Below are 72,089 nucleotides of genomic sequence, written 5' to 3'. Positions count from 1 at the left end.
GGGCAGTTCAATAAGTAATACAACACATTTTTTTTCTGAAACACGGGTTGTTTTATTCAGCATTGAAATACACCAGGTTATTCCCCAATCTTTTAGCTACACAACACTATTTTTCAACGTAATCTCCATTCAATGCTACGGCCTTACGCCACCTTGAAATCAGGGCCTGTATGCCTGCACGGTACCATTCCACTGGTCGATGTCGGAGCCAACGTCGTACTGCATCAATAACTTCTTCATCATCCGCGTAGTGCCTCCCACGGATTGCGTCCTTCATTGGGCCAAACATATGGAAATCCGACGGTGCGAGATCGGGGCTGTAGGGTGCATGAGGAAGAACAGTCCACTGAAGTTTTGTGAGCTCCTCTCGGATGCGAAGACTTGTGTGAGGTCTTGCGTTGTCATGAAGAAGGAGAAGTTCGTTCAGATTTTTGTGCCTACGAACACGCTGAAGTCGTTTCTTCAATTTCTGAAGAGTAGCACAATACACTTCAGATTTGATCGTTTGACCATGGGGAAGGACATCGAACAAAATAACCCCTTCAACGTCCCAGAAGACTGTAATCATGACTTTACCAGCTGAGGGTATGGCTTTAAACTTTTTCTTGGTAGGGGAGTGGGTGTGGCGCCACTCCATTGATTGCCGTTTTGTTTCAGGTTCGAAGTGATGAACCCATGTTTCATCGCCTGTAACAATCTTTGACAAGAAATTGTCACCCTCAGCCACATGACAAGCAAGCAATTCCGCACAGATGGTTCTCCTTTGCTCTTTATGGTGTTCGGTTAGACAACGAGGGACCCAGCGGGAACAAACCTTTGAATATCCCAACTGGTGAACAATTGTGACAGCACTACCAACAGAGATGTCAAGTTGAGCACTGAGTTGTTTGATGGTGATCCGTCGATCATCTCGAACGAGTGTGTTCGCACACTCCGCCATTGCAGGAGTCACAGCTGTGCACCGCCGGCCCGCACGCGGGAGATCAGTCAGTCTTGCTTGACCTTGCGGCGATGATGACACACGCTTTTCCCAACGACTCACCGTGCTTTTGTCCACTGCCAGATCACCGTAGACATTCTGCAAGCGCCTATGAATATCTGAGATGCCCTGGTTTTCCGCCAAAAGAAACTCGATCACTGCCCGTTGTTTGCAACGCACATCCGTTACAGACGCCATTTTAACAGCTCCGTACAGCGCTGCCACCTGTCGGAAGTCAATGAAACTATACGAGACGAAGCGGGAATGTTTGAAAATATTCCACAAGAAATTTCCGGTTTTTTCAGCCAAAATTGGCCGAAAAAAAAAATGTTTTGCATTACTTATTGAACTGCCCTCGTACATCCATTATAACAAGCTGCTACATCGTCGCGAAAAAACACAGTGACCCGTTTATGTAATAAGTTTACTTTAATTTACGTCTATGGTCACAATCTTTTCTGTTTAACAGATTACCGGTTTCGGTCTTTAATGACCATCATCAGATCTGCAGCAAAATAGGGAAAAATATAAATACACTCGCAAACTCTATAGGTACAGCTTAAGAACAATACATAGAGCATATTGAAAAGTAGTACTGACAAAATTTACATTTGTGCCCTATAAATATGAAGAGGCATACCTGTTTCATAAAAACAAAATCCTAATGTACTGCAGCCATAGTGGCATCGTCAAATGTTAAATGCGGAATCAGCACCAGCGTCGTCGAATATATATAAATCACATCACATGCACGAGTCATGTTGTCAGTAAAACTAAACTGTCTAAATCAAGCTGTCGTACAGTAGCCACAAGATGTTTGTGTAGTAAGTTGACCAGATGTTGCTAATGTCGGCATAGACTAGTTTTCAATAATTAGCTGAAACAGCGAAAATAAAAGGGGGTTACAATAGTTAAAGTCTGCAATAAGTTTATAAAGTATAAAAGGTGCTACAGTAATAAGAAGCAACAAAACGAAGAACACGACAAAAGTAATATTGTTAAAAAGACGAAGAGTTAAAAAACAGTGGTTGACATATGCTCTAGTGCCAATATTCTAGACAATGACATAAATATTAAACACCGTTGATATTGTACCGGGTAATATTAAACAACATAAAACAAATCGCTAAAGGAGCCGAAAATAAAAGGAAATATAGTTGTGCACATAATCAGCACCCTCTGTTAGCGCTAACTCTAGAATTCCGCACAGGCGGGAAGTAGTTGGAGAAACGTGACCGGCAGAGGGCCCCTCGTACCCATCGGTGCTCCGTTGCAAGAAAAGAATGATAAAATCCGTGACAGTGGATGATCTACATTATCTGATTAATGCAGTCTGTGAAATGAATAAAGAAGGAACAAGAACCTACTAGAGTTATGCGTAAAACGAATGAAAACGAAGTAAATATGTGAAACACTCAATATTAGGTGAACTTGCGAACACACTATATATAAAAGAGGCATGCAGTGATTAGGGTATCCCTCCAAAACCCAGGTGATCATTATAGGCAAAGCCACCCCTTCCTTCCGCCTCCTTGATTTCTACATCACCATCTATGGCCGTCCTACCGCTCTCACTCCCACCCTTAAGTACCTTGGCGTCACCCTCGACCGTCGCCTCTCCTGGACTCCCCACCTCCGGACAATCCAAGCCAAGGTACGCTCCCGACTCAGTCTCCTCAGCTCCTCTCCGGCCATATGTGGGGTCCCGACCCCTCCACCATCCTCCACACCTATAAGTCCCTCATCCGCCCTATCCTTTGTTATGCCCACCCTGCCTGGATCTCCGCCCCCCCTACCTTTTATAAATCCCTCCAAATCCTTGAACCCCATGCTCTCCGCCTCGCCTATCGCATCCGTCTCCCCTCCCCCATGCGGATCCTGTATGATCTCATCCCCTTCCCCCACCTCCTCCTTTTCCTTGAAAGGATACGGATCCTGTACACCTCCCGTAAACTCGACCCTCCTCACCCGCTCCTCTCCCCGATCCTCACCCACCCCAGCCCGCTGCCGCGCCTGTATTCCCATGTCCCACCCGGTCTCCATCTCTCAACCCTCCTTACCCTCTCCCAAGGTGGCTTCCGCCAGCTCCCCCTCCCTGATGATGTCCTCCTCCCCTGCATCTACCCCTCCTATCAACTTTGATCCTCCCCCCCACCTCCTCTGTCCTTTCCTTTAGGCACCCTCCCTCCCCCCCTTTCCCTTCCCTTCTCTTTCCTTTCCCCCCTCCCTCCTACCCTCTCCCCCGGGCTTCCCCTCCCCCTTCCTCCCTCCCCCTCTCTCCTTTGCCCATGGCATCTCTGCTCTCCCCTCTCCCATTTCCCCTTCCTCCTCCTCCACCTCCTCTCTTGGCAGGTCCCCGGACTCGTACACGCTCAGTGAACATTCGCGCGCCGGAGATCATCGCCATCAGTGTTTAGTGTGTGTGCATCGTTTTGTGTTTCGTGCAGTTACAACTCAACTGTTCACATGTGCCGTCGCCGTTCTCCGTGTTTTGTGCGCCGTGTCTCCAAGTGTTAGTGTTTTTTTCGTCCAACGTGAACGGCTTCTTGTTTATTGTTTTTTTTGTATCTCCATTTTTTGCCCGCCGTTTTTTGTATTGTATATATCACCTCTCTGTCATGTTTATTGTTACACTTAAGGCTGAAGAGCAGCGTACTATGCTGCTGACAGCCCGCCTGTATAGGTGTTTAAAATTACAATAAAGGGAAAAAAAAAGTGATTAGGGTAGAACTTCGTCATATCAAGCAAAGTAGGCATTGGGCACAAAATCAGTTTGTCAGTTAAGCAGTTTATCTGGCTCTCCATTTTTGTATATATATAAATTTCAAGATTCTTCAACAAACTAAGAGCACGACCCTTTACCACCCTGTGAAGAAAGGAGCTTGAGATATTATTTATATGTATTTGACGATGTTGGTGCTGATTCCGCATTTAACATTTGACGATGCCACTATGGCTGCAGTACATTAGGACTTTGTTTTTATGAAACAGATATGCCTCTTCATATTTAAAGCGCACAAATGTAAATTTTGTCAGTGCTACTTTTCAATATGCTCTATGTATTGTTTATAAGCTGTACCTATGGAGTTTGCGAGTGTATTTATATTTTTTCCCATTTTTGCTGCAGATCTGATGATGGTCATTAAAGACCGAAACCGGTAATCTGTTAAACAGAAAAGATTGTGACCATAGACGTAAATTGCCGGCCGGTGTGGCCGAGCGGTTCTAGGCGCTTCAGTCTGGAACTGCGCGACCGCCACGGTCGCAGGTTCGAATCCTGCCTCGGGCATGGATGTGTGTAATGTGCTTAGTTAGTTAGGTTTAAGTAGTTCTAAGTTCTAGGGGACTGATGACCTCAGATGTTAAGTCCCATAGTGCTCAGAGCCATAGACGTAAATTAAAGGAAACTTATATACATCCGTGCCCGAGGGAGAACTCGAACCTCCGGCTGGAGGGTTGTAGAACCTTCGTTCTCCTATCCTGATACTGACCCTTGGGAATAGCTGTGTGGTAGTGGCAGGGAGAAATTGCCTTAGCGATGTACTGCACTAGAAGCCGTTTCACGAACTCACAAACTCGGCCTCCACAGGCAGTAGCGACGAGGCCTTTACAAAACTGGCGACGAGGGTTTTCAAAACTGGCAACGTGGTGTCAGCTTTCCAAGCGAGAAGCAGTGGAGACAACGACTGGCGTGACTTTTGCTTCGCACTAAAGTGTTCTTATTTGCCCTGTTTCCCCTAATCCAACACTGCACGTTTGTGACATTGTTCTATCTGTGGGAGCACGTCGTGTACGTCACGCCTTTTGCTCTTGTGTCATTGTTATTGTCTAACTCGTTACGATGTGAACCGACCCACTACCCAACCACCATTTTTAATTCATTATCTTGTGACGCAACCGTCACCTATGCCTGCACCGACTCCGGCTTGAAATCCGCAGAATCCGCCAATTGTATCTGTTCCTAACGAACCATTACCTAATGTGGATGTACAATCGCCGCTGTATCTTAATACATTCCTTCGATTTCAGTAGCAGTCGGTTCAGAAGCTGACCAAAATCATGACACAATTCGTCGCACATCAAGCGGCAGCTCAAACAATAAGCAGCGCGTCGTCAACCATGCCTGCAGCTTCCGTGCCACAGTTCCTGCCGTCGCATCGCACCTTCGACGAAAACGCAGAAGACTGAACGGAGTATATTGCACTCAACAAGCCCCATCTAGCAGCCCACCAAATATCAGGTAGGATGATGCAGGCTTACTTCCTTTCCGTCGTTGGTGTATCAGTGCACTGGACTCTTTCAGAACTCTTCCCTACGTCACGGCCTGAAGACGTCCCCTTTGAGACATTAGTCAGTGCATTAAACAAATACTATGAAGACTGTAGCAACATTGCCGCTGCCAGGTTGAAGTTCTTTCGTTTAAAGAAACAGCCAGGTCAAACATACTGGCTGACGGTGACTGAATTACGAGGGTCGTTCAATAATTAAAGAGACAAATTGGTCTGGAGAAAAAAGCGTTTATTTTTACAAAGCAATACTTTTTCTACTTTTGAACATAATGCCCTCGAACATTTATGCACTTGCTCCAACGGGCTACAAGCTTTTTTATTCTACATCTACGTGATTAGTCTGCTATTCACAATAAAGAACCTGGCAGAGGGTTCAATGAACCACCTTGCCGGCCGGAGTAGCCGAGTGGTTCTAGACGCTACAGTCTGGAACCGCGCGACCGCTACGGTCGCAAGTTCGAATTCTGCCTCGGGCATGGATGTGCGTGCTGTCCTTAGGTTAGTTAGGTTTAAGGAGTTCTAAGTTCTAGAGGACTTATGACCTCAGCAGTTAAGTCCCATAATGCTCAGAGCCATTTGAACCATTTTTTTGAACCACCTTCATGCGGTTTCTCTACCGTTCCACTTTCGAACGGCACGCGGGAAAAACGAGCAATTAAATTTTTCTGTGGGAGCCCTGATTTGTCTTATTTTATCGTGATGATCATTTCTCCCTATGTAGGTGGGTGCCAACAGAATGTTTCCGTAATCGGAGCAGAAAACTGGCGACTGAAATTTCGTGAGAAGATCCCGTCGCAACGAAAAACGCCTTTATTTTAATGATTGCCACTCCAATTCACGCATCATGTCTGTGACACTATCTCTCCTATTTCGCGATAATTCTGGTTGCAAAAAATTCTTTATCTTGATGTTTGAACCAATTTCCCACAAACTTTTTCACGTCCTCGTTGTCCTGAAACCTCTTCCCTCGTAATGCCTCCTTCAGTGCACTAAACAAATGGAAATTGTTGGGTGCTAAATCAGGACTGTAAGGGGGGTGAAGCAGTACTGCCCAGCTCATTCTATCGATAGTTTCAGGGGTCAGTTGAGCATTATGAGAACGTGCGTTGTCTTGCTGGAGAATCACACCTCTCCTCTGAGATCGACGACGTCTCTCTCATGTCTGGCTTCACCTTTTTTTTAAAGCAAATCCAAGTAGTATTGGCTGTTTATTGTACGCTGCTCTTCGAGATAATCACAAAAAACTGGACCTTCAGCATCTCAAAACACCGTCAGCATGACTTTTGCTGCTGATGTTTGGGTTTTGAGTTTTTTCTTGACGGGTGAGGTAGTGTGCTTCCCACTCCGTGCTTTGTCTTTTTGATTCTGGCTCATAATAGTGAATCCAAGTTTCATCACAAGTTACATCTACATCTACATCTACATTTATACTCCGCAAGCCACCCAACGGTGTGTGGCGGAGGGCACTTTACGTGCCACTGTCATTACCTCCCTTTGCTGTTCCACTCGCGTATGGTTCGCGGGAAGAACGACTGTCTGAAAGCCTCCGTGCGCGCTCTAATCTCTCTAATTTTACATTCGTGATCTCTTCGGGAGGTATAAGTAGGGGGAAGCAATATATTCGATACCTCATCCAGAAACGCACCCTCTCGAAACCTGGACAGCAAGCTACACCGCGATGCAGAGCGCCTCTCTTGCAGAGTCTGCCACTTGAGTTTGTTAAACATCTCCGTAACGCTATCACGGTTACCAAATAACCCTGTGACGAAACGCGCCGCTCTTCTTTGGATCTTTTCTATCTCCTCCGTCAACCCGATCTGGTACGGATCCCACACTGATGAGCAATACTCAAGTATAGGTCGAACGAGTGTTTTGTAAGCCACCTCCTTTGTTGATGGACTACATTTTCTAAGGACTCTCCCAATGAACCTCAACCTGGTACCCGCCTTACCAACAATTAATTTTATATGATCATTCCACTTCAAATCGTTCCGCATGCATACTCCCAGATATTTTACAGAAGTAACTGCTACCAGTGTTTGTTCCGCTAGCATATAATCATACAGTAAAGGATCCTTCTTTCTATGTATTCGCAATACATTACATTTGTCTATGGTAAGGGTCAGTTGCCACTCCCTGCACCAAGTGCCTATCCGCTGCAGATCTTTCTGCATTCCGCTACACAATTTTCTAATGCTGCAACTTCTCTGTATACTACAGCATCATCCGCGAAAAGTGGCATGGAACTTCCGACACTATCTACTAGGTCATTTATATATATTGTGAAAAGCAATGGTCCCATAACATTCCCCTGTGGCAGGCCAGAGGTTACTTTAACGTCTGTAGACGTCTCTCCATTGATAACAACATGCTGTGTTCTGTTTGGTAAAAACTCTTCAATCCAGCCACACAGCTGGTCTGATATTCCGTAGGCTCTTACTTTGTTTATCAGACGACAGTGCGGAACTGTATCGAACGCCTTCCGGATGTTGTTGAGGAAGTGCTCACCTTCTCTTTCATAGCGTTCCTTTAGCTCTGTGCACACTCTAACCTTGTTCCCTTGTGTAGCCGCGTCAGCTCCTTTGGGACCCATCTTGCACATGTTTTGCGGTACTTCAGATTGTTGCAGATAATGTTATGAACTGTGCCAGTACTAACTTCAACGTTATGAACTATCATTTCCACAGTCAAACGGCGGTCAGCACGAATAATGTCATCAGTTCGACTTTCAAGAGAGGGAGTTGAAACTGCAACTAGTCGGCCAGAACGGTGTTCGTCAGTCACTGAGTCACGACCACTTTTGAACTGCTCTACCCACTTGTTAACAATTTGCGCGATTCATACAACCTTCACCATAAACTTTAGACCTTCTACAGTAAATATTCACTGGTTTCTCGCCTTCAGCAAGCAAAAAACGAATAACAGAACGTTGTTCAATTAATGTGCACGTTTCGAGCGGACTCGCCATCTTGAAATGTATTTTTGAGGTTATAAACAAAACAATGTTGATACATCAGCTGATCAGGGCTCATCCCAGTGATGCCAACTTAAAGCGCCGCGCAGGATTAGCCGAGTGGTCCAAGGCGCTGCAGTCATGAACTGTGCGGCTGGTCCCGGCGGATGTTCGAGTCCCCCCTGGGGCATGGGTGTGTGTGTTCGTCCTTAGGATAATTTAGGTTAAGTAGTGAGTAAGCTCAGGGACTGATGACCTTAGCAGTTAAGTCCCATAAGATTTCACACAAAATGGCTCTGAGCACTACGGGACTTAACTTCTGAGGTCATCAATCCCCTAGAACTTAGAACTAATTAAACCTAACTAACCTAAGGACATCACACACATCCATACCCGAGGCAGGATTCGAACCTGCGACCGTAGCGGTCGCGCGGTTCCAGACTGTAGCGCCTAGAACCGCTCGGCCACGCCGGCCGGCAAGATTTCACACACATTTGAGCACAACTTAAAGCCATAAAAGTACCAAACTTGCCCTACTAACAGTTTTTCCCCAGACCAATTTGTCTCTTTAATTATTGAATGACCCTCGTACAAGGCTTAACGCGGAAATGCGAGATCCGTTGCGTCTGTGGACAATATTACAGTGACTCTATGATCAGGGACGCGATCGCACAGAATGTGTCGGACGATAGGATCAGAGAACAGATTGTGAAATATTCCGATCCTACTCTAGAGCAGGTATTGCAGATCATTGATTACCAAGACTTTTGTCATTTTGCTGTTGACAGTTTTCAGCATTCTGGTAACGTTTGTGCTGTAGAACGGAAAGGCGGAAATAGCTCTAGCGCTACGCGGTCCCGTAAACAGCTCCACTTAACGGCACCCAAACAGCCGTATCACGTCAACAGAACGCCGTATCCCGTCAACAACGTAAGCGCGAGGCGGGCTTCGCTCACCAACAACGTGGTACGAAATCTTGCCCCCGATGCTAGGGGAACTCGGTGCAGAGCGGCATAGCGGGGCACAGTGGGAAATTGCCCTTTTCTAGACTGGACAGTGTTGCAACCTGTTGTATGGGCATGTAACTATTTCTCTGAATGGAAGGGAAGTGAAGGCAGCCATTCTGATTTAGTTTGAAGAGCGAGATCTAAGTGAATTGTTGTCCGTCACGTTACCGCTTGCGTTGTTCTGACGTTTGGTGACTTTCAACGCCAGGTAAGCTGTTAATTGTTAATTGTATACCCTAAAATGACACATTCCCTTAAAGTGCGTGGCATTTGTTATACTTTAGTTATTTAATGCGTTTAAATACGTCAGTTGTTACACTCCATAAAAGTTGTTAACGTGAAAAGTGCTCTTGGGGCGGAACGGGACGGGGCAGAATGGGCTAGTGTCCCGTTCTGCCCCGTCATATTTTGATGCAAGTAGAAAGCAAACCCAGCCTGGATGTTCACCGATGCCAGACTCTCCCGACCAGCTATGTTCGCCGAACAACTCAGCTTTACAGCCCGAGGCTGTCACTCCAATCCCACTAATCTGTCTAAATACTCGGCGGCTTATAAGACTAAAAGAAAAAACCGTCGTATTAACAGATTCTCATTGTAAGAAGGAACTGCAGAATGCTGTCGCACGTAAAGTAGGCCTACAGAAAGGATGACGGTTCCCAAATATAAACAATGCCAGGACAGAGCAATGCAACTTAAGGCAAAAATATCAAACTGTACACCCCAAAAAAACCAAAACAGAGGACATCAAAGACCTTAAGAAAAATAAGAGGAAGAAGATGACGGAGAAAAGAGAATGAGAGAGAGAGGATGCTGAGTGTCTCAACTGTGGGGACTTCTACTCCGTATCTAATGAGGACTGGGTCGCATGCCAGAGTGGGCACTCAATTCATGTGCTGGCAGAGACGATGAAGATGAAGAGGAAATACTGATTTGTGACTATTATCGAAAGGGCTAGTAGTTAGTGGTTTGGTGGTTATTAAGCATTGTACATTTTTCAGAAAGACATTTAAATATTTTCTTATTTTGAAGAATGACTTTTTAATTGTTTAAATTACACATTCCTTAGTCTAAATTGCCTGTTATACAACATTTTGTCATAGTTTAATACGATATTCATAATTCAAATTCAACGTTTATGCAATAATTTAGCAAAAAATACCCTTATCCCATTCTGCCCCGTGGGTGGGGCGGAACGAGAAATATGCAAGACTTTCTTTGAAAAATTGTAAAAAATTCAAAATGTATTGTCTTAAGTCATTTTAAAATAGGATACATAGGTTACACTACAAGGTGTTTCTTTTATCACTTTAAGAAGTGTTTCCTTGTGTTCCCATATTTTATAGAAATTGTTAAACATTAAGTATCCCGTTCCGCCCCGAGTTCCCCTATACAGCACATAAACGTGAACATTGCGCGTCACGCCCAGCCACTTGCTATACCTACCACCGAACTGGACACGTACAAAGAGACTGCTTAAAAAGACAAAATTCCCCGGGTCACAATGTGAAACAATTGCGCACTGTTGCGCAAGTGCATGTTGTAAATTCAGAAGCGGTTGCTCCCTCAGAACAATAGTGTGTAGTTGGCTGGCTCTGAGCACTATGGGACTTAACATCTATGGTCATCAGTCCCCTAGAACTTAGAACTACTTAAACCTAACTAACCTAAGGACATCACACAACACCCAGCCATCACGAGGCAGAGAAAATCCCTGACCCCGACGGGAATCGAACCCGGGAACCCGGGCGTGGGAAGCGAGAACGCTACCGTACGACCACGAGCTGCGGGCAGTGTGCAGTTATTCAGAAACCTAGTTTCCCTGTGCAACGTCTCTCTAGTAAATTGTATGATTGCAGGCCATACAGTAAAACTTCAATTAGATACAGGTGTATCAGTGTTCTTGTTAAACTATGAAACTTATGAATTGTTAGGCAAACCAAAACTGTCAATCTACAAATACACTTACAGCGTACAATGGGTGGGACATTCCAATGACAGAACACTTAACACCGGGCCACGTATCAGAATCTGCAGAAGACAGTATCCTTTCAAGTGCTACGCAGTAGGCACTCCGTTAATATTTTTGGTCTTGACTTGTTCGACTTGTTTGGACTAAACATTGCGGCCAGTGTGCTAGCTGTATCACATTTCAATTCCAGTGACAGTGATGCCAAGCTCTGTGACGAATTTCAGGAATTGTTTGTTCCTGGCGTAGGTAAAGCCAATAACTTTGAAGCGCACGTTGTGCTTAAAGACAACGCGCAGCCTCGCTTTTTCAAAGCACGTGCAGTGTCTATTGCACTCCGTGAACAGGTTGCAAAAGAACTGGCTCACTGGCAAGAAAATAGCATAATTGCCCTAATCTCTGCAAGTCAGTGGTCTTCCCCAGTGGTTTATGTTCGCAAACCTCAGGAAAAATTAGGATTTTTGCTGATTTCAAAGCCATTGTCATTCCTCAGACGGTTGTGGATACTTATCCATTGCCTCGCCCTGACAATCTCATGGATCGCTTAGGCGCAGTGTGGTGATATATAAATACACACACACACACACACACACACATATATATATATATATATATATATATATATATATATACATGTGGTGGGTGATAATATTACGTAAAATTGTAATTCACTTTCTCTGTTGTGGTACTTGATTTAAAGAGAAATGGTTGTCATTAGCATATCCAGCGTACAACGGCGCCTATCATCCATACAAGTATCGAAGACAAGAGCCCGAGTAACATGATGCAATGTCTTTTGTCTACTTCATTGACCAACACATATAAAATAAAGAAGGTTCGATATCATTATCTTTAGTTCTCTAGAAATAATTTCTTTTTTTTTTTTCAAATGTTAATGTTCGTTGCACAAAACACATCGCACTTTAACACTTCTAGCGTCACAAACGAATTATTCATGAGAATACAAAAACTCCATTTGCTTCTTTTAATAAATACATGTGGCGTTCCGCCACAGCAGGTCGCTATTTTTCAAAAATTGACCTTTACGATGCCTACCTTGAGATTCATCTTAATGAATCTTCGCAAAATGTGTTTGTCATCAATACGCATTTAGGACATGCTCCTCATACCACGATTGTACTGTCCTGGCTGTGTGAATGGGTGCATTATCGTCCTGAAATATGGCATCATTTCAATCATGGGATGCACCTGATCACCTAAAATGTTCGCATCATCGTTGGCTGCAACAAGGCCTTTGAGAGTAATGATGGGACCAGCAGAATACCGTGATATGGCCGCCCACACCATCATACTCCCACCTCCATGCTTAACTGTTAAGCAGTCAGCATTGTAGGCTTCTTTTGGCGTTCTCGAGAAGTGAGCTAGGGCCAATGTTGGATATAACGAAAACATTGACTCGTCGGACCATATGACGTGTTTTCACTGATCAGCCGAACAGGATTTATGCTTCTGACACCATGTTTTACGCTTCTTTGCGATGGTTGTCACTAATAGTTTCGGTGTAGCAGCTCGTCCGTGAATATTCGCTTTATGGACTTCGCGGCGGACAGTGTCGATAGATATGGGGTCTCGAAGATGGCTATTGAGCTTTGCAGTCACTTTAGCCGCTTTAGTTTTGTGTTGTTTTGACACAATTCGTGTTAGCGTACGACTATGTCTGTCATTTAGTTTTTATTTGCGCCCGCTATTACGTTAACACGATGATGTCTTTCCATATTTTGTGTAGGCTGTCGTTATTTTTGAAACAGTTGCTCTTGAAACGTTCAATAGGTTGGTCGTCTTGGTTACTGATGCTCCAGCTAATCGAGCCCCCACAATCTGCCGTCTTTGGAACTCTGTTAGGCCTTTCACTGCACGTTGACCTCGGCCTCTGAATGCGAATACGAAGTGTGCACTACTCGTAAACAACCTGCACTGATGCCTAGTCCGTACTGAACACGCACAGTCCAGCGCGACACGTGCCTTACCTGCGTTGTTGACCGTCAAACACAACAATTCCATTACTTCCACTGTTCACATTATTTGGCCTATCGCCGGCCGGAGTGGCCGTGCGGTTCTAGGCTCTACAGTCTGGAGCCGAGCGACCGCTACGGTCGCAGGTTCGAATCCTGCCTCGGGCATGGATGTGTGTGATGTCCTTAGGTTAGTTAGGTTAAATTAGTTCTAAGTTCTAGGTGACTGATGACCTCAGAAGTTAAGTCGCATAGTGCTCAGAGCCATTTGAACCATTTTTTTTTTTGGCCTATCGCCTGTATGTTCACAGATTCCTAGCCTTCCCGGGCGACGCAACCAGAGAGCCGTGCATCAAGAGTGGGGTCAGGCGGCGCTGTTGCCGGACCTCGAGCCGATGGACATCGATGCGACGCCGCATCCGTCCACTAGCGGACCTCCGGCAGCGCCTGCCACGCCACCACCGCTGGGTCAATCCCGCGCCGGAGCCTGCCGGAGGGCCTCCAGTCAGGAAGATCCCGTTGCTGATTCCGGCCATCAAGAAGATCTACATCTACACACATACTCTGCAATTCACCATACGGTGCGTCGCGGAGGATACCTCGTACCACAACTAGCATCTTCTCTCCCTGTTCCACTGTCAAACAGAACGAGGGAAAAATGACTGCCTATATGCCTCTGTACGAGCCCTAATCTCTCTCATCTTATCTTTGTGGTCTTTCCGCGAAATGTAAGTTGGCGGCAGTAAAATTGTACTGCAGTCAGCCTCAAATGCTGGTTCTCTAAATTTCCTCAGTAGCGATTCACGAAAAGAATGCCTCCTTTCCTCTAGAGACTCCCACCCGAGTTCCTGAAGCATTTCCGTAACACTCGCGCGATGAGCAAACCTGCCAGTAACAAATCTAGCAGCCCGCCTCTGAATTGCTTCTATGTCCTCCCTCAATCCGATCTGATAGGGATCCCAAACGCTCGAGCAGTACTCAAGAATAGGTCGTATTATTGTTTTATAAGCGGTCTCCTTTACAGATGAACCACATCTTCCCGAAATTCTACCAATGAACTGAAGACGACTATCCGCCTTCCTCACAACTGCCATTACATGCTTGTCACACTTCATATCGCTCTGCAGTATTACGCCCAAATATTTAATCGATGTGACTGTGTCAAGCGCTACACTACTAACGGAGTATTCAAACATTATAGGATTTTTTTTCCTATTCATCTGCATTAATTTACTTTTATCTATATTTAGTTAGCTGCCATTCTTTACACCAATCACAAATCCTGTCCAAGTCATCTTGTATCCTCCTACAGTCACTCAACGGCGACACCTTCCCGTACACCACAGCATCATCAGCAAACAGCCGCACATTGCTATCCACCCTATCCAAAAGATCATTTATGTAGATAGAAAACAACAGCGGACCTACCACACTTCCCTGGGGCACTCCAGATGATACCCTCACCTCCGATGAACACTCACCATCGAGGACAACGTACTGGGTTCTATTACTTAAGAAGTCTTCGAGCCACTCACATACTTGGGAACCAATCCCATTTGCTTGTACTTTAGTTAGGAGTCTGCAGTGGGGCACCGAGTCAAACGCTTTCCGGAAGTCAAGGAATATGGCATCCGTCTGATACCCTTCATCCATGGTTCGCAAGATATCATGTGAAAAAAGGGCGAGCTGCGTTTCGCAGGAGCGATGCTTTCTAAAGCTGTGCTGATGCATGGACAGCAACTTCTCTGTCTCAAGGAAATTCATTATATTCGATCTGAGAATATGTTCAAGAATCCTGGAACAAACCGATGTTAAGGATATTGGTCTGTAATTTTGCGGATCCGTCCTTCTACCCTTCTTATATACAGGCGTCACCTGCGCTTTTTTCCAGTCGCTCGGGACTTTACGTTGGGAAAGAGATTCGCGATAAATGCAAGCTAAGTAAGGAGCCAATGCAGTAGAGTACTCTCTGTAAATCCGGATTGGGATCCCATCAGGACCTGGCGATTTATTTATTTATGGGTTCTGGGACACACCTTCGGCATCGTTTTGCGGCCGGTGTTTCCTCGCTGTCTCCTGACGGATGTCGGGGTGCGAGCGGCGACTCTGCATCGGCTACAACAACGGTCGCCTCTCCAACACTGATTCCAACACCCACGCTTCCCCCTCACCGACGGTATGCTGCTCGGCCGTACATGATGACGTTGCGGCGGTTTGGGGGAGGGGGGTGGGGGGTGGCGGGGGGACGCGAAGAGTGCTGTGTCATCCGAACAAGATACAGCCAGGGCTCATAGGCGCCGACGTTTTTCGATACTGGCTTCCGGCACACTGCTCACAAGGGAACCTCCCCCTCGCACCCCCCTCAGATTCAGTTATAAGTTGGCACAGTGGATAGGCCTTGAAAAACGGAACACAGATCAGTCGAGAAAACTGGAAGAAGTTGTGTGGAACGATGAAAATATAAGCAAAATATACAAAGTGAGTAGTCCATGCGTAAGATAGGCAACATCAAGGTGAGTATGTGCCAAGAAGCGCCGTGGTCCTGTGGTTAGCGTGAGTGGCTGCGGAACGAGAGGTCCTTGGATCAAGTCCTTCCTCTAATGAAAAGTTTACCTTTTTTTATCTTCGCAAAGTTATGATCTGTCAGTTCGTTCATTGACGTCTCTATTCACTGTAATAAGTTTAGTGTCTGTGTTTTGCGACCGCACCGCAAAACCGTGCGATTGGTAGACGAAAGGACGTGCCTCTCCAACGGGAACTGAAAACATTTGATCGCAAGGTCATAGGTCAACCGATTACTCCTCAGGAAAACACGTCTGATATATTCTATACGACACTGGTGACGGCATGTGCGTCACATGACAGGAATATGTTGTCGACCCACCTAACTTGTACACTTGGCGAATGGGTAAAAAGATTCTTCTACCTTGCCCGATTTAGGTTTTCTTGTGGATGCGATAATCACTCGATAAAAGTGATGAAAACATAACGGACGGACAGATAATAATTAATTGAAAGTAAAAAATTAAGATCTTCACTCGAGGGAAGATTTGAACTAAGGACCTCACATTCCGCAGCCGCTCACGCTAACCACGGGACCACGGCGCTCCTTGCGTTATAATGTCCTTGATGCTGCTTATCTTGCACATGGACTACTCAATTTGTATATTTTGTTTATTTTTTTCATAGTTTCACACAACTTCTTTCTGTTTTCTCGATTGATCTGTGTTCCGTTTTTCAAGGCCTATCCACTGTGCCAACTTATAACTAAATCTGATGGGGGTGCGATGGGGAGGTCCCCTTGTCAATATTTACAACCGAGCTCATCGAGCTGTATCAGGCCACGGAGTACATTCGGCGACACAGGCTTTTCAATTGTGTCCTCTGCTCTGACTCTCTTAGCGCCCTTCAAAGTCTCTGTGCGCTGTACATGGCCCGTCCCTTAGTGCAGTGGGTTCAGGAAAACTGTCACTCGATCAGTCTTGGTGGAGCCACTGTGATGTTTCTGTGGGTTCCTGGTCATGCCAGGAAACGAGGCTGCTGACGCTGCTTCCAAGGCTGCAGTCCTCGTACCTTAAGCCCAGCAGTTCCTATGTTCCCTCCGGTGGTCTCTGTGTTGCCGTCTGTCAGGAGGTGGTGCCACATAGGCATCTCCATTGGTCCTCCCTTCACGGGAATAAGCTCCGGATTATTAAGCCTCTCCCAGCGGCTTGGACGACCTCCTCTCGGCCCTCCCACCGGGAGGAAGTCATTTTAACTAGGTTGCGTATTGGGCACTGCCTTTTTAGCCATCGTCATTTGTTAAGTGGCGCTCCCCCACCACTTTGTACACATTGCGCCCAAGTTTTAACTGACAGACTCTTCCTGACGAAATGCCCATTTTTTAACCGTTTACGTTCCCGCTTGGGTTTGCCGTCCGAGTTATCGGCCGTTTTCGGAAACAACGCGTGGGCTGTCGATCGCGTTTTATTTTTTATCCGTCAAAGCAATATGGCGAAGGCCATTTAATTTTTAGTTCTGGACCTCCGTTTCGGTATGGTGTCTTTTGCAGCACTTTCTCCACTTCCTTGTTTTTATCTGTGGGATTGACGTATAGTCCTCCCCTTTGTCTTCATGTTCTAAAGTTTTGGCTTGGTCGCATATGGCCCCAGTTGTTTTTGCGCCCTAAAACAAACAAACAAAAAGCAAAAGCACCACAGGCGCCAAGATGCTAGCTGGTTCCGGTGCCATAGAGACTCGCGCGCGTTCCACCAGCACCAAGGGCGGCGCTGAGGATGAAGGTGACTTCGCTTCGGCCAGTTGACGGCCGAGTGCAGTCCGCCAATGACCCGACGACAAAGGACGGAAGCCTACTCGGAAGACAGGAGAGCAGCTCTCTCCCACTTTGTTACAGACCATCGTCCAGGGCTGACTTACAAGCGGGAGCCACGACGTTTGGAACGCGGATTTACTGTAAACTTCTTACACTCGTAGTACTCCATGACGGCAACAAAATGTGTAAGCAGTAGCGCGTACTTCTCAAGCATTACTGAGAAAATCGCAAGATAATTTCTGTGCGTGGCCATTTTTACCATGAAGCGGCGGCAGCCGAGTGGTCGCCGGCACGGTAGCTCAGCGTGTTCGGTCAGAGGGTTTAACTGCCCTCTGTAATAAAAAACTGAGTTAATCGATTAACAACGAACTTAAACGGATGTCTTACGACGTCCGCCCCGAGCAGAAGCAACGAACAAAATGAGATTAAAAAAAAAAAAAAAGTAAGTGGTTAGCGTTCAACCCCCTTAATCACTGGATCGAGTCCGGTCCGTCTGTTCTTTTTTTTTATTTTCAACGCAATCATTTTCTTTACTATATATATTACAATTGATATAATGGCGAAAATACGTGAAATCGAATGAACTTTTATTAAATTTACAATGTGGTTTGGCAGTCTACTAATTTTTATTATCACAAATAATGTAATATTCGTAACTATCGACTAGTAAACGACCAAACGAATAAAGTGACACTGAAAATGTATGCTTGTCCGTGATTTGAGAAATCCCTTATACCTGGAAGGAGCCCGAAACGACTTGTTACCTCCAAGTTTTGACCGGCACAGACTGCTTTCGAAAGATGTACAATTAATTGTCGCTTTCGACATTACAAGTTACAAGATGGTATTTTTTGTAAAAACGTGGAAAACATAAACTTAAACGGCACCAGTAATACAAATAGTAAAGAAAATTACTGTGTTGCAAAAAAAAGTGACAAACGGAACTCGATCCAGCAGCTTGAACGCCAACCACTAAAAAAAAAAAAATTTATCTATTACTCATTGAATTTGTTCAGCGGCGCGGACGTCCGATGTCGCCCATTCAGTTTGTTCGTTGATCCGTTCGCTCAGTTTTTTTGTTGTTGTTGAAAAGGGTAGCTCACGCACTGACCGAACATGCTGAGTTACAGTGCCGGCACCACTCGGCTGCAGCCACTTCATGGTTAAAATGGCCACGCACAGATATGTATTTAACGACCGCAATTATCTTGCGATTTTCTCAGTAACGCTTGAGAAGTACGCGCTACTGCTTACACATTTTGTTGTCCTCATGGAGTACTACGAATGTACGAAGTTTACAGTAAATCCTCGTTCGAAACGTTGTGGCCTCCCCTTGTTAGACGGGAAACGTCATTTAGTGGACTCTTAGAAGTGAAAAAAAGGTTCAAATGGCTCTGAGCACTATGGGACTTAACTTCTAAGGTCATCAGTCCCCTAGAACTTAGAACTACTTAAACCTAACTAACCTAAGGACATCACACACATCCATGCCCGAGGCAGGATTCGAACCTGCGACCGTAGCGGCCTCGCGGTTCCAGACTGTAGCGCCTTCAACCACTTGGCCACCGCGGCCGGCTTTAGAAGTGAACAGACAGTTGTTGTAAATGGCATTTGCTATGTTTACCTACGATTATTTTCACGTAGCCATTGAGGGCCTTTCTTGTGTTGTATTACAAGCAGTGTTGCAGACTTCAATATCCAACTAGTCACAAAGATAAGTAAACGTTTTACCTCATTTGTGTGACTTTGTTAAGCCGGCCGGTTAAGTCGCGTAGTGCTCAGAGCCATTTTAACCATTTTGTGACTTTGTTACTAATTTGTTGGAGTGTTGTAGAACCTTCGTTCTACCATCGTGTCACCCGACCCAGGGGCACAGTTGTGTAATAGTGGCAGGGGAAAATTGTGGAATAAGGGAACGAGAAGATGAGAAGAGAGAGAGGGGAGGGGGCGAGAAGGGGGCAGGAGGAGGTGAACTAACGGAACTAAAATACGCACCAGGGCAACACAGGGTAATTGAGTAGTTAACAATATGATCGCTACATATAATGCTCGAGGTGTCGCCCACAATGTCAGTATTGGCTCTTGAGCAAAAAAGTTTGAAGACTTTAGTTATTGACCACTGATAATGCGGATATGAATAGACAAAGCATGTTGGGTTACAAACAAGTAAAACATTGATATGTAGAAGACGGCATTTTTCTCATCTGCAGGGTGATGCAAATATTTTTATATGTTATTCCACAAATGAAACTAAAAAAGTTCATATGCACATAGGTCCGCAAATGTTTAGTTACGTAGTTAAGGCTAACAGAAGATTTCACCTGAAATTTAGCAACTTCGTTAATATGAAGCGACCGCAAAACTGTACGAGGTTGAAGTAAACCACGATTTGCATATATTTTGTTGTTAATCTAATAAAACATGTACCAGACGTATACATCCAGAGAAGCAAAGATTATTATACAAGTAAATTTGAGTACTTTCCGTTAGGAACGTAGAAATGTTTACGTCATTGTTGGCAACCGTCAATTACTTGTTTCAGTCGTTTCTTAACCTTGAAACGAATTAGTTTTCTGTATTGTTCAGTGAAGGGCCGGCCGCGATGGCCGAGGGGCTCTAATCGCTTCAGTCCGGAACCGCGCGACTGCTACGGTCGTAGGTTCGAATCCTGCCTTGGGCATGGGTGTGTGTGATGTCCGTAGGTTAGTTAGGTTTAAGTAGCTCTAAGTTCTAGGGGACTGATGACCTCAGATGTTAAGTCCCATAGTGCTCAGAGCTATTTTTTGTTCAGCGAAAGAACATAACACAACAGCGCGTTTAAGTGAAGCCACATAGTAACTGTTGTAGATTATTTATGAAATAGGGATGCCTTTCAAATTTACGACACAGGAATACGCCGATGTGCTGTTTATTTATGGCCAATGTGATGGTAATGCTACGGCTGCAGTTAACGAATATCGCGTAAGTTATCCAACTCGGAGGATTCCGAATGCACGGACCATTAGCGGAGTACTTCGAATGTTACGGGAGACAGGTTCTCTACCTAGCGTGAAGACGAGGATATTATGGATGCTGAAACTTCCTCGCAGATTAAAACCGTGTGCCGGACCGAGACTCGAACTTGGGACCTTTGCCTTCCGCGGGCACGTGCTCTACTGAGCTACCCATGCACGACTCACGCCCCGTCCTCAGAGCTTTACTTCTGCCAATACCTAGGCAAAGGTCCCAAGTTCGAGTCTCGGTCCGGCACACAGTTTTAGTCTGCCAGGAAGTTTCATATCAGCGCACACTCCGCTGCAGAGTGAAAGTCTCATTCTGGAAACTTCCCCCAGGCTGTGGCTAAGCCATGTCTCCGCAATATCCTGTCTTTCAGGAGTACTAGTTCTGCGAGGTTCGCAGGAGAGCTTCTGTAAAGTTTGGAAGGTAGGAGACGGGTACTGGCAGAAGTAAAGCTGTGAGGACGGGGCGTGAGTCGTGCTTGGGAAGCTCAGTTGGCAGAGCACTTGCCCGCAGAAGGCAAAGGTTCCAAGTTGGAGTCTCGGTCTGCCATACACTTTTAACCTGCCAGGAAGTTTCATATCAGCGCACACTCCGCTGCAGAGTGAAAGTCTCATTATGGATGCTATTTAACGTAGCCCGGGTATGGTCTGAAGCCAACCCACATCAACACTGCAACGCAGTTTCCAGGAGCGATTTAGCATAAATGTGTGGTGTAGTATAATCAATACACATTTAATTGGACGATTCGTTTTCGCAGGACATCTAACTGGCGAGACGTACTTACAACTCCTTCAAGAAGAAATGTTCAAATGTGTGTGAAATCTTACGGGACTTAGGTGCTAAGGTCATCAGTCCCTAAGCTTACACACTACTTAACCTAAATTATCCTAAGGACAAACACGCACACCCACGCCCGAGAGAGGACTCGAACCTCCACCGGGACCAGCAGCACAGTCTATGACTGCAGCGCCTGAGACCGCTCGGATAATCCCGCACGGCTTCAGGGAGAAATGCCCTGCTTTCTCGAAGATGTTCCAATTGCTACGCGACTTCAAATGTATTTTCAACATGACGGCGCGCGTCCACATTTGACCAACGCTGTTAATACACATTTAAATGAACATTTTTCTCAGAATTGGATTGATCATGGTGCTACACGTCTGTGGCCACCCAGATCGTCCGATTTAACACCAATGGATTTTTGTGTTTGAGGATGGAAAATGCATAGTTTATGACGTGAGGCTTTACTTATTCGCATTATGAATGCAATAGACGAAATTAAGAACAATCCTGTGAAACTGAAAAGAGGAACAAAATCTGTTCATACACGTGTAGCTGAATGCATTTAACTCGGTGGAGGCATTTTTGAACATTTATTGTGAACGTACTGTATTCCTTAACACTGAGCTTTGTTTTTCCGGTTTAACAAAAATTCACGTGTGCTACGGTATTAATAAAAGCAGATTATCTGACACATTCATATAGTTTCACTAAACGTTGTTACTATCATTTTTTCAAAATTAAATTCTCTACAACTTCCGTTGAAAACTTTGTGCAATTGTCTGGAATTTAAAAAACCAATTGGGCCAAGTTGTTAATAAATTAAAAATTTTATGGGATTACGTCTTTGCTTCTCTGGATGTTCTGGAAAACTACTGCAGATACACGTCTGGGACATGTTTTATTAGATTCACCAGATCAATAACAACCAAATGAATGGAAATCGTGCTTTACTTTATCCTCGTACAGTTTTGCCATGGCTTCATATTAGCGAAGTTGCTAAATTCCAGGCAAAATCTTTCGTTAGCCGTAACTCCGTAACTAAACATTTGCGGACCTTTGTTTATATGAACTTTTTTCTTTAGTTTTACTTGTAGAATAACATATTAAAGTATTTGCATATCTCCTTGAATCACCCTGTATATGATAAACATGGCTGCCATTGTTTCGATGTGAGCACAGGCGATCGTCGCCGTTTCTGCTTTGGTCTCCAACGACCGTAACGCTCGCGTGACGGGGACAGCATTTTTCTATTGTTCGGAGGACCTCAGGAGCACCTTTAAAGCAGCGTCGAAAAAACCGCGGGCAATTTCGAAATGTCTCTATTTGTTCCGAGTTGGAAACAAGGCAGTACTTGCAAGGGCAGCAGCAATTTCGTCAGCGAGAGTGTTTCTACTGGAGGTCGCAGAGTGTGTATTATTTGCGGACAGGAAAAGTAAGATGACGAAACGCACGCGAACGGCAACCTGTGGGATAATTGCTCGCGGAGAACATATGTGGGCGCAAAACCTGCGGGCAGTGTGTTGTCCGTCGTCCGGCGGAGAACTCGTCCGCTGCCTCCATTGGAGCGACTCTTGAGGTCCCGAACAGCCCGGCGCCAGAGCAACCGTAAGCATCCCTCTCGTTCAGTAATATTCCTATACTTTTTTGGTGTTATTTTGCAGCACGTTTCGTCACGCGTACCTTTAGTAACAGCAAGGCAAACCAACTTTTATTAACTGGTGTACTACTTTTCAAAGTGACAGACAGATGTCACTATGTTTGAACATAGTCATCAAGTCGCTGTGAAGAGCAGCGGGAGCAATCTACCAATCGTTCAGTACCTCGACAATAGCAACACGCTCCTCGATCGTGGAGCCGTTCGAGGACCGCTGTGTGAACTTCCTCACTGCCAGAAAATCGTCGGCTGCTGTGAATCAGTTCCTCGATCGCCTCGACATAGTCGACTCTGGTTGCGATACCGATAGCTTTCCTTCCCGATCAGCGTCAAACACGGCTGTTTGGCCTTGCTCAAATTGTTGGTACCAGTACACTACGGTTCGACGCGACACTACATTTGGTCCGTATGCCGTTAGAATTTGATGGTGAATCTGTGCGCGTTTTAGACGTTTTCCCCCCAATAATCGTACTGTCCAGCGTAGTTCGGAGTACGTTTCCGGTTGCCACTCCATTTCAGTCGCTCACAGTAATGCAAAAAAATGGTTCAAATGGCTCTGAGCACTATGGGACTTAACATCTGAGGTCATCAGTCCCCTAGAACTTAGAACTACTAAAACCTAACTAACCTAAGGACTTCACACACATCCATGCCCGAGGCAGGATTCGAACCTGCGACCGTAGCAGTCGCGCGGCTAATCCCGCGCAACCCGAGCGGCTCTAGACGCTACAGTCTGGAACCGCGCGACCGCTACGGTCGCAGGTTCGAATCCTTCCTCGGGCATGGATGTGTGTGATGTTCTTAGGTTAGTTAGGTTTAAGTAGTTCAAAGTTCTTGGGGACTGATGACCTCAGAAGTTAAGTCCCATAGTGCTCAGAGCCATTTGAACCAAATATTTTATCATCATAATATAATGTTGTCCATTAAAATACCATGTAGGCGGTATTTGACAAAGGTCATATTGATGAAGAGTGAACTAGATGCATGGGTAGGCAAATGATTAACATTTCAGCACCAACGCACAGAGCAGATACGACTAACGCCATCTACGTTCTACAGGGCGTCCCACTCGAAAGAGGCCCCACAAACGAACATTTGCTTAAATTATACTTAAAGGCTTTGCATAAAAATCACGGGATGGAATGAAATGAACATGTCATACCTTGTTCCTGGTGAAATAAAGGTGAACCACAAAAGGTGCTGGAAGTGACCGCCCCCGACTTGTAAACACAGTCGAACACGACGCTGCAGATTCTCGAGTGTTGCTGCCAGAACCTCTGGTGTCACCGACTGGATTTCACGGATGATTTTCTCTCGTAAATCTTCCAAGTTGTGTGGCTTGTTCCTGTAGATCTTGCCTTCTAGGACACCCGAGAGAAAAACGTAAAGTGGCTTTAAATCAGGTGCCCCCAGGGAGCCACAGTCCTCTCGAAATCACTCTACCAGGGAAAAATGAATCTTCCTCGGCCACGGTCACTCGAGACTTGGTGCTTATGACGCCATCCTGTCGGTACCAGCTGACGGTAAGTTCTTCATCGTCCAACTGATTCACAAGTTCCCGATACATTTCGATGTAAATTGCGCTTGTCACAGTAGACTCGAAAAAAATCGGTCCGAAGATGTGACGCTCTGATATTGCACTGAAAATGCCAATCTTTTGTGAATGGAGGGGTTGCCCGACCAGCACATGCGGCATTTCATTACACCACAAACGTGGTTTCTGACAGTTTACGTAGTCAGAGAAGTGTAACTACGGCTCATCACTCAACGACGTGTACTGCAATATTCCTGGCATCTGAGCAATAAATTGCTGAAACCGACGGCAAAATGTAATGCGTTTGTCTTTGTCATTGACATTCAGTTCCTAAACAACTGTAAAGCTGTACGGATACGTGCCGGCTTTCTTCGCAGCTCTGTGAATGTGCTCCGTGACATTCCACAGTCGTGAGATAACCGTCGAACAGCCTTTGCAGGAGGGGCCAACAATTGTTGTTTCATGTCAGTCAGTTTTTCTTCCAATAATGACGGCCGTCCCCCGCTGTGGAGATCCGATACCGATCCACATCTCTCCATCTTGTTCGCTAACATTTACATGCAGCATTTACACTGAAGCGCTAAAGAAACAGAAATTGGCATGCATATTATAATACAGAGATATGTAAACAGCCTAAATAAGACAGCAAATGTCTGGCGTAGTTGTTAGATCGGTTAGTGCTGCTACAATGGCAGGGTATCAAGATTTAAGTGAGACTGAACGTAGTGTTACAGTCGGCGCGCGAGCCATGGGACACAGCATCTGCGAGGTAGCGATGAAGTGGGGATTTTCCCGTACGACCATTTCACCAGTGTTCTGTGAATATCATAAATCCGGTAAAGCATCAAATCTTCGACATCACTACGGCCAGAAAAAGATTCTGCAAGAACGGGACCTACGACGACTGAAGAGAATAGTTCAACACGAAAGAAGTGCAACCGTTCCGCAAATTGCTCCAGATTTCAATACTGGGTCATCAACAAGTGTCAGGGCGCGAACCATTCAACGAAACATCATCGACATGGGCTTTCGGAGCCGAAGGCGCATTCGTGTCCCCTTGAAGACTGCGCTACACAAAGCTTTAACCTCGCCTGGCCCGTCTACAACGACATTGGACTGTTGATAATTGGAAACATGTTGCCTGGTCGGACGAGTCTCCATCCAGAGGATGGACGTGTATGGGCATGGAGACAACCTCACGAATCCGTGCACCCTGCACGTTAGCAAGGGACTTATCAAGCTGGTTGAGGCTCTCTAATGGTGTGGGGCGTGTGCGGTTGGAGTGATGTGGGACTCCTGATACGTCTAGATACGACTCTGACAGGTGACACGTACGTAAGCATCTTATCTGATCACCTGCATCCATTCATGCCCATTGTGCATTCCAACGGACTTGGGCAATTCCAACAGGACAATGCGACACCCCACAAGTCCAGAATTGCTACAGAGTGGCTCCAGGAACACTCTTCTAAGTTTAAACAGTTCCGCTGGCCACCAGACTCCACAGATGTGAACATTATTGAGCATATCTGGGATGCCTTGCAACGTGCTGTTCAGAAGAGATCTCCACTCCTCGTACTCTTACGGATTTATGGACAGCCCTGCAGGATTCATTGTTTCAGTTTCCTCCCGCATTACTTGAGACATTAGTCGAGTTCATGCCACGTTGTGTTGCTGCACTTCTGTGTGCTCGCGGGGGCCGTACAAGATACTAGGCAGGTGTACCAGTTTCTTTGGCTCGTCAGTGTAGAAGGCATGTGCTGGTCACCACACAGATCAACAAATATTCGCTGACATGTCTTAATGGAACCGGTAATCTAATAAGTTTCTCAAGAAACACTTCCTCTTTGACAGAATAGCGATACATTATCACTCAACACTGAACACTTACCTCCAGCCACAGTGATGCGCGGAAACACACTGTTGCATCAAACGATGTTGCAGAGTGCAGTGTTGCCACGTGAAGCGTCAGAAATTACAAGGTACAACTTCAGCGGAATTACTACACATGTTGTGAGGCCTCTCTCGATTTGTGACGACACTAATTAAGCAACTTCGAGCACATATAATCGGTGGGATACAGAACATCAGAAGAAACACCAAATGATGATATACATAAGGAGGGATTATCCAGTGAGTTTCTCTTTCAGAAATGTCATTTGAATATTGCTTGTTTATGACAAGACGGTGGCACGTGTCCGAATTCTACAGCAGCGGGATTGTGGGCTGTGGAAAAGTGCTGTTTCACATTCCATGACATGCTGCTCGCGTTGTCCGCTCACGCAGATATGCAATCGTCAGGTTTAGCAGACCACTGTCAACACAATGCAGGGTCTTAACGAGTGCACGCGAGTGGAGCCTGAGACGACAGGTCCCTCGTCGGACCCGACCAATGCAGGCACCTATATGGCGGAACGATAAACCCCACTTCGGATAGCCCGCTCTCCAGGTGGCCAAATTCGGACACGTGCTTGTAGGTGGTTCTCCTTCTCACACGAGGGACAGCCGACACTGAAATGCGACTTCTGATTGAGAAACCCTGGCAGAATCTTCTTTTACTCAGGGTGTAAACGGTAACTGTTTACAACGTACCACCGTAGATTGGGTGAGGTCTTGACGAACAGCTTGATAAGGGACAATTGCCGTCTATCAAGCCGGGGAGCGGCCTCATGTGGGCCTACAAAAACCACCTAAGTTACAGAGCATGGCTCCGCGCGATATTTTGGTCAAGAGCGTTCTTTATTATCATTGGAAATCCCTTGTCCTTGCACTCACGAAATGCAAAATTCGACGTGTGTATGTAAATTTTACGTCAAAATATTGTACATTATAACAATATAAAATAACAATTAAACCGTTTTGTTTTTCTGGCATTCTCACTATGAAACTGCTGATTTGTAAGTTTAGATCGAATTGTGTGCGTAATTTTTTAGGCACAACGTTTACAGAAGTCTTTTTCTCTTACGTTATCATCACAGGAAACTTTAAACTGGAAATGTTAACGAAACAGCCGAGTAAGCCGGTGATGTAAGAGCGCGAGAGGACACTGAAAACCTCTCGCCGCACGCGTGTGCCGTAGCTTAGTATGGCTCTTGTAAGGCCAGTGTTGAGGTCGTCTCCCGACTTGACACTCCGCAAGTGTTCCGTATCAGACTGTTCCTCTCGCCTTCCCCTGCGCCACTGCGACAATGTAAAATGGTGAAAGATGTTCGAAATTCTGAGAAAAATAGGGAGAGATGGGTAATATACAATATGCGCAAGAACCAAGAGGGAATAATGAAAAGTGGACGACCAAGAACGAAGTGCCAGGATTAAAAAGGGTGTAAGACAGAGCAGACTAACACTGGAAAAAAGGGCATTCCTGGCCAAGAGAAGTCTACTCGTATCAAACATAGACCTTAATTTGAGGAAGAAATTTCTGAGAATGTACACTACTGGCCATTAAAATTGCTACACCACGAAGATGACGTGCTACAGGTGCGAAATTTAACCGACAGGAAGAAGATGCTGTGACATGCAAATGATTAGCTTTTCAGAGCATTCACACAAGGTTGGAGCCGGTGGTGACACCTACAACGTGCTGACATGAGGAAAGTTTCCAACCGATTTCTCATACACAAACAGCAGTTACCTGATTAAACGTTGTTGTGGTGCCTCGTGTAAGGAGGAGAAATGCGTACCACCACGTTTCCGACTTTGATAAAGGTCGGATCGTAGCCTATTGCGCTTGCGATTTATCGTATCGCGACACTGCTGCTCGTGTTGGTCGAGATCCAATGACTGTTTGTAGAATATGATATCGGTGGGTTCAGGAGCGTAATACGGAACTCCATGGTGGATCCCAACAGCCTCGTATCACTAGCAGTCGAGATGACAGGCATCTTATTCGCGTGGCTCTAACGGATCGTGCAGCCACGTCCCGATCCCCGAGTCAACAGATGGGGACGTTTGCAAGACAACAACCATCTGCACGAACAGCTCGACGACGTTTGCAGCAGCATGGACTATCAGCTCGGAGACCATGGCTGCGGTTACCCCTGACGCTGCATCACAGACAGGAGCGCCTGCGATGGTGTACTCGACAACGAACCTGGGTGCACGAATGGCAAAACGTCATTTTTTCGGATGAATCCAGGTTCTGTTTACAGCATCATGATGGTCGCATCCGTGTTTGGCGACATCGCGGTCAACGGACATTGGAAGCGTGTACTCGTCGTCGCCGTACTGGTGTATCACCCGGCGTGATGGTATGGGGTGCCATTGGTTACACGTCTCGGTCACCTCTTGTTCGCATTGACGGTGCTTTGAACAGTGGAGGTTACATTTCAGATGTGTTACGACCCGTGGCTCCACCCTTCATTCGATCCCTGCGAAAATCTACACTTCAGCAGAATAATGCACGACCGCATGTTGCAGGTCCTGTACGGGCCTTTCTGGATACAGAAAATGTTCGACTGCTGCCCTGGCCAGCACATTCTCCAGACCTCTCACCAATTGAAAACATCTGGTCAATGGTGGCCGAGTAACTGGCTCGTCACAATACGCCAGTCACTACTCTTGATGAACTGTGGTATCGTGTTGAAGCTGCATGGGCAGCTGTACCTGTACACGCCATCCAAACTCTGTTTGACTCAATGCCCAGGCGTATCAAGGCCGTTATTACGGCCAGAGGTGGTTATTCTGGGTACTGATTTCCCAGGATCTACGCACCCAAATTGCGTGAAAATGTAATCACATGTCAGTTCTAGTATAATATATTTGTCCAATGAATACCCGTTTATCATCTACATTTCTTCTTGGTGTAGCAATTTTAATGGCCGTAATGGTCGTACGAAAAAGCGCCACTTCATCGCAACCTCGGAGATGTTGTGTCCCATTGCTCGTGCTCCGACTTTAACAGCACGTTCAGACTCACTTAAATCTTGATACCCTGCCATTGCAGCAGCAGTAACTGATCTAAAAGCTGCGCCAGACGCTTGTTATCTTGTATAGGCGTTGACGACCGCAGCGCCGTATTCTGCCTGTTTACATATCTCTGTATTTGAATACGCATGCCTACACGAGTGTCTTTGGTGCTTCAGTGCAAGCATGACGTACACTGTGGCGTACTAAATGAACCCTTGCCTAACACGACACTTCTCTTCGGATCTTCACCATAATATTCTGGTAACCCAGTCTGGTAAGGGCCCGGAACTGACGATCAGTACTAAGGAATCTGACAAACAAGTGTTTTCCGCATCTATATCTACATCCATGCTCTGCCACCACTGTGAAATGCGTGGCAGAGGGTATGTCCCACTGTACCAGTTATGAGATCTTTTCCCCTTTCCATTCACGTGTGGAGTGCGGGAAGAATGCTTGTTTGAATGCCTGACTGCGTGCTTTAATTTATCTAATTTTGTCATCACGATCCCTATGGGAACGATATGTAGAGGATTGTAATACGTGCCTAGAGTGGTTATTGAAACTTTGTTAGTGGACTTTCTCGGGACAGTTTCCGTCTATCTGCGGGAGTATACCAGTGCAGTTCTTTCAGCACCTCTTTGACACTCTGCCATAGGACAGACAAACGTGTGAACATTCTGCTGCCATTCTCCAAATAAATTTGATATTACTCTATGACTCTCCATGCCAGATGACGTGCTGCGTCCTCCCTACCAAAAATTCCCCAGTCCACTCACAATTTTCGTCTGACATTTGATATGGATCCCACACACACGGGCAATATTCTGGGTCGCACGAGTGATTTGTAAGTAATCTGCATCGTAGAATGATTGCATTTTTTTCATTACTCTAGCAATAGACCAAAGTCCACCACCTGCTTTACCCATGTTTGAGCCTATGCAATTATTACATATCATATCTTCACAAAGTGTTACACACAGGTATTTGCAGGAGTTGGCCAATTCGAAGTGCGATGCATTCACTATATAGTCATAGGATACAGCGGTTTTTCGTTTTTTGAAATGCACAATTTTGCGTTTCTGAACATTTACAGCAATTTCCAGTCTTTACACCACTTTGAAATCTTGTCAAAGTCTGACCGAAAATTTGCACGGCTTTGTTCAGACTGTACTTCATTCTAGATAACTGAAAATCTGCAAAATATCTGAGGTTACTATTACTATTGCCTACAAGGTCATTACTATACAACATGTACAGCAAAGGTCCCAATACATTTCCCTGGAGCACGTCCGAAATTACTTCTACATCTTTCTACCACTCTCCATCTCAGATGACTAGCTGCGTTCTCCCTGCCAAAAAAGCCCTTAGCCCAGTCCCAATTTTCGTCTGGTATCCCATACGATCGTACTTGTGATAATAAGGGTAGATGTGGTACTGAGACAAATGCTATTCGGGAATCGGGAAGTACTGCATCTACGAGGGGGGATCCAAGAGAAACCGGATTGTTGTCATAAAAAATTTTATTGATGAACCTTTTTACAAAATTACTTCAGTCACCTTCAAAATACTCTCCATTACATGCGATGCACTTGTCAAGTCTCTTTTCCCACTGTTGGAAGCATTATAACTCTTCAAGTTTGATATTGTCAAGTGCCCTTCGCGAAGCTGTTTTTACCGCCCCCACATCGTCATAACGCTCCCCTTTTAGCGTTTTTTTCATTCGTGGAAATAGGAAAATGTCGCACGTGGCAAGGTCCGGCGAATACGGAGCGTGGGGAACGACAGACCACCTCCGAGATGCCAAATAGTGGGTCATTCGTAAGGCCGTGTGTGCTGGAGCGTTATCGTGATGCAGAAACCAGTCACCTGATCGCCAAAGTTCCGGGCGTTTCCTCCTCACATCCTCTCGCAGACGCCTTAAAACATCCAAGTAAAATGCTGGTTAACAGTCTGGCCAGGGGGGTACGAATTCCCGATGCACAATTCCACGAACATCAAAAAAGACAATGATCATCGTTTTCATATTTGACCTCACTTGCCTTGCTTTTTTTGGTCTGGGAGAGTTGGGAGTCCTCCACTGGCTTGACGCTTGCTTGGTTTCTGGGTCATACCCGTAACACCAACTCTCATCCCTTGTAATGACTCTGTTCAAGAAGTTTGGATCACGTGCAATCTCTGTTTTGAAGTCCTGACGCACATTCATGCGGGTGGTTTTTTGCTCCTGTGTGAGAAGGTGCGGAACAAATTTAGCAGCAACACGTCTCATGTGCAAGTCCTCACTCAAAATCCGCTGGCACCAACTCCAACTGATTCCAGTCTCTGCTGAAATTTGGTCGATCGTTTGGCGACGATCCTCGTTGATTTTTTGGCGGACCTTTTCAATGTTATCATCAATTCGCGATGTTGAAGGTCGTCCAGAACGAGCTTGGTCTTCAACACACATCTCACCACGTTTAAAGCGCCCAAACCACTCGAAAACCTGTGTGCGACTCATAGCGTCCACCTGGAAAGCTTCCTGAAGCATTTGGTGTGTCTCCGTTGCAGTTTTTTTAAGCAGGAAACATAATTTCACACACACTCTTTGTTCTTTTAAAGTTGCAATAACGACTTCGGAGAGGTAACCCGCCAACAGTCAGAGAAACACAATACCACACTTGCACGCAGCTCTACACTGATGCCGTCTGCACAGCTGTTTCATGTTGGTCTCTACTAACACCATCTAGCGTGAGAACCCTGCACTATGTCTACGAGTGGCAGCGCCCGTCCGGTTTCTTTTGGGTCCCCCCTCGTATCTGAGTGTCTTGATCCATGGATATCAGCGTGTCACGTGAGACATGTCATATTTTGAAAGCCACTTCTGTCGTGAATGCACTATACTGTCTTACAGTTCTTCCAATGAATGTCACCGTGACAACTGTTTTTTCACAACTACTTTTTCGCGATTGCCCCATTTCGTGTCACGCTACACTGATTTAGATTCAGGGTCCAAACGTCGGTCTAGATTCATATCATACAAGTAACGGGGAGTACCAGTATTCGAAGATTCGAAAGGATCCCAAAGACTCAGTTACACGTAAGTTGAGCAGTGGACTACTGGGAGACTGCAGTTACTGTAAAAAGATGGCCGGGAAAGATGGGCTGTACAGCGCCTATTGCAGTATCTCTTACTCGGGAGGACATGGGTTCAAATCCCCGTCTGGCAATCCAGACTCAGGTTTCCCATGATTTTCCTAAATCGCTCCCGGCAAATGTCATGTACTACCGATTTCCTTCCTCTTCTTGTGCTCCGTCTCTGCTGGGCACGTTGTCGATAGGAAGTTAATCTCTGATCATCTCCGGTCGCTGTGGCCGAGCGGTTCTAGGCTCTTCAGTCCGGAACCACGCTGCTCCTACGGTCGCAGGTTCGAATCCTGCCTCGGGCATGGACGTGTGTGATGTCCTTAGGTTGGTTAGGTTTAAGTAGTTCTAAGTCTAGGGGACTGATGACCTCAGATGTTAAGTCCCATAGTGCTTAGAGCCATTTGAACCATTTTTTTAACTCTGATCTTCTTTCGAGTATTACTCGATGATACTGCATTAACGTGAAAAACCAATCATATACTAGGTGAGGGGGCGTCAATGGTCATTAGTTTGTCAGACTGCCAAGAGTGTCTAACCAATGACCGACTCACGAGGAACTCCTTGAGTGCGACATCGCAAAACGCCAGTGCGGTTTATGGCATTCGACGCTCCACATAATGTCTACCACGCAACGCTACGGAGCGTAGTTCAACTGCTTAGTCGAGCAGTAATTCACAACAGTGTTACAGTGCTTGTGGTGTTTATACAAAGCAGAGCAATGTGGAAACGATAAACAAAAGCAAATATTGCATTATATCTACAACAGTTGCCGAAGTTGACATTTCGTCAGAGAGGAACCAAAGGAATTTCGCGCAGAATGAGAAAAGAGTGGCAGATGAAATATTAGCGTTTCTGTAAGGTGAGTCAGTGGAATGTGTGGTGTCATAAACGAGGCTCGACTGTGCGGACAATATACACTACTGGCCATTAAATTGCTACACCAAGAAGAAATGCAGATGATGAACGGGTATTCATTGGACAAATATATTATACTAGAACTGACATGTGATTACATTTTCAAGCAATTTGGGCGCACAGATCTTGAGAAATTAGTACCCAGAACAGCCACCTCTGGCCGTAATAACGGCCTTGATACGCCTGGGCATTGAGTCAAACAGAGCTTGGATGGCGTGTACAGGTACAGCTGTCCATGCTGCTTCAACACGAGACCACGGTTCATCAAGAGTAGTGACTGGCATATTGTGACGAGCCAGTTGCTCGGCCACTATAGGGATCTGGAAATCTGGAGAATGTGCTGGCCAGGGCAGCAGTCGAACATTTTCTGTATCCAGAAAGGCCCGTACCGGACATGCAACACGCGGTCGTGCATTATCCTGCTGAAATGTAGGGTTTCTCAGGGTTCGAATGAAGGGTAGAGCCACGGGTCGTAACACATCTTAAATGTAACGTCCACTGTTCAAAGTGCCGTCAATGCAAACAAGAGGTGACCGAGACGTATAACCAATGGCACTCCATACCATCACGCCGGGTGATACGCCAGTATGGCGATGACGAATACACGCTTCCAATGTGCGTTCACCGCGATGTCGCCAAACACGGATGTGACCATCATGATGCTGTAAACAGAACCTGGATTCATCCGAAAAAATGACGTTTTGCCATTCGTGCACCCAGGTTCGTCGTTGAGTACACCATCGCAGGCGCCCCTGTCTGTGATGTAGCGTCAAGGGTAACCGCAGCCATGAAATGATGATGATTAGGACAACACAACACCCAGTCCCTGAGCGGAGAAAATTTGCGCAGGTCGCCGAAGTGGCGTCAAATCGAAAGACCTGCACTAGGCGAACGGTCTACCCGACGGGAGGCCCTAGCCACACGACATTTCCATTTACCGCAGCCATGGTCTCCGAGCTGATTGTCCATGCTGCTGCAAACGTCGTCGAGCTGTTCGTGCAGATGGTTGTTGTCTTGCAAACGTCCCCATCTGTTGACTCGGGGATCGGGACGTGGCTGCACGATCCGTTAGAGCCACGCGGATAAGATGCCTGTCATCTCGAGTGCTAGTGATACGAGGCTGTTGGGATCCAGCACGGCGTTCCGTATTACGCTCCTGAACCCACCGATATCATATTCTGCTAATAGTCATCGGATCTCGACCAACGGGAGCAGCAATGTTGCGATACGAATACCGCAATCGCGATAGGCTACAATCCGACCTTTATCAAAGTCGGAAACGTGATGGTATGCATTTCTCCTCCTTTCACGAGGCATCACAACAACGTTTCACTAGGCAACGCCGGTCAACTGCTGTTTGTGTATGAGAAATCGGTTGGAAACTTTCCTCATATCAGCACGTTGTAGGTGTCGCCACCGGCGCCAACCTTTTGTGAATGCTCTGAAAAGCTAATCATTTGCATATCACAGCATCTTCTTCCTGTCGGTTAAATTTCGCGTCTGCAGCACGTCATCTTCGTGGTGTAGCAATTTTATTGGCCAGTAGTGTGCATGAGGAGTAAAATGATGATTATACGTGCTTAACTAGTGAAAGTGATGCTAAAACTGGTGTCAAGCCAAGGCGAACAGGGAGTCAAACATTCCGTCTCCAGTGAAACGCGGTAAAGGACAATTGTTGTCCAAGGAGCAGGTACTTACTTACATTGAAAATCATCTGCAGCACAGAAAAAAAGCAATTATTAACAGATTTCGAATAAGTCCGCTGCAATATGACTGTGTAGTGCGTAAGAAAAACTACTGATATTCAAGAGAGGACAAGGCGCAGTTGTTACACCAACTGGTGTTTGCGCTTTTCAAGGGGGCTCGACACAATTTTCAGGATGTGCACGATAGTGACCTACTACTTTATGCACATCAATGGAGTGGATGGCTGCATAACTTCAAACAGTACTACAAAATTAGAAGATGTAAGAAAACGAAATTGCAAACAAACCGTCAACTTGACGATGCACAGCAAACTGCGGAATCGGCCCGAAAATCTGTAGACGAAATAAACATTCATCTCATCATTCAGTAAGGAATTTGTTTTCAACTTCGACCAATAGGGAGTTGAAGAGGAAATGCATACGAAAGAAACTCTAGAAATTAGACGTACCAGGAGAGTAATATCAAGATCAACTAACAACAGTGCCCCAATGCATTCGCATATAATTATACCGATTGTTACTCTGGGTGGTAAATTGCCTGGAAAGATATTTATTGTGCTGCGAGAAGCTGGAGATACTCTGCCACCTGCTATTCCCTACGCAATAGGGAATATTTACGTCCCAGCAAGAAGGCGTGGAAAAACTCGCGTAAGAGAACTACAACTATGGTATGAGCACTGCTTTTGATCAATAGCCGGTCAAAATAAGTTGATTTTGTTTGAGACATGGTCTGTGTATAAAAATCATAATTCCTTTAGACAAAACTTTCCCTCCTGGAAGGTGTGTGACATTGCATTCATATTACCGGGAGCCACTGGACAAATGCAGCCAGTGGATGTTTTTTTCCCTTGCCTGTAAAACATACACTATGTGATCAAAAGTATCCGGACACCTGGGTGAAAATGACTTACAAGTTCGTGGCACCCTCCATCGGTAATGGTGGAATTCAGTACGGTGTTGGCCCACCCTTAGCCTTGATGACAGCTTCCACTCTCGCAGGCATACATTCAATCAGGTGCTGAAAGGTTTCTTGGGGAATGGCAGCCCATTCTTCATGGAGTGCTGCACTGAAGAGAGGTATCGATGTCTGTCGGTGAGGCCTGGCAAGAAGTCTGCGTTCGTAAACATCCCAAAGGTGTTCTGTAGGATTCAGGTCAAGACTCTGTGCAGGCCAGTCCATTACAGGGATGTTATTGTCGTGTAGCCATTCCGCCACAGGCCGTGCATTATGAACAGGTGCTCGATCGTGTCGAAGGATGCATTCGCCATTCCCGAACTGCTCTTCAACAGTGGGAAGGAAGAAGGTGCTTAAAACATCAATGTAGGCCTGTGCTGTGACAGTGCCACGGCAAAACAACAAGGGGTGCAAGCCTCCTCCATGAAAAACACGACCACACCATAACACCACCGCCTCAGATTTTTACTGTTGGCACTACACACGGTGGCAGAGGACGTTCACCGGGCATTCGCCATACCCACACCCTGCAATCGGATCGCCACATTGTGTACCGTGATTCGTCACTCCACATAACGTTTTTCCATTGTTCAGTCGTCTAACGTTTACGCTCCTTACACCAAGCGAGGCGTCGTTTGGCATTTACCGGCGTGATGTGTGGCTTAGGAGAAGCCGCTCGACCATGAAATCCAAGTTTTCTGACGTCCGCCTAACTGTCATAGTACTTGCAGTGGATCCTGATGCAGTTTGGAATTTCTGTGTGATGGTCTGGATAAATGTCTGCCTCTTACACATTACGACCCTCTTCAACTGTCGGCAATCTCTGTCAGTCAACAGATGAGGTCGGCCAGTACGCTTTTGTGCTGTACGTGTCCCTTCAGGTTTCCACTTCACTACCAAATCGGAAACAGTGGACCTAGGGATGTTTAGGAGTGTGGAAATCTCGCTTACAGACGTATGACACAAGTGACACCCAATTACCTGACCACGTTCTAATCCGTGAGTTCCCCATTCTGTTCTCTCACGATGACTAATGACTACTGAGGTCCCTTATATAGAGTACCTGGCAGTAGGTGGCAGCACAGTGCACCTAATATGAAAAACTATGTTTTGGGGGGTGTTTGGATACTTTTGATCACATAGTGTATTATCGCGCTATCTACAGCTATGCCTTGAATGACAGTCAGTTTCACGATAAACTCCATAACAGACTGTTTCACATTCGGTTGCATGCCACCACATTCCTTCAGTTCTCGTTATCCTGTTACACCAATATCATTCTATATGCATTCTTTAAGAGTAGATACATAGCTGAACGCCCTGCAAAGTTTGCAACTCCCACAGATTTCGCCTTCGATCTTGATGGTGCGAACCTTCATGATCATTGCGGCTCGCCGTTTTTCATTCGGTGGTCATCGTGCAAATTAATGGTTTGTTATGAATATTTCTTGAATGCCTACGATGTACAATTTGTGATGTTAATACATACACATGATAGAAAGTTATCTGTGCATCTCCCGAACACTCATTTTCTGTCGTCTTCCTTATGCACGTGGTGAGTCATTAGCAGCTAATATTTTTCCTATCTTAACTGTTAACATAACACTTTCAAATGACCCTTAGAAAAGATTGAACTTGCAACCTCACACTAAAGGGGTTCCTTGTAAGAGCAGGAGGGGAAGGGGAGGGGGGCGGCCAACTCCGGGAGGAAGAGATTAGAGTTTAACGTCCGTCGACAGCTAGGTCATGAGGGATGTAACGATGGGGAAGCAAATTGGCCGTGCCCTTTTCAAGGGAACCATCGCGGCATATACGTGGAGTGATTTAGGGAAATCATGAAAAAACTAACTCTGGTTGGCTGGACGTGGATTTGAACCCTCTTCCTCCGACTGCTTGCTCGGTTGCAGCCCTGAGCGTCTGGTGTTGCCGGACCACCAGATTTCCAGGACCGCGACATCTGGAGCCCGCTCCTCCAGACTAGAATATGTTTATTCAACTCCCAATCAAGGTCAAAATAAGTTCAGTAAATAAGGTGCAGTTTGTACTTGAGATCATGTAGGTATGAAAAATACAAACATAGGTACCTACTTAACTGTTATGAGATCTTGCCAATTGCCAATGGGTATGTTACATAATTATTAGAATTTTTGTAAAACGTTGCGAGTAACTTAAATGGTGCAAATGGCTCTGAGCACTATGGGACTTAAGATCTAAGGTCATCAGCCCCCTAGAACTTAGAACTACTTAAACCTAAATAACCTAAGGACGTCACACACATCCATGCCCAAGGCAGGTTTCGAACCTGCGACCGTAGCGGTCGCGCGGTTCCAGACTGAAGCGCCTAGAACCGCTCGGCCACACCCGCCGGCAGAGTAACTTAAAAACGGTAAAATAACAAGCAGCTGCATGTCACACGAAATTATTCTACATGTGATCTTCTGGCTGTAGTACTGGAGAATTTAGTAGAAATTTGCGATGAGTTTGATAAGGAGCAGATACTGTAAGAAATAAAAAGGTATCATAGGCATGTACGTGTGGACGCTGAAAGCACAAGAAATCCTTCAATTTATAATTAAAATTGACTTCAATTAATCATTGCCGTGTCGTGTACACCACTTAAATTCCAATACTTCTTGATCATTTGTGTCTCAGTGCCATCATTCGAGAGTTTTTCTGAACTGAAACTAATGAAAAATGATCTTCGTTCTACAATCAATCAAGAACAACTAACCAGTCTGTTCTAAATGGTTGAAATGGCTCTGAGCACTATGGAACTTAACGTCTGAGGTCATCAGTCCCCGAGAACTTAGAACTACTTAAGCCTAACTAACCTTAGGACATCACACACATCCTTGCCCGAAGCAGGATTCGAACCTGCGACCGTATCGGTCGCGCGGCTCCAGACTGTAGCGCCTAGAACCGCTCGGCCTCCCCGGCCGGCTAACCAGTCTGTCTATTTTATGAATCGAAAGAAAAGTTTCTAATTAAACAGATTTTATGTAGTTGTAGTGAATTTGAGTAAAATAAAGGCGCGAAAATACGTACGATAATAATACCAATAATAACTACTATCTCCCCCCCATGAACCATGGACCTTGCCGTTGGTGGGGAGGCTTGCGTGCCTCAGCGATACAGATAGCTGTACCGTAGGTACAACCACAACGGAGGGGTATCTGTTGAGAGGCCAGACAAACGTGTGGTTCCTGAAGAGGGCCAGCAGCCTTTTCAGTAGTTGCAAGGGCAACAGTCTGGATGATTGACTGATCTGGCCTTGTAACAATAACCAAAACGGCCTTGCTGTGCTGGTACTGCGAACGGCTGAAAGCAAGGGGAAACTACGGCCATAATTTTTCCCGAGGGCATGCAGCTTTTACTGTATGATTAAATGATGATGGCGTCCTCTTGGGTAAAATATTCCGGAGGTAAAATAGTCCCCCATTCGGATCTCCGGGCGGGGACTACTCAAGTGGATGTCGTTATCAGGAGAAAGAAAACTGGCGTTCTACGGATCGGAGCGTGGAATGTCAGATCCCTTAATCGGGCAGGTAGGTTAGAAAATTTAAAAAGGGAAATGGATAGGTTAAAGTTAGATATAGTGGGAATTAGTGAAGTTCGGTGGCAGGAGGAACGAGACTTCTGGTCAGGTGACTACAGGGTTATAAACACGAAGTCAAATAGGGGTAATGCAGGAGTAGGTTTAATAATGAATAGGAAAATAGGAATGCAGGTAAGCTACTACAAACCGCATAGTGAACGCATTATTGTGGCCAAGATAGACACGAAGCCCATGCCTACTACAGTAGTACAAGTTTATATGCCAACTAGCTCTGCAGATGACGAAGAAATGTATGATGAAATAAAAGAAATTATTCAGATAGTGAAGGGAGACGAAAATTTAATAGTCATGGGTGACTGGAATTCGAGTGTAGGAAAAGGGAGAGAAGGAAACGTAGTAGGTGAATATGGATTGGGGCTAAGAAATGAAAGAGGAAGCCACCTGGTAGAATTTTGCACAGAGCACAACTTAATCATAGCTAACACTTGGTTTAAGAATCATGATAGAAGGTTGTATACATGGAAGAACCCTGGAGATACTAAAAGGTATCAGATAGATTATATAATGGTAAGACAGAGATTTAGGAACCAGGTTTTAAATTGTAAGACATTTCCAGGGGCAGATGTGGACTCTGACCACAATCTATTGGTTATGACCTGTAGATTAAAACTGAAGAAACTGCAAAAAGGTGGTAATTTAAGGAGATGGGACCTGGATAAACTGAAAGAACCAGAGGTTGTACAGAGTTTCAGGGAGAGCATAAGGGAACAATTGACAGGAATGGGGGAAAGAAATACAGTAGAAGAAGAATGGGTAGCTTTGAGGGATGAAGTAATGAAGGCAGCAGAGGATCAAGCAGGTAAAAAGACGAGGGCTAGTAGAAATCCTTGGGTAACAGAAGAAATATTGAATTTAATTGATGAAAGGAGAAAATATAAAAATGCAGTAAATGAAGCAGGCAAAAAGGAGTACAAACGTCTCAAAAATGAGGTCGACAGGAAGTGCAAAATGGCTAAGCAGCGATGGCTAGAGGACAAATGTAAGGATGTAGAGGCTTATCTCACTAGGGGTAAGATAGATACTGCCTACAGGAAAATTAAAGAGACCTTTGGAGATAAGAGAACCACTTGTATGAACATCAAGAGCTCAGATGGAAACCCAGTTCTAAGCAAAGAAGGGAAAGCAGAAAGGTGGAAGGAGTATATAGAGGGTCTACACAAGGGCGATGCACTTGAGGACAATATTATGGAAATGGAAGAGGATGTAGATGAAGATGAAATGGGAGATACGATACTGCGTGAAGAGTTTGACAGAGTACTGAAAGACCTGAGTCGAAACAAGGCCCCCGGAGTAGACAACATTCCATTGGAACTACTGACGGCCTTGGGAGAGCCAGTCCTGACAAAACTCTACCATCTTGTGAGCAAAATGTATGAAACAGGCGAAATACCCTCAGACTTCAAGAAGAATATAATAATTCCAATCCCAAAGAAAGCAGGGGTTGACAGATGTGAAAATTACCGAACAATCAGTTTAATAAGTCACAGCTGCAAAATACTAACTCGAATTCTTTACAGACGAATGGAAAAACTAGTAGAAGCCGACCTTGGGGAAGATCAGTTTGGATTCCGTAGAAATACTGGAACACGTGAGGCAATACTGACCTTACGACTTATCTTAGAAGAAAGATTAAGGAAAGGCAAACCTACGTTTCTAGCATTTGTAGACTTGGAGAAAGTTTTAGACTATGTTGACTGGAATACTCTATTTCAAATTCTGAAGGTGGCAGGGGTAAAATACAGGGAGCGAAAGGCTATTTACAATTTGTACAGAAAGCAGATGGCAGTTATAAGAGTCGAGGGACATGAAAGGGAAGCAGTGGTTGGGAAGGGAGTGAGACAGGGTTGTAGCCTCTCCCCGGTGTTATTCAATCTGTATATTGAGCAAGCAATAAAGGAAACAAAAGAAAAGTTCGGAGTAGGTATTAAAATCCATGGAGAAGAAATAAAAACTTTGAGGTTCGCCGATGACATTGTAATTCTGTCAGAGACAGCAAAGGACTTGGAAGAGCAGTTGAACGGAATGGATGGTGTGTTGAAGGGAGGATATAAGATGAACATCAACAAAAGCAAAACGAGGATAATGGAATGTAGTCGAATTAAGTTGGGTGATGCTGAGGGTATTAGATTAGGAAATGAGACACTTATAGTAGTAAAGGAGTTTTGCTATTTGGGGAGCAAAATAACTGATGATGGTCGAGGTAGAGAGGATATCAAATGTAGACTGGCAATGGCAAGGAAAGCGTTTCTGAAGAAGAGAAATTTGTTAACATCGAGTATAGATTTAAGTGTCAGGAAGTCATTTCTGAAAGTATTTGTATGGAGTGTAGCCATGTATGGAAGTGAAACATGGACGGTAAATAGTTTGAACAAGAAGAGAATAGAAGCTTTCGAAATGTGGTGCTACAGAAGAATGCTGAAGATTAGATGGGTAGATCACATAACTAATGAGGAAGTATTGAATAGGATTGGGGAGAGGAGAAGTTTGTGGTACAACTTGACCAGAAGAAGGGATCGGTTGGTAGGGCATGTTCTGAGGCATCAAGGGATCACCAATTTAGTATTGGAGGGCAGCGTGGAGGGTAAAAATCGTAGTGGGAGACCAAGAGATGAATACACTAAGCAGATTCAGAAGGATGTAGGTTGCAGTAGGTACTGGGAGATGAAGAAGCTTGCACAGGATAGAGTAGCATGGAGAGCTGCATCAAACCAGTCTCGGGACTGAAGACCACAACAACAACAACAACTACTATCTCGTACTAACGTTACGAAAGTAACCGAGATTATGATGTACGAGCTTCGTTTCCGGGTATATAGAATAAAATATATTTTCTTATTCTATATGTTATCATTTCTTTGCGCCCTGCCTGATGATTGCTGTGCTACATTCTCACCCAGTCTGTCGATACGTGCGTCAATAAGCAAAACTGGCACATTTGGGGGACTGAGAATCCGCATTTCGCGATCGAGAAGTCTCTTTGCGCTGAACGGGTGACAATGTGTTGTGCAATGTCCAGTCACGGAATAATCGGTGCGGCGATATTCCTTGATGGCACAGTGACTACCGTACGGTACGTGAAGGTTTTGGAAGATGATTCCATTCCCATTATCCAAAGTGACCCTGATTTCGACAACATGTGGTTCATGCAAGACGGAGCTCGACCCCATCAGCGACAAGGGTATCGTCAGGAGTGCCTCAAGAAAGTGTGACAGGGCAGCTGTTGCTCTTTATATACCGGGTGATCAAAAAGTCAGTATAAATTTGAAAACTTAATAAACTACGGAATAATGTAGATAGAGAGGTAAAAATTGACACATATGCTTGGAATGACATGGGGTTTTATTAGAACAAAGAAAAAAAATAAAGTTCACAAAATGTCCGACAGGTGGCGTTGGACAGCAAAACCTCAGTGACTGCGCGTGACAATCGTGTATAAAAGGAGCTGTAATGAGAGAGAGAGTCATATGCGCCAGCAGTCGCAGCATGTTGACGTTACCTGAAAAGGCGCTTTTAGTGAAGCTGTATTATCAGAATGGGGAATGTGCTAGTTCAGCGTTACGACACTATCGCCATAGGAAGGGGATTCGAACGGGTAAAGGTCCGTTGACAAATGCAGCTGTGGCGAGAATGATTTCGAAGTTCGAAGCCACGGGTTGTTTAGACGATAGACCCCGTAGTGGCCGACCGAGCACAAGGTGTAATGCTGCTGAGACAGTTCAGGAAGAAATGGAGACTGTAGCGGGTTCGTCTATGCACGGGGAAGTCAGCGCTCGTGCAGTCCCACGTCGCAGAGGCATTCCATACACTACTGTTTGGTTGGCACTTAGGCGTACCCTCCGATGCTATCCGTACAAAATCCATCGGCATCATGAACTATTACCTGGCGATTTAGTGAAGCGAAGGGCATTTGTGGTGTGGGCGTTTCAAAAGATGGCGGAAGATGACGATTGGTTGAGTAACGCGTTGTGGACCGACGAAGCTCATTTCACGCTCCGAGGGTCTGTCAACGCCCACAACTGCAGAATTTGGGCTACCGAAAATCCTAGAACTTTCGTGGGAACTCCATTGTACGACGAGAAACTCACGATATGGATTGGATTTACCACATCTACCGTTATCGGGCCTTTTTTCTTCGAGGAAATGCGTGATTCTGGTTTTGTAGCTGCTACCGTGACGGGTGAGAGGTACGCCGATATGTTACAGAATCGCATAATCCCCAGCCTGGCTGATAAACATCTGCTGCAACGTACGATGTTTAAGCAGAATGGCGCTCCACCCCATATTGCTAGACGCGTGAAAGATCTCTTGCGCGCGTCGTTTGGTGATGATCGTGTGCTCAGCCGCCACTTTCGTCGTGCTTGGCCTCCCAGGTCCCCAGACCTCAGTCCGTGCGATTATTGGCTTTGGGGTTACCTGAAGTCGCAAGTGTATCGTGATCGACCGACATCTCTAGGGATGCTGAAAGACAACATCCGACGCCAATGCCTCACCATAACTCCGGACATGCTTTACAGTGCTCTTCACAACATTATTCCTCGACTACAGCTATTGTTGAGGAATGATGGTGGACATATTGAGCATTTCCTGTAAAGAACATCACCTTTGCTTTGTCTTACTTTGTTATGCTAATTATTGCTATACTGATCGGATGAAGCGCCATTTGTCGGACATTTTTTGAACTTTTGTATTTTTTTGGTTCTAATAAAACCCCATGTCATTCCAAACATGTGTGTCAATTTGTACCTCTCTATCTACATTGATGACGTACCCGTGGTCTAGCCGGCACGGTAGCTCAGCGTGTTCGGTCAGAGGGTTAGCAGCCCTCTGTAATAAAAAAAAAAAAAACTGAGTTCACCGATCACAGACGAACTTAAACGGATGTCTTACGACGTCCGCCCCGAGCACATACAACGAACGAAAACGAACAAAATGAGAATTAAAAAAAAAAAAAAAAAAAAGGGGGGGCAGCGTCTTTGATTCATAATCAAAACGTCTTCGGTCCCGGGTTCGATCCCCGCCACTGCCTCAATTTTGATAAATAATCAGCATTGGCGGCCGAAGACTTCCGGCATAAGAAGTCAGCCTCATTCTGCCAACGGCCTTGTCAAAGAGGGCGGAGGAGTGGATAGAGGTTCAGGGCACTCTCTTGTCCTAGGGGTGGGAAATTGCCCCTAAAGGCGGAAGAATCAGCAATGATAAACGACATGAGGATGCAGAAGGCAATGGAAACCACCGCATTAAAGACACGTAACGTGTATCCACAGGGCATGTGGCCTGTAATTGAAGAAGTGTCATGGTGATCTCTCCATTGGTAAAAGATTCCGGAATAGTCCCCCATTCGGATCTCCGGGAGGGGACTGCCAAGGTGGAGGTTACCATGAGAAAAAGATTGAATAATCAACGAAAGGATAACGTTCTACGAGTCGGGGCGTGGAATGTCAGAAGCTTGAACGTGGTAGGGAAACTAGAAAATCTGAAAAGGGAAATTCAAAGGCTCAATCTAGATATAGTAGGGGTCAGTGAAGTGAAGTGGAAGGAAGACAAGGATTTCTGGTCAGATGAGTATCGGGTAATATCAACAGCAGCAGAAAATGGTATAACAGGTGTAGGATTCGTTATGAATAGGAAGGTAGGGCAGAGGGTGTGTTACTGTGAACAGTTCAGTGACTGGGTTGTTCTAATCAGAATCGACAGCAGACCAACACCGACAACGATAGTTCAGGTATACATGCCGACGTCGCAAGCTGGATTTACATCATGGTCAGACAGAGATTCAGAAATCAGATACTGGACTGTAAGGTGTACCCAGGAGCAGATATAGACTCAGATCACAATATAGTAGTGATGAAGAGTAGGCTGATGTTCAAGACATTAGTCAGGAAGAATCAATACGCAAAGAAGTGGGATACGGAAGTGCTAAGGAATGACGAGATACGTTTGAAGTTCTCTAACGCTATAGATACAGCAATAAGGAATAGCGCAGTAGGCAGTACAGTTGAAGAGGAATGGACATCTCTAAAAAGGGCCATCACAGAAGTTGGGAAGGAAAACATAGGTACAAAGAAGGCAGCTGCGAAGAAACCATGGGTAACAGAAGAAATATTTCAGTTGATTGATGAAAGGAGGAAGTACAAACATGTTCCGGGAAAATCAGGAATACAGAAATACAAGTCGCTGAGGAATGAAATAAATAGGAAGTGCAGGGAAGCTAAGACGAAATGGCTGCAGGAAAAATGTTAAGACATCGAAAAAGAAATTATTGTCGAAAGGACAGACTCAGCATACAGGAAAGTCAAAACAACATATGGTGACATTAAAAGCAACGGTGGTAACATCAAGAGTGCAACGGGAATTCCACTGTTAAATGCAGAGGAGAGAGCAGGTAGGTGGAAAGAATACATTGAAAGCCTCTATGAGGGTGAAGATTTGTCTGATGTGACAGAAGAAGAAACAGGAGTCGATTTAGAAGAGATAGGGGATCCAGTATTAGAATCGGAATTTAAAAGAGCTTTGGAGGACTTACGGTCAAATAAGGCAGAAGGGATAGATAACATTCCATCAGAATTTCTAAAATCATTGGGGGAAGTGGCAACAAAACGACTATTCACGTTGGTGTGTAGAATATATGAATCTGGCGACATGCCATCTGACTTTCGGAAAAGCATCATCCACACAATTCCGAAGACGGCAAGAGCTGACAAGTGCGAGAATTATCGCACAATCAGCTTAACAGCTCATGCATCGAAGCTGCTTACAAGAATAATATACAGAAGAATGGAAAAGAAAATTGAGAATGCGCTAGGTGCCGATCAGTTTGGTTTTACGAAAAGTAAAGGGACGAGAGAGGCAATTCTGACGTTACGGCTAATAATGGAAGCAAGGCTAAAGAAAAATCAAGACACTTTCATAGGATTTTTCGACCTGGAAAAAGCGTTCGACAAAATAAAATGGTGCAAGCTGTTCGAGATTCTGAAAAAAGTAGGGGTAAGCTATAGGGAGAGACGTGTCATATACAATATGTACAACAACCAAGAGTGGACGATCAAGAACGAAGTGACTGATGACCAAAAAAAAAAAAAAAAAAAAAAAAAAAAAAAAAAAAACTGCATTATTCCGTGGTTTATTCAGTTTTCAACTTTATACTGACTTTTTGATCACCCGGTACATGAATGATTTGGCAGACAGGGTGGGCAGCAGTCTGCAGTTGTTTGCTGATGATGCCGTGGTGTACGGTAAGGTGTCGAAGTTGAGCGGCTGTAGGAAGACACAAGACGACTTCGACAAAATTTCCAGTTGGTGTGATCAATGGCAGCTAGCCCTAAATGTGGAAAAATGTGAGTTAATGCGGATCAGTAGGAAGAACAAACCTGTAATGTTCAGATGCAATATTACCAGTGTCCAGTTTGACACAGTCAAGGCCTTTAAATATCTGGGTGTAACGTCGCAAAGCGACATGAGGTGGAACGAGCGTGTGAGAACTGAGGTAGGGAAGGCAAATGGTCGACTTCGGTTTATTAGGAGAATTTTAGGAAAGAGTCGTTCTCCTGTAAAGGAGACGCTGGTGCGACCTATTCTTGAGTATTATTCGAGTGTTTGGGATCCGTACCAGATCGGTTTGAAAGAAGCAATTCAGAGGAGGGCTGATAGATTTGTTACTTGGAGGTTCAAAGAAAATGTATTACGTACTACGGAGATGCTTCGGGAACTCAGATAAGAATCCCTGGAGCGACGACGGCGTTCTTTTCGGGAAACACTATTGCGAAAATTTAGAGAAACGGCATTTGAAGCTGACTACCGAATGATTCTGCTGCCGCCAACATACATCGCGCGTGAGGACCACCAAGATAAGATACGAGAAATTACACTACTGGCCAATAAAATTGCTACGCCACGAAGATGACGTACTACAGACGCGAGATTTAACCGACAGGAAGAAGATGCTGTGGTATACAAATGATTAGCTTTTCAGAGCATTCACACAAGGTTGGCGCAGGTGGCGAGACCTACAACGTGCTGACATGAGGAAAGTTTCCAACCGATTTCTCATAGACAAACAGCAGTTGACCGGTGTTGCCTGGTGAAACGTTGTTGTGATGCCTCGTGTAAGGAGGAGAAATGCGTACCATCACGTTTCCGACTTTGACAAAAGTCGGATTGTAGCCTATCGCCATTGCAGTTTATCGTATCGCGACATTGCTCCTCGTACTGGTCGAGATCCAATGACTGTTAGCAGAATATGGAATCGGTGGATTCAGGAGGGTAATACGGAACGTCGTGCTGGATCCCAACGGCCTCGCATCACTATCAGTCGAGATGACAGGCATCTTATCCGCATGGTTGTAACGGATCGGGTAGCCACGTCTCGATCCCTGAGTCAACAGATGGGGAAGTTTGCAAGACAACAACCATGTGCACGAACAGTTCGACGACGTTTGCAGCAGCATGGACTATCAGCTCGGAGACCACGGCTGCGGTTACCCTTGACGCTGCATCACAGACAGGAGATGCACAGATAACTTTCTATCATGTGTATGTATTAACATCACAAATTGTACGTCGTCGACATTCAAGAAATACTAAACGACAGACCTGGGTGCACGAATGGCAAAACGTCATTTTTTCGGATGAATCCAGGTTCTGTTTACAGCATCATGATGGTCGCATCCGTGTTTGGCGACACCGCGGTGAACGCACATTGGAAGCGTGTATTCGTCATCGCCATACTGGCGTAACACCCGGCGTGATGGTATGGGGTGCCATTGGTTACACGTCTCGGTCACCTCTTGTTCGCATTGACGACACTTTGAACAGTGGACGTTACGTTTCAGATGTGTTACGACCCGTGGCTCTACCCTTCATTCGATCCCTGCGAAACCCTACATTTCAGCAGGATAATGCACGACCGCACGTTGCAGGTCCTGTACGGGTATTTCTGGATACAGGAAATGATGGACTGCTGCGCTGGTCAGCACATTCTCCAGATCTCTTGCCAACTGAAAACGTCTGGTCAATGGTGGCCGAGCAACTGGCTCGCCACAATACGCCAGTCACTACTCTTCATGAACTGTGGTATCGTGTTGAAGCTGCATGGGCAGCTGTACCTGTACACGCCATCCAAGCTCTGTTTGACTCAATGCCCAGGCGTATCAAGGCCGTTATTACGGCCAGAGGTGATTGTTCTGGGTCTGATTTCTCGGGATCTATGCACTCAAATTGCGTGAAAATGTAATCACATGTCGGTTCTAGTACAATATATTTGTCCAATGAATACCCGTTTATCATCTGCATTTCTCCTTGGTGTAGCAATTTTAATGGCCATTAGTGTAGGTCTCATACGGAGGCGTACACACAGTGGGTTTTCCCTAGCTCTATTTATGAGTGGAACAGCAGGAGAAATGACAAATAGTGGCACAGGGTACCCTCCGCCACGCACCTTACTGTGGCTTGCGGAGTGTCTATGTAGATGCAGATATCGACGTAGATCGAAGCAAGAGAGTGATGTGCTGGAGGAGCACTTTGGGGACCGCATTCAGGCTCTGGGGTAGCCAGAGACCACTGACATGGGCCTCGATTGGCCGCCATATTATCCGGATCTGAACACATGCGAGTCCTTTTTGTGGGGCTATATTAAAGAAAAGGTGTACAGCGATAACCTAAAAACCACTGCTGAGCTGAAAACAACCATTCAGGAGGTCATCGCCAGCATCGATATCTCGACACTTCAACGGGTCATGCAGAATTTCGCTATTCGTCTGCGCCACATCTTCGCTAATAATGACAGGCATATCGAACGTGTTATAACCTAGATCCGAATATCTGTAGCCTGTAGTGACGTTTACATGTTGAATAAAGTGCGTGCACGCCGTAGTTTGTAACTAATTTACGTGTTTTTCATACAGTTCAATACTTGTCACCTTGTATATTAATTAATTTATTTATTTATTTATTTTTTTTTTACAAAATGTAGCACTATAAATACATAAGTTTCCAAGCAGAGTGGGAGCGTCATTTATTTTCGTCACCCTGGTCGTCCTACGGTTTACTCCGCCACTGCGTCTAGCGGAAATACTGAAAAATCTCAGCCTGAAATAAAATGCCGAATACCTTGCAAAAACATGTTTAGAAAATTACAAGGCGGGAGCTAAGAATATTCCACCCTCTCCCAAGTATCGTTCCCGCACAGATAGTGAAGGTAAAATAAGACTACCAAGAGATCACATATGGATGTATATCTAACGATTTTTCCCATATTCCTAGAATGAATGCAACAGGAAGAAACCTTAATGTATTCCACAATAGAAAATACCATCTACCTCGCACTTCAGTGACTCACAGAGTACACACACTAAGTATGGTCACTCTTCACCTAGAGACTGAATATTGCCTGGTGGCGTTGTAGACACGTGGTACGATGTGGAAAGTAGATACTACGACCGAGAAGGAATGGTCAGTTTTCAGGGATATAACAGGAAGTAAAAAAGTTTAGTAAATGTAGGCTCTGAAATGCATACCTAGAGAGCTGTGAATGTTACCCATCTCTTCTGCCTTATTTGATCTTAAGCCCTCCAAAACTCTCTTAAATTCAGTATTAGAATCAGAATTTAAGAGAGCTTTGGAGGGCTTAAGATCAAATAAGGCAGAAGGAATACATATCATTCCATCAGAATTTCCAGTATCATGGGAGCGGTCTACTGCCTATCGAATCTCTGGAACAGTTCTGAAGTGAATGCCACGAAGTGGTTCCTTCATCTTCGGAATCAGGTCAAAGTCTTGTAAGTCACTTCTTTAGTGAATGAATTACATTTACTTAAGATTCTTTCTACGAATCTCAATCTATACTCTATTCATCGTAAGAATAACCCTGATGTAAACATTACACCATGTTTTCTTCCACGTTTGCTTGAATCTCATTGGATTTCGGAAGCCAAGCTGTGACCAGTAGAGCCAAGTACGATCGATCATAAGAATACGTTTTATGCTGTGTTACCCGCACATAGATTGAGCGATAATGTGCGGGACAATAGCTTTATCGGCCCATTAAACTGGGACTGCACTGGCCAACCAGCCGTCCAACCAACCTGCAATAATGGGAGCAGTTGCAGTTCTGACGTGAAAAGAGACGGGCTAAGAAACAATATAGCCTCGAATGTCATTTAATTTTTAAAGAGAATGAAGTAATATTCGGCAAAACTCCAGCACTACAGCGTGCTTCTTAAGTAACGAGACGGAAAGCATAAAATGCTCTCGTTCTCATCTGACATAGTACTCTATTTACAAACAAGAGTGATAAAAATTCCTGACTTAAACATAGGGTAATTTTTCTGAGCCACCTATGTGTGATGCAAAAGCATACTGCAGGGATTTCACTGTACTGTCGAATACTGAAGCCACTGAAGATATTAATTAGTCAGTCTTCTGGTGATATCTTAGTTCTTTTCTTATTCGAATCCCAGAAATACATTTCAGTTCTGGAACTACCATCAGCCACGTTGATAACGAGTCGATCAACAACAGAATCCATAAGGCCACCCAAACGCCGCATTTCCTCCTCTTCTTTTATGACGAGCCGTTCTATATCCTGCCAGCGTTCAGCAGTGACATGTGAAAAAGCTGCGTGCGTTAGTGCCGGTATGTCTGGAGCCTAACGTCTTGTTCCTTCTCCAGATAAATTCCGTTAGGTTCATATTGTAATGATACAGTGGCAAATGTAAAAGTGCAGCATTTGTATGGTGTGCTCGATGCTGTGAAAAGAGTGATTTTTCATGTTTCAACTACACATATCAACATCTGTGGCATAAAACAATAAAGAATATTCGGTTTTCATTTCTACCTTATATATTAAATTGTTATCTTTGAGCCGACCAGAGTGGCCGAGCGGTTCTAGGCGCTTCAGTCTGGAACCGCGCGACCGCTACGGTCGCAGGTTCGAATCCTGCCTCGGGCATGGATGTGTGTGATGTCTTTAGGTTAGTTAGGTTTAAGTAGTTCTAAGTTCTAGGGGACTGATGACCTCATCTTTTAAGTCCCATAGTGCTCAGAGCCATTTGAACCTCTTTTTCGATAACTGATAATTTGTATTTGAAATGAAAACAGGAATTTCACGTGCAGTATGTAATTAAAAACAAGAAAACGTGCATTATACATAAAAAATGATGATTAATTTTACAATTATGAGATGTAGGTATTTCAAATTGAACGAGAAAAAAAATTGGCCACAGGCGAGGCTTGAACCAGTGAATCATAAAATGTAATAAGTTTCGTAGATGTTCCGCTACCGGCTTCGCTACAAATCAAATATCAGGCGCGAGTAATTACATCTAATACATGGGGCGGAAAACTTCAAAGCCGATTATCTCTCTTTAGTGTATGACAGACATTAAGAACAACCTAATTCTCGGCGCTTTTTAACCGTGTTCCACACGCGTGTTTCACTACGAAACAGGATGCAGTCTCAGCATTTTCATACTGCCGTATTAACAGCCCGACAATCAGAGCACAACAGTGCAGAGCCTCTGACTATACACGATTTTTTAAATAAAAACTCCGTAGCTAAAGCGTGATTAAGAAAAATGTTGATGACTGTTAATACATTTGAATATCTTAAGATTTCATTTAACGTAACGTAACTTAGCAACAATATATCTAATCATAAATAGTACCTACTTCCAAGAGCGTAACAACCCCATTGTAGGTGTGCTACAGCTTCTGACAAATCATCGCGTTTGTGTTTGTCTACATCAGGTTTATTCTTATGATGAATAGAGTATAGCTCCTGTTTTTCCTACTATTTGCTTTACGTGGTAATTTAACTTATGGTCGCTCCATATAGGTACTCCTAGACGTTTTACGGAGGTTACTGTTTCCAGTAATTTGTTATCAATGATGTAGTTGTACAGGCCTATTCACTACTACCTTCCAGTGTTTCAGAAGATGACTGCACAGAAACTACAAGACAAACAGAAAACAGACACACGTCAGTGAGTGTCTCTCTCTAACTTTGTAACTCACATTTCAGGTGCTCAAATTGGGCGCCGTTTGTGACGCAACAGACACTAATACGTACGTGCAGTCCTCTGAAGTCGCTGCTACAGGAAGGGGTTATGTAGCCTGCTGCGGACATCTGTACATTGGATTGCCTATCTGCAGATGTGAACTTAGAGTCACACCGCTCATTCATCACAGTACCCTAGTACTTCAACGAGGATACTTGTTCAGTCTTATTTGCTTTTATTGACAATACTGTCTGGATTCCTCTCTTAGAGAAGACTACAACTTTGGTGTTGGAAGTGTTGACAAACAGGCCAAATTCTTCACTGTGCTGGACTAAATTGTCTGTGGATGCGAAAGCTAGACCTTTTGACGAATACCTAGAGAAAAGAGTTGATGCTTTTGAAATGTACTCTAACGGAAAAAATCGCAACATCAATAAATAATTAATGTACAGTAATGACATTTCAGGAATACATTTGTCTAGGTAACATATTTAAGTGATCAACATTCCAAGATCATAAGTTAAAGTAAGTGTGAGATAAGCCATTAGCAAATGTGAATGCTAGTACATTAACAACCGGTGCAGCCGCCAGAAGGTTGAATGCAAGCATGCAAACGTGCATGCATTGTGTTGTATAGGTAACGGATGTCAGTTTGTGGAATGGAGTTCCTTGCTTGTCGCACTTGATCGGTCAGTACAGCGACCGTTAATGCTGTTTGTGGGTGACGTTGGAGCTGTTGTCCGATAATGTTCTATAGGTACTCGACTGGAGACAGATCTGGTGATCGAGCAGGGCGAGGCAACGTGTGGACACTCTGTAGAGTATGTTGGGTTACAACAGCGGTATGTGGGCGAGCATTATCCCGTTGGAAAACACCCCTTGGAATGCTGATTATGAATGAGAGCACAACAGTTCGAATTACCAGACTGACGTACACATTTACGGTCAGGGTGCATGGGATAATCACGAGAGTGCTCCTGCTGTCATAGGAAATCGCACTCCAGATAATAATTCCAGGTGAAGATCCAGTATGTCTAGCATGCAGACAGATTGGTTGCAGGCCCTCAACTGGCCACCTTCTATCCAACACACAGCCACCACTATCACCTAAACACAACCAGCTTTCATCAGAAAATACAACCAATCTCCACCCTGCCCTGCAATGAGCTGTCCCTTGACACTACTGAAGTCACAGACGGCGGTGGTCGGGGGTCTCGGAACTGTCCTTGAAGTAACCGATTTGGAACAGTTGCCAACTGCTGCTCGAATTGCTATTACAGATGCACTGTGATGCGCCAGTGCCATACGCCGAACATGATGGTCTTCCTTCTCGGTAGTGCCATGTGGCCATCCGGAGTCCGGTCTTCTTGCGACCGTACATCTTCGTGAGCAAGACTGCCAGCAATCATTCCTGCAAAGTATTGCTGCAGTATCGTGAAGGAATAACCAGCTTCCCATAGCCCTATTACACGACCTCATTCAAACTCAGTGAGATGCTGAAAATGGTGTCTTCGTCACTGTAAAGACATTCTTGATTAATATCAACTCGCCACGTTCAATCTCTGGACTCGCATTCGAGAGGACGACGGTTCAATCCCGCGTCTGGCCATCCTAATTTAGGTTTTCCATGATTTCCCTAAATCGCTCCAGGCAAATGCCGGGATGGTTCCTTTGAAAGGGCACCGCCGACTTCCTTCCCTAATCTGATGAGATGCTGTCTGGTCTCCTCCCCCAAAACAACCCAACCGAATGTTCAATCTCAAACGTGACTAATGCCCGCAACAGTTAAAGTGAGTATTTAAAGCAAGCCTGACTTGCACCCTCATAGTGGCGCTGCTGGCCTTCTCCTTATGTCGCACAACTCCTTCTTGGTGTTTCAGTTTTTTCCCATCAGTGTTTCTGTATTGCTGTCTCTTATGCATACCTTGGGTGCTGAAAACTTGAAACGAAGAAGTCCTCCATCGGATCAAAAGGCAAAGAGAACTACTGCTCACTCTAAAACAAATGAAAACTCCAATATCTAGGGTGCATCGTAAGAGACAAAAGACACCAGTTCTTACAGCTCATAACTGAAGGGAAAATACAAGGGGAAAGGTCTGTTGGCAGGAAAAGGAACTCGTGGCTGAAGGACATTTGGATATGGTATAATTATAGGTCAGAAGATACCTTCCATGCTGCAGTGTCAGGTCCAGAGCTGACCACGAGGACCGCCAGTCTCTGTCAGAATATGCGCTAAGAAAAAGAAGAGGAAGAAGAAGAAGAGAACCTATAACAACAGAATGGGTCGGTCAGGAGAGCTCCCTGCCTTCAGGATGTAACTTGAGTAACAGATCCATCAGGAACGTTCCAGCCCCTCCAAAGCCATGCAGATCCACTTTTGGTGATGTGACTGTGAAGTAATGATGGCGGTTATCCGCTGAAGCAACCGGTTTGCAGTTATACCCGTTTTTTCACCTCCAGTTTAACTTGACTATTAAATCTGCTAACATGACAGGTATCTGAAATATGCGCTTTTCGTTTTTTTTTTTTTTTTGGTACTTCATGTAATAAACGTAGAATTTTTCAGTCTTAATTGAATGTCTAAGATTCCCTCAGATTTTTGTATTGTATGTTGCAGGGTATTTAGAATCAAAATATCAAGTAAAATAGGTTAATAAAAGAGAACTTAGTCTGTCCACCATTCGCTGCTTTTCTCAGAAAGTAGCCTAACGCAGTGGCGGATACATATTGGGGGGCGCCCCCCTCCCTGGGCTACCCTCATTGCCACCCACTCCACTCCCACCAGTCAGCCTGCACGCTATTCGTTCGTTTCCCTCGTCAGTCGACTCGACTGAATCGAGTTATCGATTAGCTGTACTTTCCTATGTAGCACACACATCCACATCATCGTATTTTATACGCTTCTGTCTGGCACATAGGTAGCTAAAAGTTTCGGCCGTTCTAGCGATCTCGAATAGGCTCATAGAATTAATCATTTGAGGAAGAGTAACTTTTTTATATCATAAGATGGCATTGTCTTTTATATGTGCATAATCAGGTTAAACAAAACTTTCTTAAACTTTGCATGTGACTTGATTATTTTTTATTGCAGTAAAAGTAAAGGTAGCTCAAGATATCTTTAGCGCCCCGTCCTTGAGGCTTTCCTGTATCCGCCGCTGACCTAACGAAGGACAGAAGAATACTACACAATGTTATGAGTACCTGTGTTCTGTTATTGATCCCAATTTTTTGAAACTCTGCTTAAAAATGGTTGTAATCGAGTATCATAGCACTACTTTGGTGTTACAAATAGCCAGTGCTAAATAGTGAGACTGAGGTTGGACAACTATGAGGATTTAATGAAAAGTAATGCCCCCACCTTCATTAATGGGGTTTGGATGGGAATATTTCAATAAATCAAACGCAGAAATAATCCTTAGAATGTGATCTTTAATTAGCAATATTCACTTTTCCACATAATCACCAACCAGTTGGATACATTTCTGCCAACGATGAACAAGTTTTCTGAAGCCGTCACGGAAGAAGTCGTCACTCCATTTCCACAACCACAGTCTCACAGTTCTCTCAACGTCTTCATCAGAAGCATAATGATGTCCTCTCATATTGTCTTTCACTATCGAGAACAGATGGAAATTTGGACTGTATGGAGCATGCTGTATGGTGGTGAGATTCAGTCTCTGAAGTTCTGCTGTGGTGGCACGTGAAGGGTGCACAGATCTTCCAATAGCTAAGGAAAGCAATAATGTGATCCACGGGTTCTTGTGAAATGCCGATTGTGCTTGCAATTTCTCTGAGTGATACGATGATTGTCCTGAATCAATCTGTCAACATTTTCCTTGTGAAACTCGGTGGTTGCTGTCACAGGACGTGCAATTCTTTGATTGTCACGCAGGTCAGATGGTCCCACCTCAACATCTTTAAACTTACTCGCCCAACGATGAACAGTACTCACATCAACACCATCACCATGAACTGCTTTCATTCGCACCAGAGAAATCTCACGAAATTTCAGTCACTAACTTCCTCCTGCAAATGCGAAAATATGTTGTTGACGGCGACCTATGTAGGGAGAAATGATCAACATGCTAAATTAAGGGAAATCAGAGCTTGCACGGACGGATATATGTGTTCGTTCTCTCCACGCTCTGTACGAAATTGGAATAACAGAGAATTGTGAAGGTGGTTCGATGAACCCTCTGCCGGGCACTTAAATGTGATTTGCAAAGTATCCATGTAGATGTAGATGCATAGAGGTATTTTTCGTGGTTAGGCCATGGTCGCCTTATTGTGCTTCAGAGAACGCTAAGTGTGGAAGGAAATAAACACATTTTACAGTACTGTTTACTACGTACAGTAGAGGAACAGTTCGGAGGCGATGGTTATTTGTATGAGCCTGACAATGCACTCTTTCATAAAGCAGCATCTTTGTAGACAACAACGTCCGTGAAGTGGACAGGCCTGCCAAGATCGCCTTCCTGAACCTAATGGAACACCTTTGCGATGAGAAAGAATTTCAACTCCATTGCAGATCGCATCCTCCATCACTGCCTCCCTAGTTTTGGTTCTTGAGGAAGTATGGGATGCCATCCCTCTAGACATTCAGAGAAATAAAGAAATAATCAGTAAATTGGAAGAGGGAAAAAGTGTAGTTGGGATAAATCTAGATCTGTCAACGCCTTTGACACTGTTGACCACAGCATACTTTTGGAAAAGCTTGAAGCTATAGATATCAGAGGACCGGTAAAAAAGTAGTTTGAGTCGTATCTGGAAAAGAGGATGCAGGTGGTTGAAATTACAGCACCAGATATTAACCAAAAAATTAAACTAAGATCAGATTCAAAGGAGGTCACAGCAGGAGCACTGCAAGGAAGTGTATTAGACCCCTTGCTGCTCCTCATTTACATTAATGATATCCAGGTGTCAGAGAGAAAAGCTAGAATCATGTTATTTTCCAATGATACTAGTTTAATAGTTAGTGATATGAAGCAGTCATTGCACAGTACTGTGGACCACGTCCTACAACATATACAAAAATGGTTTAGTGCAAACAAGCTAACATTGAATGGGGAAAAAAAAAAAAAAAAAAAAAAAAAAAAAAAAAAAAAAAAAAAAAAACCCTCATTATGTGCAATATGGAAAAATAAGTGAACATGACGACCTAAATCCCACCATGGAGGGCAAATAACTTGAAAGAGTACAGTGGGCAATATTCCTGGGTATGCACATTGATGAGAAGATAAATTGGAAGGACCATGTGGTGAGCTTAGCACTAAAACTAAATTCAGCATGTTTTGTACTTAGAAGAATTTCAAGAGTTTGTAGTCATGACTGTACCAGATTAGTATATTTTCGCTATTTTCAGTCCATTGCATCCTATGGGATAGTATTCTGGGGAAAAACAAATTGTCGTCAAAATGAGATTTTCAAATTACAAAAACGTGCTATTCAGATAATGACCCAGAGCCCACCTCAAACACATTGTAGGTCCCTTTTTAAAGCATTGAAAATTTCAACAATTTCATCATTATACATTCAGAAATGTCTGTTTGTGATCAAAAGAAATCAGGACAAAATGAAAACCAATACAGACTACCAAAATTACAATACACGGAAATGTAAAGATCTCCACTTATAAGCTGTAACAAGGAACCGAAGTCAGAAACATATACGTAATCAAGGCAAAACATATCGAAGAGCTGGAAAATGAGGATAAATTAAAATGTAACAAATGAAATTACATCAATGAATATGTCTGTCTAGCACATAAGAAGATTAAGAACCACATGCTTAACAAATGTCACTACAGTATAAGTGAATAGCTCTGCTCAACTGTATAAGAATATATGACATCATAAATGTGACAAATGAAATCACAACATGAAGGAATAGGTCTGTCAAGCACATAAGAAATTATGTTATAAAAACACTTATTAGTTGTATATTGTATTAAATATAAGATAGATTCATATGAATTCAGCATAGAAAAAAATTTTGTAAAGATATTATATAGTTGTTGAAATGTATCCTGACAAGTCCTATATCACAAATGTGATCATTGGGATGATAATAAATAAATAAATAAATAAAAGCCCTTACTGAGTGTCCCCAATGGAGTTCAAGCCTTCATAAAGGTGAAGAACGAAGGCCGGCTGTTCCTCATACTAATGTCCACTAATAGTTACGTGGATACTTTCAATCACATAGTGTATAAGTCATTTTTCTGAAAGCATTGCAGTTTTCACAAAGTCATCTTCTGAAATCCTGGTGGTACTTATGAATAACTATGTATTTATGCCTATAAAGTTTATCTCAGTCAACGCTCACAGAAAGTTTGTTTATGGGCTGAAGTGGTTTCGTCACTTTGGTTGCTTTTAATAGCCCATAATGCCTCTTAGCTGATGGTTGTTTTTGAACATTGTAAGAGAGAACATCTACTGAAGGGTCCAACTAGAGGACTGAGTGGGTCTAGCCAGCAGAAGACTTTATACACAGTGTAGTTACATGTGTCTCAATAAGCTAATACGATGTGATTTATTGATCTGATGGAACCTGGAGAGGTGTGAGTCTTAAACTTTATCGAACAATTTGATTTGTTTGTTTAGTAGGAGTTTTGAAGAGATGCTCACACATACTATGTTCTGACATATCCATTCGCAAAAGAAGCATTATGGCCTATTGAAAATGAGTAAAGTGTCGAATCTGTCTAACCCAATAAACAAAATTTCTGTGATCATTGACTGATAACTTTCATAGTAAAATTTATAGAGACTGGAGATTCCATGCTCCAAAGACATTGTAAATATGGTAGCATATTTACATTGTAGTTCTTCACCATTGAAAGCAGAACCGATTGTAAAAAGATGTCTTTTGTTTTTGTTCTTATCAGGTCATGTCTGCAGATGCTGCTGCCACAGTTCCTGTATGGCTGGATGACGACTTCATCAAGCAGTCACTGAAGAATGTCAGCAACTTTGAAGACTGCTCTATCGTCTCAGCGAGTGTCAAGGGTGCCACAGTTGGAAAGGAGAATTACTTGAGCGATACTTTCCGAATGACCGTGACACTTAAACACCGAATTAAGTGTTACACAATGACTCTATCATTCTTCATTAAATGTCTTCCAGATGGAAAAACAGTCCGCGAAGTTGCTCAGAACATGGGTGCTTTCGAAAGAGAAATTTCAGTTTTCACAAAGACGCTTCCAGTGATGACCCAGTTATTGCAAAGTGCCGATCCTAAGAAATACTCGCAGCTAGCAGCAGTATGTTTTCGTTCTGGTAGTGAGCCAGTTGACTATTTGATGCTGGAAGACTTGAGAGATAGTGGGTATGTCATGGCTAAAAGAAGCCAGGGGTTAGACTTGGCACACTCTAGAGCTGTTGTCAGAAAATTAGCTGAGCTCCACGCAGCATCCATAGGTCTCTTCATGAAGGATCGCACATGTATGGATAATTACAAGACTTTTGCTATATTCAATGGTGACGCAGCACCACAGATGAAAAATTTCTTTAAAAATGCATGTCTCTTGTTAGCTAGGGAGCTCGAGAGAGCAGGTGGCCACTACTCCACATATGGTTCCAAACTTCGAGCTATTTCCGAAACAGCATTTGCAAATATTTCCGAGCTCACAAAGTGGAAGAAAAGAAGGTTCCAAGCATTAATTCATGCAGACTGTTGGACTAACAATATGATGTTCAAATATTTGGGTGGCTCTGTTAACGATGTTGTTCTTATTGATTTCCAGATGGCACATTTCTCATCGCCGTCACTAGATCTACAATATTTCCTACATACTAGTCTGAAGGAAGAAGTCTATGTTTTCCATGTAGAGGATCTCTTGGAGGAGTACTACTTCCACTTGATTGAAACCTTGGATGATATTGGTGTCATACAAGAAAATCATCTATCCTACGACAATTTTCGGCAAGACTACGAAGATCATTCGTGGTTCTCTTTGTACGGAGCTATTGCAATACAGCCTCTTGTGCGCTCTGATGAAAGAAAGGGCTTTGACATTGAGGCAGCAATTAATGGATGTGACACTGCAGTAAACAGTGAGGCGTATGCTAATAATTCATTCTTGAGATGTATTAGACAAATGTTACCTGTGTTTGAAAGAAAGGGACTGCTGTAGAATGTAGACTGCTTAAGTTCCTGCTTCCAGTAACATAAACCCATATGTAGCCAATACTGTGGAAAAATATTAAATGAATCATCGATAATGAATCATGTTGCCAAGAAAACCCAGTTTCTCTTAACACTCCTTAATCAAAAATAGATGTTATAGTAAGGAGACACAAGGAGACGCTTTTTATATATTTTCCATGAGAGACGTGTTCTGGCTTCTCTTTACAAACTAAGCAATCATTCAACACCAAAAGGAAAGAAAAGTAAGAAACAGCGTTGACACTGCTGCAGATTGGTGTGACGTATGATTATACCTATTTTATTTTCAGGCATACTGAAGCACACTTTGTGTGATTCTGAATGCTGTTAATCCATGGTGACTATTGTAGTAAAACTTTAGAAATGGCCTTGCATTAGAGACTGACAACAAAATTAAATAATTAGGCTACAACTTTATTCATAATTCACATCCAAACCAACTGTTTCTAAATAAAAAAATTACCTCAGACATTTAGAATTCAATTCATTTCTTGTATCAGAAACAGAAGGATATGTAATCATTGTGACTAATGTTCTTACCAGTGCATGTAATTTTTTTGTACTCAGTGAAATTTTTTTATCAAAGTCCTACATATACTTAATCAATATGTCTTATTTTGCACCAGTTTGTGCAACGTTATGTTTTCATAAACGATAATGTAAAAGTGTTAATAAAGTAACCTGGAAATAAAGATTAATAAAACATTTTTTCACTGGCTCCTAAATTTTTTGTTTCTGTTTCAGTCACAATGATTAGTAGTATTTCTTAATCTAACCACATTTCCTACACAATTTTAAGCAACTCCATTATTTCATACATAGTTCAACACACTGAAATATGGGTTTGGTAAGTGATAGTTCACAAAGGAGTGAGTGTTTCGGCATACAATTAATACTTGACCTTTTTTCTACAGATGCAGCTATAATTATTGATAGAGAAGATACCTTTTAAAAGAAATTTGAGATCTCTTGGAAATAAGAGTACATTAAGCAATGTCAGAATCAATCAGTGTGAAATTTCTCTTAAAACACTTTGCAAACATTATAAACTGGTCTTAGCCTCTTTGTGAACATAAAGTGACATGGTGATTAGACACTTGTCTGGCATCAGGATACAGTAGGGCTGAAATCCCTGTCTGCCTATCTGGATATAGGTTATTGATGGTCTTCTCTAATCACAAAGAGGGAAGCAGCAGGATTACAAGATAGCAGTGATAGAAATGTCAAAAACAATTGCGGGAGCTAATTTGAGGATTCTTCACTACACAAATGAGAACACATCTGTGCTTTGTTCTACAGATACCGGTCATTTTCCTCATTCTGATTTAGTCATGCCAATCACTTCTTGGTGAAAGGAATGTATAAATTTTAGTTATTACTTACTTGTACCAAATATTTTCTTTGACATACAGTATATAAAAAGTTCTGCATACTGATCGGAAGAAGACACAGGCACAAACATAAAGGCAGGTGAAGACTAGTTTGGCAATCAGAAGTACATTCATCTGATCAGACAGGGTTGGGGGGGGGGGGGGAGGACTGGACTAATCTGGGATTTTATTAGCAAATCATTCAGAAGGTCACATCAAAGGAGACATAACAAGACAGTGTGAAAGGAAAGTTAGCAATGAAATCAATACATTGAAGATAAGCGACGGAATGATTGCAAGTGGAAACATAGCTGCATCAAAAATTGGCAACATCACAGAAAAAAATAATATGAAAGTAGTGGAGAACAACAAGGAAACAAAAAATAAGAAAGCTAGAGAAAAGATACAAATTATAAAAATTAGAAGTAAATGAATTTATAGTTAGAACAATATTTTTAGCGGGAAGGGGGAGGGGAGTGATGGGGGATTGATGGGTAAGAGCTAGACATCAGGATATAGGTTACTCATGGTCTTCTCTAATCACTTAAGAAGGGAAGCAGCACAGTTATGGTATAGCAATGTTGGAGGGAGAGGTAGTAAGTGCACAGGAAAGGAATGTGACAGGTGTGCTGGCGTCAATGAATTTGTGGGGTGCACAATTCACATGCAGTAACATGGAAGAATGGATTGGGAGGGAATGACAAAGGAAAGGGAGACTGTGAGGAAGTTGGTGTGGGCACAGGGTGAGTGAAGTTATGGTCCCAGGACAGTGTGAAGATGAGTGGGAGGCAGGAAGCTAGCAGAGACTGACGCCAGGAGAATTATGGAAACATCTAAGTAACTCAGAGAAGCTGATGTTGGGAGGGGGAAGGTGGAGGAGGGGGTAATCGGGTGGGGAAGGATTAATATGGCACACACTGTGAAGTAGCTACTTAAACTGAGCATGTTGCACTCAACATTTTGTTCTGCCACTGGATAATCAGCCCTGTGTTTGGTCAAAGTTTGGTGGTGGCCATTCATTCAGGTGGACAGTGGATTAGTGGCCATGCTCACATAAAATATTGTGCAGAAATTGCGACAGAGCCAATATATGGCATGACTGCATTCACAGGTATTCCTGCCTCTGACGGGATAGGATAAACCTGTTGAGGAGGTGGAGTAGGATGTGCGCAGGGATGTAGCAAACAGTTCTTGCATCTGGGTCTCCCACATTAATATGACCCATGTGGAAAGGGGATGGGGGTGGGTGTGAGTTCAGGATGTAACAAGTTATTGTGTATGAGTGCTTCTTTGCAGCCGGTTCCTGAGGATTGTAGGTGCTCTGTCCTGCAATTCAAAATTGATGCATGCATTAATGTTTGCATGGTCCCACCAACGGTGACACAAAAATGTGTTTACACCTTGAGCGACACTAGAAACAATAAAAATGCTTCCCAGCACCATGTAGGATCATGAGACAAATCAACTTCTTCCAACTCATAATAAAGGTGCCAAAATGTTTAGTGGATGACTGCTTGCACATTGTTCTCACCTGTATGCTGAGACCTTAGATCCAGCTGTTGTTTATATGACTACCACAGCAATGGAGTTGCACTTTGCAAGGTTTATTGTGCAGGCAGGATTCTCAACTGCAACTCATAGCTCAACTACAGCTGGACCTGGTTTTGGGTATTTTACTCGTGTTCTGTGTAGTCAATGGATTGTGCTCAATAGACAAGCTATGTGCCATGGCTCAATGTGCCAGGCATGGGATATGTTAGTATATGGCACTGGAAATCTGTCTGTGGATTAGGTTGGGGGAATAGCATCTATCTGTGATGGCCTTAGTGAGATCTTCCTGGGCAAGAGAGTTTTCATCACCACAGACACACCGCACACAGGTGGGAAACCTATACAGGACCTGATAACCATATGACAGTTAAACAATATCCAAGTAGTAAATTGTTACATTTAATTCAATACAGACCCATCCTTCCTCTGCATACTGCTCTCATCATCATTTTATGTCAGTTACTTATTTTCCTACATGTGACAATCACAAACTCATGAAGAATATATCCACATTACTGAACCATCATACAGCTTGCAGTATAGTTTCCTCCTGCATTATTTTTTTTATAAAACCTTCAGATCGTTATCTATAATTCCCTTTACAATTATGTAACACTCTGATTTGACCCTTTCCTGTGCTTAGTTCACATTTTTATTTCGGTTTTTATGTTCTTTCCCCATCAAATACCACCCAGTTTTACCTCCAATGTTCCTCTAATGTTTTCCCATTTACATCCCTTTTGCCTCCCTACCAACATTCCAACCCAAATGGTCCCCTGTTCCATCTATCTAAGTCAATTCAGACAAGCATCTCTATCTCTAGCTAATATATAGTCCTACATTCTGTTCATGAAATGTTGCCTAATCCTAGGAACCCATCCCCCCCCCACCCCCCACCCCCCACCCCCCAACCCACTTCCCGATTCCCTCTCAATCACTTGACTATCAAAATTTCTGTAATTGGGCATCACCCCTGTTTTCATCACAATCTATAAATTTTGAGATTCCTTCACTAAGCTGATACTACAGAGACACTGTTTTCAATCTATCAACCAAACCCCTCAATTGGAAATTCCTGTCCTATCTAAGAGCCTCACCTTCAGATACACAGCCAAGTTCAGTCATGCTGTACTTTTTGACATACTCTCCTTCTTGCAATCCCTACAGTGGGAATGCACTTAACCATCCTCTGGTTACCTTCCATGAAATCCTTACCTCCAGTATGCTTTCACCAATCTTCTCCAGGTAATTTCCTTGGAAAATAAACCTTTAACACCAGGAACAGCAGCCATCAACAACATCAAGATGGACCCTAATTTAATCACCTTACTAGCAGAAATAGATTCCACCACTGTCATGATGAACTGTAGTGATTACCTCACAGAAGGCCTCCACCAACTGTCTGACTTCTTCACATACAAGCCCTGCCATAGTGATCCCATCCCAGAAGTTGGAAAAATGGAAGCATCTGATCCCGCCCATCTGCTTTGATTCATGACATCACAAATATGGCAGAAACAACCATAAACCACGATTCCAATATGGCACATATAAAGTCGTTACGTACACATTATGAGGACGAAAATAAATCAAAAAACAAACACACACACATTCCACGAAAAGCCTAATGACACTAATGGGACAAGCGTGGGAAATAGGGGGTTTTTGGGTGGGGACAAACTAAATATAAACAAATTTAGACACCCACTCTCATACAAAACCACGTACAATGGCGAAAAAAACCGAAATCACAAAACTCCCCAAATACCACTAAACACAATATCATCTGGAATCGGACACTTCCCTTGACCTACATAGCTCAACAGCAGCTCCCGATCCCATAAATTGGGATCAAACACTTCCCTTGACCTATATAGCTCAACAGCAGCTCCCAATCTCATAAATTGGGATCGAACACTTCCCCTGACCTATATAGCTCAACAGCAGCTCCCGATCACATAAATTAGGACCTAACACTTCCCTTGACCTATATAGCTCAAAAACATCTCCCGATATCAACATCCACAACCACACATTGGGACCTCGAACACTTCCCTTGACTTGTTATCCTTACGACATCTCCACATACAGCCGTCCCTGGCCCAAGACACTGGAACTTTAAGTAAGCCTCATTTCTTCATGACATACTGAACACTTCACGACTTCATCCAAAAATCTGAAGTTGAAAAAATTTTATTAGAGACAACGCACTGTCCCCCATCATAGCTGACAACTGAAAACTGTTGACCCTGTCTGTCATATCCATACCTACCAAAGACATAAAAAAAGCAATTTACCAAAATTCACACATGACGCCACACTCGCAAACTAAGCCAAAAACATCACCTAACACACCACCAGAGAGCACCACCAATCGCATCAAAATGACACCTACAAACACACCACTCTCACAAACTAAATTCCGCGCCGTCGTGACATCACACACCACAACAGCCTTACGTCATGGGTCAAAGCCGACGGGTGAGATCTGACGCTTCGGTCAACCCCTATAATAGGTTGTGGATTAATTGTAGCTACGCTGGGTTCTTCTAGTAGCAACCATTCTTTTGTTGGTACTTTATGTGTAAATGAAACATACTCATTATGAGGTAGGCCTGTTAATGTATTTCTACGACCTGGGTCCAGATGGCCCTTCGTTTTCCTCACTATTTGTAATTACCGGCTGGTTACCAAACCTTGATATGACATTTCCAGTTTGAGCCCTATTACTGCTATGTACAAATTCTTGTGTAGTTACTGGGCCTATATTAGAAGGTGGATGCCCTCTTTGGTAATTTCCATTACCCCTATTCTGCTTATATTGGTGTACTCTAGCCAGATTTGTCTCATGTCTTTTGAAATTACTAGAGTTATTATTATTACTCCTCGTGTAATTTTGATTCTCATTCTGATGCACATTTTCATTTCAGTCTTTATATATCGCATCTAGTGCGTCTACAAAGTATAATAGCTCTTCTACTGTCTTCCATGTATAGTATACATAATATGCCTTTTCTAACGTAAGTGGGTAATCGCCTTATCAAAATTCATACCACCCCACTTCTTCCACCGGTTAATCAAAATATTTTGATATTGTTAAATGCCAGTTGAAATGTTTTCTCATTGTAGCCCACGTACTATTGTAATACTTTGGGCCCCATAAATCCGATACAAATTTCTCCTGGGCACTAGGTGAGCAATATTTCTCCTTAAACTTTCTCTGAAAGTCCGCCCAAGACGAGAAATTTTCTATATTCACAGTGCCCTATCCGGAAGCCTCTCCTAAAAGGTAACCTACAGCAAACTCTATCCTTTTTGCATCTTCCCAATTTTTTGGTAAGGCCTGGTTATATCGCTTTAAGAAATGGATTGGGTGCACACCTCCATCTGATTTAAATTTGGGTAATTGTCTGGCGAGTCCAGAATTCGCTCCCCATTGTAAATCTGTTACTACCTCACTAGCCAACACTACATTCTGTGAAGCTACCCCTTTCTCTGCTTTATTCTGGATAAGTTTAAATTCCTTCCAAAATCGTCTATGCCTTTCTTAGTATCGTCGTCAAGTTCAGATGCTAAGCGTGATGGAACGTTATCTTTGTTTACCCTTTCGGCCACTTTTCGGTCAATTAATTCTCCTACTTGTTCCTCCAGACTGCTTATATTTATGGTGCCTGAGGTTGCTAGCTTTTCCTTAAAATATTTGGTCTTTAAATATGTCTGCTTGTGTCTGTATATGTGTGGATGGATATGTGTGTGTGTGCGAGTGTATACCCGTCCTTTTTTCCCCCTCAGGTAAGTCTTTCCGCTCCCGGGATTGGAATGACTCCTTACCCTCTCCCTTAAAACCCACATCCTTTCGTCTTTCCCTCTCCTTCCTTCTTTCCTGATGAGGCAACAGTTTGTTGCGAAAGCTTGAATTTTGTGTGTATGTTTGTGTTTGTTTGTGTGTCTGTCGACCTGCCAGCATTTTCATTTGGTAAGTCACATCATCTTTGTTTTTAGATATATTTCTCCTACTTGGAATGTTTCCCTCTATTATAACAATAGCTATTTACATGTACACAGACATGAAAGAACTACAAGAAGAAGATCCATGTTGACAAAAATAGATAAACTTATTTCTTACATGCATCGTGCTTGCAGACAAAACAGTACCATAAAGTGTGTAAAGAAGCTTAACGTATTTTGCTACTTTTTCAGTATATGACAAAAAGTATAGTGATTACTAGGCACTTGTGTCAGCAGTTAGAAAGCAAAAATAATCAATTAAATTCATGTAATTGAATTGTATCCTGTTTTTGACATCACAGCTATTGATAATAATGATCCATAGCTGACCGCCCATGGAGGTATCAAATATGTTACTGGATTATATGTCATTTTCTGCAGGTTTGTAAAGCTATATGCTGCTATGTCCATTACAGCTGTAGTAGAATCAGCACTGGCCGTATTTTGTTGTTTTATTGTCAGCAAAATCGATTTTCGGTCACTTAGTGACCATCCTTAGTGCTGTAATATACAATTAAAATTGGTAGGCACTGGTATCAAGCTATAACCACAAGCTTAGAGCGATCACATAAATTCAAGTGATCACTCCAAGCTTGTGGTTATAGCTTGATACCAGTGCCTACCAATTTTAATTGTATATTACAGCATTGAGGATGGTCACTAAGTGACCAAAAATTGATTTTGCTGACAATAAAACAACAAAATACGGCCAATGCTGATTTTCCTTCCAATTCTATCCACTATTTGGCCGTGGTGCACACAACACGCCATGGAGTCACCAATCAACAGCTGCAGTACTTATTTAAAGGATTTAAATAGTTACATTACCACCATACGAAAACCCAAGACTGAACTAATGGTCAAGGCATCTTACTTGACTGACTATAAATGGAGAGAGTTTTGCAAGGAACTATAATACAAGTACTTTTAATATCATGATTTAATCCACAACAAAAACCTTGCGATCAAGTGTCCTGCAAACTAAAGATGTTCATATGCAACACATAATCAACACATTTGCTGGTGCAATGCCTTTATTTGTTTTAGCTCATAATGAACCATCATTTTATTTATGACACAGAACACACTCCTGCACACTTGATGTTGAATGTCAAAGAAAGCAACAAGTGGGTAGACCCTCTACATTTACTCAGTTCTGGAAATGAAACGAAGAACACACTCTGGCAGGCTGCTTGAATTTGTGCATTTGATGACCTGACTGGTTAACTTCAATGCTGCATAGCTCAGAAATGGCACAATCTACCGATTTTTTTTCTGAACAGTTGTTTCTCAGAAAAACCTCCCCTGCAACACACTTACAAGCTTTTCAGACTGTTCTGTACACCTATCTATGCCCAGAGTCCATGACAGGAATACAAATTCATTGTGCAGTAGTTAAGTTTGACTGATGTCAACACATTGTCAGGTGTTATACTGTCAAATTGTGATGTATTTACAGTAGATGGAAAGTCAAAATGATGTCTCTTTACTTATCCCAGCAGTGTATAGTGAAAGTGAGGTTATGTGATACCATGTGTCTACAAAAAGTTTGAATATAGATTCAGATTTGTGCATAGTAATGATAATGTTTGTTAACGACAAAGAAAATTTTACAGTTGATGTTTTCCATATGGTTTGCATAGTTAACTGCAGAGAACTGTAACAACCAGAAAAGTATCATTAAAACATTTCAAAACATCAATATTTACTTGCTAACTTAATACATACATACAAACAGACAAAATAATATTCATACCACAACATACACTATCTGTTTACTTTATCCAATGTGCTTTTCTTCCAAGTACCAATTTACGTCAAAAATAACTATACTCAGCATCTCTGCATTATGGTGAGTGGCAACTTTCCTTTTCATAATATTATAACTATACCTTTCTCCTTTAATACAGCTGACTTTGTACTGTTAAAAAAGTTACTTCATGAAAATTCATTCATCAATTTATATTCTTATTTATACTCAGTTTAGAGTATTTCTCTGTCCAGGTGTCACAAAACCTAATTTTTTTTTGTTTTCAGTTTTCTGGTTGCTCGTGTGCAAGAACACTCAGTGGAAAAAAAACAAAGTCACCATGAAACATTTGTAATGTGTTACAAAAACAAAACATACACATGTAACAGAGATACTGAATGAGCCTCAACCATCAAATGATGGCCCATAAAACTAGATTCAGTCTCATCTTCCTCCCAGATGACTACAGCTCACAATGTGAGCAACAACCTGTCACAAGCTATATCAAGAACCAGAATAAATAAGATAGTAATCAGACAGATTTTGCATTCTTACTGAGGTACAACAAAAACTAACGTCTTTGTGACAAGTTAACCAAAGAATATGAAATGTAATGGCCCGAGGAATGAAGTTATATAGGCCGAAAGGGAAATGGAGTGATTCCTAGTAATTGAATATTTGGTTACTCGTTGTCTGATAGCCGTAGACAGGGAGTCAATGTATCTTACTTCAATGACTGTAAATGGAGAGAGTTTTTGCAACCCACAAGAAAATCCTTGCAATCAATTGTCCTGCGAACTAAACGTGTTCCTATGCAACACTTAATCACCACATTCACTGGTGCAGTGCCTTGATTTGTTTAAGCTCATAGTGAACCATCTGCTTATTTATGAAACAGAACACACTCTTGCAGGCTTGATATTGAATGTCAAAGAAAGCATCAGGTGGGTAGACCATCTATGTTTATTCAGTTCTGAAAACCAAACATAGAACACATTTGGTAACACCACCTCTGGCAGGCTGCTTGAATCTGTGCATGTGATGACCTGACTGGAAAACTTCAGTGCTATTTGATTTAAAAATAGCACAGTCTACATCCTGGATGGAACATAAACATGATATCACTTTACTTAGCCTTGCAGAGAATAGTGAAAGTGAGGTTATGTGATACCATCTGTCATACAAAAAGTTTGTATATAGACCCAGATACACACATAGCAGTGATATTGTTTTTAATGGACAAAGAAAATTTCACAATGGGTGCTCTTCATGTGGTTTGTGCAGTAAACTACTGAGAAATGAAACAACTGGAAAGCACTCATTAAAACATTTCGAAACATTGACGTTTATTTGCTAACGTAAATATATAAACACAAACAGATGAAACTGTATTTATAGCACAACATACTCCACCTGTTTACTTTATCCAATGTGTATTTTCCATAAGTATTATTTCACATCAAAAACAACTGTACTTTTCTCCTTCAATACAGCTGATTTTTTACTGTTAAAAAAAGCTATTTGATGAGAATTGATTCATCAGCTTGTATTCTTACTTATACAGAGTTTAGGGTATTTCTCTGTCCAGGTGTCATAAAATCTAAATCATTTGTTTACAGTCTTCTGGTCTCTCTTGTGGAAGAAAAAGCAGTGGAAATAATATCAGAGTCACCATAAAACATATGTGATGCTTTACAAAACCAAAACATATAAATGTAGAACTAGTGAACAAGCCTCAACCATTAAATAATGGCCCATCAAACTGGATTCAATCTCATCTTAATCCCAGATGATGACCAAGGCTCATAATGAGGGCAACAACCTGTCACAAGTTAACATCAAGAACTAGAATACACAAGATAGTGGTAAGACAGGCCCTACTTTCTTCTTGAGGTACAACAAAAATATACAGGGTGTCCCAAAATAATGTATACACTCTTTGAAACAGAATATCTCTTCAATTAAAGGAAACAGAAATACAATTTTTATGGGTAATAATTTAGAAGGCAGTGAAAAACATAACAATGCTTTCTTTTGTTTCAGGATTGTCAGCAAACATAGTGTTATAGTTTGAACAATGGAAATGGGTGCTAAGTGTTACTGGAAAATAGAGAATAAGTGCAGTATGCCAACGTTGGAGAGTTGAATTTGGAACACCACCACGTACAAGAGTAACAATTACAAGAATCAGAGATAAGTTTGAAGTTGATGGAATGGTGCACTACATGAAGAAGTGACATACTGGACGAAAGAGAAATTCAACAGACAATGAGAGTGTTGATGCAATAATCCAGGCATGAAATCTGTGAGACAATGCTCTCGTGAGACTGGAATCTGCAGAAGTAGTGTTCATACAATTTTGTAGTCTCAGAACGTTAAGCCTTACGTTCCAAGACTTCTCCATGCTCTTAACGAGGATGATCCTAATAGGCAAAGCAAATTTTGTGAGTGGTTTATTAACAGGTGTGAAGAAGAACAACATTTCCAAGATCGGATTATGTGGTCAGATGGAGTGACGTTTAAACTTAATGGAACAATTAACTACCATAATTGCATGTACTGGGCCAGGGAGAATTGATACGTAA

At 43.5% G+C, this 72,089-nt stretch overlaps 1 protein-coding gene across 1 annotated transcript; it reads left to right on the top strand.

The window, feature by feature from the left end:
• The first annotated feature begins 22,761 nt into the window (after positions 1 to 22,761).
• On the top strand, positions 22,762 to 61,433 carry LOC126416360 (uncharacterized). Its single transcript, XM_050084041.1, has 2 exons — positions 22,762 to 22,867; positions 59,546 to 61,433. Exon 2 carries the CDS (start codon positions 59,549 to 59,551, stop codon positions 60,791 to 60,793), a length of 1,245 nt encoding a protein of 414 aa, XP_049939998.1. The 5' UTR covers positions 22,762 to 22,867; positions 59,546 to 59,548; the 3' UTR covers positions 60,794 to 61,433.
• Positions 61,434 to 72,089: the final 10,656 nt, after the last annotated feature.

Source organism: Schistocerca serialis, chromosome 8 (assembly GCF_023864345.2).
Source record: "Schistocerca serialis cubense isolate TAMUIC-IGC-003099 chromosome 8, iqSchSeri2.2, whole genome shotgun sequence".
NCBI classification, from domain to species: Eukaryota; Metazoa; Arthropoda; class Insecta; order Orthoptera; family Acrididae; genus Schistocerca; species Schistocerca serialis.
This window is presented reverse-complemented; position numbering and strand designations above follow the sequence as displayed.

Bases quoted from the DNA above. Each gene is read 5' to 3' on its own strand.
- LOC126416360 (XM_050084041.1), top strand. From the start codon at position 59,549: ATGTCTGCAGATGCTGCTGCCACAGTTCCTGTATGGCTGGATGACGAC.